Here is a 72,089-nt window from a genome sequence, read left to right as displayed (position 1 = left end):
CAAACTTGAAAACTTCCAAAACTTTAGTGTTTTCTTCAGGTTGTGTCTAACTATTCAATGGTGATTACTATCAAAAGATAGCCTTCACCAAGGTTTTCCAAAATCATTTTGAAAACTTTTTCAAAACAAATATCCCACCATGTTCCTTGGGCATAATGCACATGACTTGTACATTAGCTTTCCCAATGATGGGAAAACACATATCTATGTGTTTTGATGAAACTAAAACTCAAAAGAATGCACTAAATCAACATCTTGAGTTTTGTTCATCATCCTAACATCTCACTTGTATCTAATGTGCACTAAAACACATACAAGTCATCTTATAGGTCTTTGTGAGATGTAGATTTTGGTTTTGCCCTAATCTAGGGATCATGCATATCTATCTAGGCATTTTGGAGATATTAGACACCCACCTGGGATGTCACTTGTTAATAAGTGTTGTTGAATGGCTTTTGTCCTTAATTACAAGGAATTAAACTTAATGCATGATAATGTTATGACATACATCAAAAAGAAATAATTTTCAAAAGGAAATATCCTATAATTACATGATGTATGAATGTCATGACATGGTATTTTTGTATTTTTCATAATAAGTCATGAATGCAAAAGTAGACATGATGTCATGGCATATGATGAGCAAACAATCATGGCAAGATTTAGCATAAATAAAATATACCTAGATTAACTATCTAAGTATCCTTAAAACCTTAGCTAAACTTACAACTTAATCCTAGATTGCCCTTAAGTGCGTCACGAAAACGCCAAAACCTAAATTGGCATTTCTAATTCCCTTGATTAATTTATGCCAATTGAAATTAAGCATATTCCTCAAATGTTGGCACATTTAATTTTTTTCCACAAGAGTAGCACTTTAAAGTTAAGGCCCGGATTGCCTTAAATTTCCTAAGAACATACCAAAATCCCAACTTGGTAGCTCTTATGAATTTCCCAATATGTGCCTTTTAAGATTAAAATCAAATTTTCACCACTAGGCACATTTTACTCTTTCAAGGAGTAAATAATAGTTCCATTTCATTTTCAAAGGTTAACAAAAACCTTGAAAATGCTCCTTGAGTGTCAATTTCCTCAAAGTTGGGTTAACTACCCTTCTAATCGGAGTTGACACTCTCTAACCCATTTATGGGGTAGAGAAAATGCTCCTAGGAACCCAACACCTATTGGTGCTCCTTGGGTGCTCTAGGTACTCACTAGGGATAACTTCCCTAGATACCTTCCTAGTGACCTTGTTGGGCTTCTTAGAAGCCTTGGTCACATTTTCTAGGTCAACCCTAGGGATAGCCTCCCTTGTGACCTTGTTAGTGACTTTCTTAGACTTCTTAGAAGTCTTAGTCACTTTGGTTGCAAAAATACTCTTAGGGATGACTTCCCTAGTATTTTTGACTTGCCCACTAGACCTAGGGTTTGTTCCATAACTATATGGAACCCTATGATAACTAAGCACATCCTTCTTAGCCTTTGGTTTGTATCCCAAACCTCTATGGCTATTGGATGGCTTTGATTTTCCTAACCCTAAGTTATGCTCATTTTGCCTTAATAGGATATTTTCCATCCTTTTTAGGGTCTTTTCCATTTTATCAAGTCTTGACCTCAAGACTTGATTTTCTATCATTAAATCCTTAGATTTTGGGTTTTCATTAAGTTCATGAGCATTTTGGTTTCTAGGCTTGTATCTAAAATCCTTAGAATTATTGCCTAGATTTTTACCTACATTTCTAACCCTAAGAGTGGTAGTTTTAGCATGAAGAGCTACATGTTTTTCCTTAATGCTATCATGCTTCCTATGTTTATGGTAAATAGCATTGAAATGATATAAATTTGACCTAGCATGCTTTTTACCATAATGTAAAGGAGTAGGCTCAATAAAAGATACCTTCTTCTTTACCTTGGAGGCTCCCCCTTGACTGGTGCCTCCTTGAGCCTTGACCATCTTCTTCCCCTTGGGACATTGACTACGGTAATGTCCCTTTTGTTGGCACAAAAAGCACACAATGTGCTCCTTGCTCTTCTTTGTTCCGGGGATGGTCTCCTTGGGCTTCACCTTGCCCTTTTGTGCCACTTGGCCCTTCTTCTTGGCCAATTTAGGACACTTGCTCTTGTAGTGCCCACTTTCCCTACACTCAAAACATATTATATGATTTTTATTATTAATTGAAATATTTATACCTTTGCTTGTAGGGGTGGCACTTGTTTTGGATGTAGAAGCTTCTCCATTTGATTTTTCTTGACTTGTGGAGGTTGAAGCTTCTTCCTCCTCTTCTTCTCTTGACCCGGATGTAGAAGCTTCTCCTTCTTCTTGATCCGGTGTCACCAAGGATTGCTCCCCCTCAATCCTAGAGGTGGAGGCTTCATCATCTTGAATATGAAACAAGGAGTATGCTCCCTCCTTGTTCCCTTCGTTGCATTCCCTTGAGGATGAAGCTTCTTGGATTTCCTCTTCTTCGGAGGTTGAGCATCTCTCAACCTCGGAGTCCTCCTCTTGGTCTTGCTCCAAAGAGTCACCCTCTTTAGATACTTCTTGATTTGTGCAGTGAGGAGCTCTTTTCCAATTTGCTCCATAAATCCTTTGCATCTTCAAATTCTCCAATTTTGCAAAGGATGGTGCTTGGCAATAGATTGACCAAAAGCTTGGTCACTTTGTTATTGGCCTCGCACCTTTGGACTAGCTCCGGGCTCCATTTGCTTTTCTTTAGAACTTTGCCCTTGGAATTTGTTGGAGCTTCGAAGCCTTCCGTAAGAGCAAACCATTGCTCTATCTCCATCATAAGAAAGTTTTCGATTCTTGATTTCCAAGAATCGAAGCTCGTGGAGGTGTATGGTGGAGCCACCCTTGTGTCAAATCCAAGTCCATCTTGGAATTGCATCTTGAAGTTGAGCTTGATAAAATCTTGAACTTGAAGAATTTGCTCCAACTTCTTCACCCTCTAGCTTTTCTTGATATGCTTGACCCTTCCGGCGATGATTCCGGTGAAGAGCAACCTTGCTCTGATACCACTTGTTAGGACCAAAAGTAGCTAGAGGGGGGGGGGGGTGAATAGCTCGTCGCGTTCGCTCGATGCGCTTCGTTGCTTGGCGTTGCTTGTTGCTTCTTGGATGTGCAGCGGAAAATACAGAAACAAACACAAGCACGCTAACACTAGGATTTTACTTGGTATCCACCTCACAAGAGGTGACTAATCCAAGGATCCACACCAACGCACACACCCTCCACTATGAATAACACTCCTTTATGGTAACTACCAAAGGCGGAGAAGCCCTACAACACTCTCAATACAAGAAGAAGAAAGGGAAATACAAGTTAAGCAAAAGCTTACAAGATGTGCAGTAAAAACCCTAACCCTAACTTCTTCCTCTTGCAATAGATCCGCCTCTTGACTTGGAAAGCCTCCAAGAACCTTCAAGAACTGGCGATCACGTGCTTGTAGAGAGCTGTGGAGGAGCTGGAATGAATCTGAGAAGAGCTCGTAAAGGAATGCCGAAGACCACGCTGCGGCTTTAAACCCGACGCAACGGTCGGATCCCGATCGATTCGAATCGATCGAGAGGCTGGATCGATCCACGGATCGATCCGAGCCATTCCAGGAAGCGCTGATCGATCCACGGATCGATCCGGCGCTTATCGCGCGAAGCAGCCGATCGATCCGATCCAGTCGGGACCTGAATCGATCCACGGATCGATCCGAGCTTCAGTAAGCTCGGGATCGATCCACCGATCGATCCGGATCGATCCACGGATCGATCCAAAGACTGATTTTGCCCAAAACCAAGTCCCAATCCTCCCTAACCAACATCCGGCCAACCTCGACTGTTGGTACATCACGCCGCATCCGTCACTCCTCGACTGCTAGGACTCCCCACAGTGTCCGGTCAATCCTGACCCACTGGACTTTTACTCGTCGTGCAAGTATCCGGCCACCCATCGACCTACTTGGACTTCCACCGATGTCCGGTCAACCTTGACCCATCCGGACTTCCTTCCTTGCCAAGTATCCATTCGATCCTACTTGGACTTCCCAACACCGGATGTCCGATCATCCTCGACCCATCTGGACTTCCTTCCTTGCCAAGTATCCAGTCAATCCTTTGACCTACTGGACTTCCCAACACCAGATGTCCGATCATCCTTGATCCATCTGGATTTCCTTCCTTGCCTGGCTTCACTCACCAGGACTTTCACCTAGCTTCACTCACTAGGGTTTTCCATCTGCCTAGCTTCACTCACTAGGACTTTCACCTGGCTTCACTCACCAGGACTTTCACCTAGCTTCACTCACTAGGATTTCCTTCTGCCTAGCTTCACTCACTAGGACTTTCCAGTCAAGTATCCGGTCAACCTTGACCTACTTGACTCTTCTTCGATCAATATCTTATTGTCAAACATCTAAACCCAAACCAAGACTCAGCTTGGTTAACCAGGTCAACCTTGACCTGAGGGATTTTGCACCAACATTTTTTAGTTGAAGGGAGGGTAATTTTAAGAAACTCATTGTTTGAGAAATTATTGTCTTTTTCTCACTCCACAAGAATATATCTTAATCCGCAATAAACTCACTCGATAAATAGTGAGTCACAAAAAGTTGGGAGAGGCATCAAATCTAAAGAGTGATAACGTAAGTGATCCTTGAATTTGTGGTGAATCTTGAACTGTGACAAGGTTAAGCAATATAAGAATCAAGCTGGGTTAAAGAAAAGGATGGACCAGTCATTTTCTCAAAGTTATGAAAATTTGACTAAATTTTAACACAAATTTATCTGTTTTCTTTCTCATTTTGATTAAATGTAATGGATTCTATCAATTTTTTTATAATAATATAACCAACTTATAGCAAATTCTTTTACATCTCTAGTTGTTTTCAAATATTTTCTTCAACCTTTGAGAGATGCCAATTTCTCAGAAAAAATAAGATACATAATTGCTAAAACCGATCCAACTCGAGCAATTGGTATTGTTATCAGCCAATTTTGCCAACTATGACAAAAGTTCAACATGTTACACTACAGAAAAATGATTGCCATCAAGAAACCAAACTTGGGGAAGACAGAGAACCAGTCTGATTGGTTGAGCTATTTGATGGTCCATTGCTAAAGTATAAATTTGATATGCTTCAACAAGAATGTTACCTTGCACACCTTTAGCTGAGCAACCGTGGACGACATTCGACATAGGCAATTTGACGAGGCCAAAATCTAATTTTTTTTAATCCCTCTCTCATCTGCATGCAACAATTTTTCTCTCTTTCCTCTTAAATTAAATTAAAATTCTCTCTTCTCTCTCCTTTGATTGCATGCAACAATCACTCTGATGCTGATTTTTAAAAATCAGCACCAAGGTGGTGCAAGTTTATAGGTGTTGGCACCACCAAATCTGGTTTGGTGGTGCTACAAAATCAGCAACAAGGTGGTGCTACAAAACCAGCACCAAGGTGGTGCAAGTTTGTAGTTGCTGGCACCATCAAACCAGCACCATCCACCTTGATTTTTGCTTGGTGCTGGTTTGAAGTGCTGGTTTGATGGTGCAAGCACCACATTAGTGTTGGTTTGTAACCTTTGTGCCACCTTGGTTTTTGCTTGGTGTTGATTTGATGGTGTCAACACCACATTGGTGTTGGTTTGTAACCTTGGTGCTGGTTTTCCAACACCAAATGCTGGTCTTTAAATACCAGCAATACCTTGGTGTTGAATTTTAAAAACCAGCACCAGTGATGTTTTTTAAAAACCAATACCACAGTGACTGCATGCAATCATAGAAGAGAGAACAGAGTTGTTGCGTGAAGATGAGTGAGGGATTATAAAAATTGAGTTTTGGCCGCGTCAAGTGTCCATAACAGATGTCGCCCATGCTCGCTCACATAAGGGTGTGCAAGCTATCATCTCTCTCTCTCTCTCACATGAACTTGAGTTTTGGCCGGTCACCCCAGGCTCGATGTTACCCAGTCTGATTAATTATTTTTTTGAGTAAAGAAAAATAAGCTCTAGGATATACTAAAGAGAAAAGGAAATTGCTACTAAAATAGAATAATATGTACCTTTTAAAGTTGCAAAAAATGGAAACAAAAAAAAAATTGACACAAATTATGGGCAAAAAAAATGAGGTTATGATTACAATACTCTCTTGGAGGAGAAATTTTGATAGAAAGATCAAATTTTTAATTATTTTACTTTGACAGAGGAAGAGAGATAGAAGTCTTTCTTTGACTCAGAGAAGCAAGTGATGTTAAAAGAGAACAAAGTTAACTAATATCTATGAAGTTTTGCAACGAATTGATAAAAAAAGGCTACAAAAGGAGAATGTGTGATAATATTAGAGATCTAGTGGCACTTCAATTTGATAGAGACGGAGAAGAGTGGAAGAATTTTAGTTTGAAGATTTATATTGCAGATAATGATGAAATTTATTGTCTACAGGAAGATGATATCCACATTAGAAATTGTCAGTAACATAATTCATTCAAATTTGCAGCAAGAATGTCTCTGCCATTTTCTTTTTAGATGTTAATTTTTTCTTTGTAAAATTTATTTTCTCCAATGCCACTTTTTATGTTTTTTAAGGATTTGCCCTGCCCCTGCTTTGGCTAGCATGGGCCTTTGAATTAAATGGGATACCTACTGTTGTTTGGTACCGATTTGCTACTACCTGATGTGGTTGTCTAACTAAAGAGTGTTGAAAGAGATCATGTGTACAAGATAGAAAGACATTGAATCATAGCAGCAGGCAAGGGGCTCATAGGACAAGTCGTGGAGCATGGAGACACTTGCTATAGCTGTTCCCGGATGGCTCAATCTACTAAGAATAGAAAAGGAGACAGATTTTGGAGGCATGCACAATTTCTGCTGGAGCTCAATTTGTTACAGGCAAGTGCATATGCAAAGGTGTTGAATCAAAAAGGTGGTATGACATCAAATACAGGCACAGGCCCATTGCGATTTTCTATTAGTGACTAAGATGTGAAATGTGGCATAATAGTTAATATTTTGAACCATAAGATCTAAAGGGTTCTAGTGCTAATGGAAGATGATGCGGTGACTTGTGAAAAGGCCATCAATTCTTATAGAGTTCACTTGTCAAAGAAGGCTGCACAAAGAGAGAATCACAAGATGCATTGAGGACATCATTTTAAAATCAAGCCTAGCCAGCATGGGACCACCGCTTATAGCATGAAGTGGTTGCCAATATGCAGTGAATTGGTATGGATCAAAGTGTGACTAATAACTTTTTATAACATGATCAATAGGGTCCACTCCAACTATTGGTAGCAAAGTGGAAGTACTTGACATGAAAATGGAGGGAAATGAAGAGCCAAAGTACCATAAATATGCACTTGACTTCAACATGCATGACCAAACGACCTATGCGGCTACATATGCAGTTAGTGCATCCATATATGAATAAAGAAAAACTCTCTTGTAACTGACATAATAGTTGTGTAGTTGTGACATTGTTCATATAATTGATAAATGACAATGACAGCTTGTAAGGCTATCCATATTCTTATGCACACAAACAAAATCTCTCCCTGTATTCATTTCCAGACACCATTCTAGATATTAAATGGAATTTTTAACACATTTTTGCAAATGTATGTGAAAACTAATAATTTTCAACATCAGATTCCAATACATGTTGAACCAATACACATTCAAGATCAAGCAGTTAGGAGGCTTTAACAAAACCATAAATAATCAAAACTATCTTTACAGTAACAATATCAATTTGCATAGTCAGGACATATGGCTTCTCGTTGTAACTCTATAATGGAAAACACATGCATATTAGAGGTCAATAAATTGGATAATAAAGGTGAATAGTTATTCTAACAGTCACTCAGAACCTGTGTTGTTGTTAGTAGCTGATGCAACAAGCAGAAAGAGAGATTTACTGGATTCTTTGAATAGAGAGAGAAATTATAGTTAATTATGATTGTGAATATAGAAATTGAGCCATAACAAAGTACCTAATGAAGGCATAATTAGTCTATAGGTAGTACTGCAAAACTACACCATTTTCTACTCTTTTTCTTTAAAAAAATCAAAAAAGGTACATAGGTTCCAAAACACGTCAATTTATCTTATTATCCAGACGCAGCTTTTCACCTAGTATTCTGATATGAATTGAATTGATACTGAACAGAAATCTTCTATTAGCCTAGTTTCTACTGAACATTATAAATTGGAGTTCAAAAGATAATCCTTGCAGAACAAAAATAATAACACTAATAAGTAATGCCACGATTTATCCAATCCATTACATTAATAAGAATCGAAAATATCTGAGTAATAGCAGAGAAGGCAATGACCTTTATGCTCATTGGAGGCGTCATGGTACTCGTCGTCTTCTGGAACTGGATGCAACTCGGTGTCTTTATCTGCAGATCTCCTAGCTTTTATAGGACTGCCACCCTCCGCAACGCCACCTGCAGTCGCACCCCCCTCATCGGGATACCGAACCACCACCACAGGGCACACACAATGGTGAACACAGTAGTCGCTGACGCTGCCAAGCCTTCCTTTGCTGGATCTCCTTGAAGCTCCGAAGCCCCTGCTGCCCATGATCACCGCGCTGAGTCCAAGCCTCTCCACCTCGAGGCAAAGCCGCTCCTTCATGTCGTGGTCCTTCACGATGTGAATCTTGAAGGGGATATGAGCATCAACAAGAGGCTGGGCGAGATCTTCCGCCTTGGTGGTCGCGAAGGCATCGAAGTCACTCTCCAGCTTCTGCTGTGACTCCTCGGAGCCAGCATCCTCCGCGTCCGCAGCAGTGGAGACGGAGAGGTCGATAGCACCCCAGTCGGCGCCGTACAGGACCGAAGTGGGGCGGACGTGGAGGAGAATGACTGCATCGCCCGGGCGGAGGTAGTTCTGCACGGCCCACTTAACGGCGTAGGCGCTCTCGTCGCTGAGATCGACAGCTATGGCAATCCTACGGTGAGATCCGGCGGAGGGGTTGGCGGCAGCAGCGGCGGAGAAGAAAAAGCTTGGGGATGAAGGCTGGATAGCGGCGTGTGAGGCCGCCGCGACAGCCCTCACCCTCACCGGAGGTGGAGCAGCCTGCAAGTCGGATTCCGTCGGAGCCTTGTTTGGGATCATCGCGGCTAACGCTAGGGTTTCTTGTCGACTCCTGGAGCTTCAGAAGCAGGACTGGGGATGGTAAAGGCATCAAGCGAAGACCACCAACATGTAATGACTAAAATAACCATGTAATTTTTCAATTTAACAGAAAAAAAAAACCTCCACTTCCTTTTACCCTCTTATTTTAAGCATTTAAAATAAGATTATTTGGGCAAAAATGAAAAGGCTCCACCTCGTCGCCAGCCAATGCTCCTCCTCCTCCTCCTCCTCCTCCTCCTTATTCTGTGCCGGATGTTTCGCTGCCGTAGAGCAAGCACACCACGACGAAAAGCGTCAACGAGGCCCACGCGATCGCACAAACCAGACCGAGGAACACCACAGCTGACAGGTCCACCACGAGCAGAGAAACATCCCCAGTTACTCACTGAATCCGGAGGAGTCATCCTCGATTTTAACCGCCTGAGCCTGCTTCGGCCGGGGACGAGCCACCATGGACACAGAAGAAATGAGCGAGGACGAGGAGACTGAGGAAGAAAAAGAGGCGGATGTAGAAATGATGGAGGCCCGATTTCTGGTCTTCTCCTTTTCGCCCAAATTCAGTTTCTACGGCGGCGACACATATCGCTGGAATCGAGATATATAAGAAAATCAGTATATATACCGCAGCCAGGCAATGGAAGTTCACCGGAGACACAGAGATGTTCGCGAGAAGCGACGCTACGAGAGGGGATCTTGCTAAGAAGATGATTGTCGGAATTGCTTATACTAAACTTGAAATTACAGAATCGAAATTGAGTGCTTCCGAATGGTCGGGAGCTGAATCTAGGTGGTCAGGAGGAGAAGCTAAGGCTGATCGGATGTGAATCGAGGACGAGTTCTCGGAGTGAGTGAGTGATTGAGTGTCGAGTCTCAATCCGTCTGATGCCTAGTCGCCTAAGAGCTCCAAAGCTCGAGTTGTCGAGTGGTGTGAGTTCTGGTTGGCAAAAGGTTACTGTGTCCTCGCCAGCGCCTCAGTTAATATACGATTTTGATATACCGTGCGATGCCTATGTACAATGCATGACTGTGCGCATCGTACAATATATGATTGATTCTTTTTTATTTTGATTAAAAAAATAAATAAAATATATTAATTTTGATTTTAAAATAAATAAAATATATTTTTTACTATTTTATTAATAGAGTTCAGGCATCTTAATTGGGATATAATTTTTCAATTATTTTTTTTTTAAGATTTTACCTGGATTTAGATTTTCCAATTGGATTATAATATTTAGTTAAAAAAATTAAAAATGAAATAAATTTAAGTATTTACGGAGTATTGTAATATGTTAAGGGGATATCGTAACGTATTAGCTACTTATATAAAGAAAATTTTTTTTTAATTCAAAATGTCTTTGTTTTGTTTTTTTTTATTTTGAATTAAAAAAATAATTAATTTTTTTAAGATTTTATTTCTTGGGTTCAGATTTTCGAATTGGGTTATAATTTTTAAGTTAATTTTTTTTTAAAGATTTTATCTTTAGGGTTCAGACTTCCCAATTGGATTATAGTGTTTAGTTAAAAGAAAAATTAAAAATGAAATAAATTTAAATATTTACTGAGTATTGTATAAATTCAAAATATTAAAAAAATAATAATTAAAACAAATTGATATTGTGTGTGTCGCGCACAGTGCGCGTCGCGCATAATATCAAAACTATATATATATATATATATATATATATATATATATATATATATATATATATATATATATATATATATATATATATATATATATATATATATATATATATATATATATATGTTGTATATCAGAATTGTTAGGCTGCGGTGCATCTCCTACGGTTTCGTGCGGTGGCTTGTCCATGTCATACGCGGACAATAATATTTTCCCACTAACAATATGAGGGAAACGCCATGTCAAAACAAGTTGAGCCAAGACAAGCATGGTTGTATTCAAAAGCAATCTAACTTTAACCAAGGATTCCCCTGTGTAAGAGATCAGAATGTTGAATTGGCAAATTCAATATACCTGCTCATAAACGAGACTAGAGAAGAACAATAAAACAACTTATGACAAACTTTTATATCAACAAAAACCAGAGAAAACGATCACAGTTCGAACGGAGTTATAATTAGAAAAATGATACGAAGCGCACCGCAGCAAATACTTGCTCATTTATGACATTCATATGTCGACTCCTGGAGCTTCAAAATATATTTATCTTTTACCATCATTTCTATGATAGTTACCAATTATCTATTAACATCCATCTATTTTAAATCTGTCACATGTTTTTAAACCTGGCACATTAATGCATCATTTAGGTTTATGGGTTAATCCACTGGACAAATTTTGATATGACATTCATATGTGAAAATCATGCTCACACATGAATCATCTAGTTGAGACAATCTAAGCCTTAGAATTTGTACCCTACCAGACCATGCACGAATAAGAGTTTCTCTCTATGATGTTCTTGAACTATGTAAACATTTCATTTCAGTACTTTTCTTTATAGAGCTCAATTCTATGCCCGCGTATTTAATCATGAATCCATCTAATTTTGTAAGAAGTTCTACAAATTGTGCTAAAGAAAAACACTCCGAATGTTAGGGAAGTTATTTATCTCCATAGAGGAGATAAAGTTATTCAAACTCACTAATATTAAATGATGCGGCAATAAGGGAAAGTCCATTTGTCATAGGTCAATTGATACGATATCGGTCAAAGTTAAAACAGTCAATGTCGGGGCTTACGGAAAGAGCCTTGACTAAAGGTGATTGTCTGGTTATCTCGGTCGGTAAAGGAGTGGCCGAGCGGATCACCCAGCCGGTCAAACTAATAGACATCATGGGCCGGTCAGACGAATGGACAAATCCGTAGTCGGTTATTTTGGTCGGTAGGTCGGTAGGAAAACAAGCCGCTCGGACCACCCGTCTGGCGCAAGGAATGACATTACACAAGAGGGTAAGAGAAAACAAAAGAGAACACTTTGTCTAACATTAAATATGAAGAAGCCAAGACAAAGAATAACACTCCATCTTTCATTAATGCATGGAAGTCAAGATAAAGAAGTCTTCCTCTGGCAATTAATATCATTAAATAAGGACAGATGAACGATCACAAAGAAAAGTATAAAAGGGTATGCCAGGTATGAGGAAAGGCAAGATTTATCAATTTTCTGGATTAAACATTCTCTCCTCTTGATTCTAACTTTAGCGTCGGAGGACCAACGTCAGGGGCCCCTTCCCTAGTTTGGTTTTATTTTTCATGGTTGAGGTCTTCATCCCGTCGATAGTCATCTCATCCCCAGCTTTCCAGCTTCCATCATTCGGACAGGATCATTTTGGCGCCGTCTGTGGGAACATAGCCTGCATCCGAATAAGAAGATGGAAGACGTTGGATGACTAACAAACCTTAGTTATTATGGAAGTTCTTTTTATACTGACTTTATAAAAGAACTAGACCTTAGTTATTATGGAAGTGTGTGCTCTTAATCCTAATATAATAACAAACACATATATTTAGTATTTATTTCTTTGACTTATCAATGGGTGAGATTTAACTCGATAAGTCAATAAGCCCGATAAGTTGGGAAATGATATTACTTATAGTGTGTGTTGTTGATTATAGAAGGAATCTGTGTCCTAGTTATCTAGGTTGAGAATGCCCCCAAGAGGAGCTCATAAGGATTGTCATGTTAAACCCTGCAGGTAGACTTAGTCCGACATGACAATGAAGTTGAGTGGTACTACTCTTGGAGCTAGATATTAATTAAATGAGTTGTCAGTAACTTACTTAATTAGTGGGCATTCATTATCTTAAACACAGGGAGACTAACACACTCATGATAAGAAGGAGCTCATAATGTAATTTGGGATTGGTGCGGTAGTGCGATAATAACTCTCTAGTGGAATGAGTTATTATCGATGAACTTAAGTTGTGTGTTCAGGGCAAACATGGGATACTCAAGCTCATCGGAAAGCCAAAATTAATTTCTCCTCTAGGTCCCTGTCGTAGCCTCATTAAAGCCTCAAGTCCATCTAAATATAAGCTCATCTTGGTGTCCAAGAAGGGGGTTGGCTCAATGCTTGGTGACAAAGCAAGGGCCGGCCACATTGTCCTCTTAAGGGTCGGCCCCTTGCTTGGTGCCCAAGCAAGAGGGGGTCGGCCATATTAATTCAAACAAGGAGGGGTGTTTTGAATTTTTAAAATCTTCTCTTTGTAGAAAACTACAAGTTTTAAAAGAGAGATTTAAAATTTAAAAACTTTTCTTATTTGAATTAGGCCACATGTTTTAAAAGAAATTTTAAAAGTTTTAAAACTTTCCTTTTTTAACCATCCTTATGGTTTTAGAAAAAGGAAGAGAAGTTTTAAAATTTAAATTGTTGTAAACATGTTAAAAAAAAGAAATTTTTAGAAGAGAAGTTTTAAATTTTAAAACATGATTTTAATTTTTAAAACTTTCCTTTTTAACATCCACTTTAGGAAATTAAAAGAGAGCTTGTAAAATTTTATAAGAGTTTATAAAATTTTTACAAAAGATATCTTTTCCTGCCTTATAGGGGCCGACCACCCTTACTTGGTGCCCAAGCAAGGGGCTAGCCAATAGGATTAAATCATCGTCCAATCAAATTAAAACTAATCTATGATTGGTGATTGATTCAATCAAGAGGAAAGAAAAGGAAAAATAAAAAGGGAAAAGGAAAACATGATGAAGATTTTAATTTTTGTAAAAAAAATTTCCTTATTTGTCTTGGGCAAGTATTATAAAAGAAGGGGAGGAGAGACTTCATGGGTTAATGAATTCTTTTTCTCTCTTCTCTCTAGTCTCCTCCTTAGGGCCGACCCCTAGCTCTTTATCATGCTAGGGCCGCCCACATATTGCTTGTGGTTCCTTTAAGTGGCCGGATACAAGAAGGAGGAGAAGGAGAAGAAGAAGAAGAAGAAGGCATCTAATTCTAGTCTCTTGCTTGTGCTCTCTCATGATGGTCGGATCTCTCCCCTTCCTTTTCCCTTGCTCTCTTTGGTTCCTAAATTGGTGGTGGTGGCCGGATTTTAGAGGAGGAAGAAGAAAGCTCTTTGGGTGGTGTATGTCTTGGAGGATCGTCGCTCACACGACGTCCAAGGCGAGGCGAGGAATACGGTAGAAATTCTCGAGGTCATTAACATACAAATAGAAGGTATAATTAGCAATTGTTTTCCGCATCATGCTAGTTATTTCTTTTTGTAAAAATTCCAACCACAAGAGGCATTAGATCTAGTTTTTCGAATTTATTTTTCGAGTTTGTGTTTTCTTTGTTTTTCGAATTTGTGATTCGATTGTTCTTTTTGGTTAACCTAGAGTTATTTAAGGAAATTAAATATTAGCTTTCCTTAAAAGGCTTTGTCTAGGCGGTGGTGGTTGCTCCCATATCCAAGAAGGTCATGTGCCTCGCCATGCAATCCTGAAAGCCAATTTTGGAAATTAATATTTAATGGAATTAATAACATAGGTGGATTTAAATCAATAGTGTTAAGTTCCGCTTGCGATTCAAATCTAAACCATTAAGAACAGATAAGTTAAATTTGGAATCAATGATGTTAAGTTTCGTCTGCGATTCCTAATTTAACTTCTAAAGAACACAATAAGTTATTTAAGGAAATGTTCGACACTTGTAGAAAATTTTTGTACAGTGGAACCGGTATGATTTTCTTAGGACTAATCAACAAGTTTTACTTGAATTAAACAACTTTTTAAAGGATCTTACCATCATTACCATTTCCTCGTCGTCGAGAGAAGATTCTGACTCATTTTCGTCTCTCGTTACCTTGAGGACGATGTTGTACTTCGGCTCCTTCGTACCTGCACATCTCAATTCATGCACTTCAAACGTAGAAAATGATTCTTCTAAGGTAATAGTTTCTAAGTCCTTAGAGATATAAAAAACATTTACTAGTAAAGCCCATTTCATATTCCTAGGGAATGTATTTAACGCGTACCTTAGCGAATCTCTGTTACTTACCTTTTCTCCGAGATTCGATAGTCCGGTGATGAGCTCCTTAATTCTCGAGTGAAGATGTGCAATAGTCTCGTCTTCTTCAAGCCGTAGGTTGGTCGGCTGGTTGCGAAGTAAGTCCCGTCTCGCGAGCTTGGCTTCGGACGTCCTTTCGTGTAGCTTAAGAAACTTCTCCCAAAGCTCTTTTGCTGAATCGTAGTTGCCGATTCGGTTGACTTCTTGTGGTGGAAGGACGCTCAGCAGATGAAACTCTGCTTTGTCGTCTGCCATGTAGTCGGCTTGCTCCTTTTTCGTCCACTGGTATTTTTCCTTACCTTCCGGTGCTATAAAATCGAATTCCATGATTAGAAGTAAATTGAAATTAGTTTTAAAAAATATCTGCATTCATTTTTTCCATCTAGTGAACTCCCCCTCGAACTTTGGCGGGTATATACTTGGTCCGGCCATCGTCTTTGCTTCGATCGACGGTTAGTCCTCCTGAAGCGTCCTAACTCTGATATCACTTGTTGGGACCGTTGGTGGCCGGCTGTTGGAGGGGTTGAATAGCCCTACACAAATAAAAACAATACCCTTCTCGGACTTTTAAAATAACACTTGCATAAATAATTAAAGACTAAACTTAAAAGAAAAGAGACACCAGAGTTTACTTGGTTACAACTGAGGAGGTTGTTAATCCAAGAAAGATGATCACACTAAATTCTCCTTTAGGCGGAGAAGCCTCTTTTACAGCAGTGTAAGCATAGAAAGAAGGAAGCTAAACAAAACAGGAAAGCGCACAAGTGTTGTTACAATTGCTTGTTGAATTGAAAAGCTTTTGGACCAAAACTGTATTTATAGCCTTGGTCGGGGCGCCTGGAGGGTTTCAGGCGCCTGGATGGGGATAAAACTTTATCCCCTTCGTAACGGATAACGGTCAAACGTGATCTGGTCAAAAGTCGGGTTCCGAGCACCCAGACCACTAAAGTCAACATAGTTGACTTTTTCCGGTCCGGGCCCTCTGCCCCAGTGCTGCTCGCCTCGGTCCGGGTCTTCCGCTCCGGCTCCGCTCGCTTGGGTGATTTCGCCCAACCGAAATAAGGCTCACTCGAATCCAATTTTGGCCTTCTCAAGTAACCTTCCGTTCCGGCTTCTCGTCCCTCGGAAACGCCACGCGCTTCCTTCTCGTCCGCCCACATACTCTTCCACATCACCTCGTCCCTCGGACACACCGAGCCTGTCGGTTCTCTCCCATGTCGTCCTTCTTGCTAGTTGCGTCTTTTGTTTGACTTCTTGTGTTCCTAAGCTCATGCACACTTAGACACAAGATTAAAATGCCACAGGACCTAACCTAACTTGGTTGATCACATCAAAATAACCTTGGGGTTCCAACATAAAGTGGGCATTCTGCTAATGGCTTATCGACAACGGATGAGGCAAAACTACAACAGGAGAGTGATCACGAGGTCCTTCCAGGACGATGATCTGGTGGGGAAGAAAATCAAGCCGGTCGATGACGTCACCAAACTTGAGGCACCATGGGTGGAACCTTACAAGGTCGTACAGAAACTCTGCTTGAGGGCCTATTACTTGGAAGATGAAAATGGGAGACGACTTGAGCGGTTGTGGAGCGCAAATCATCTCCAATCCTACAGGCTCGGGTGAGAGGTGTGTGAGCAAATATAAATGTACTTGTGTATATGCCTTCTGGATGCAGGGCCTACATGAATAAAAACCAAAGCTTTCCAGACTCTTGGGCCGACCAGGCCAAGTTAAAAGTCCAACAGCGACTATAAACCCCTGTCTTTGTCAGCGATCGAGCAGCGACCTTAAACCCTTGTCTCCATCAACGGTCTGTTGTGTCCAAAGGATGTCCGCATATCTCCACAATGACATGATATTGTCCAATTTGGGCCTAGGCCCTCATGGCTTTGCTCTTGGGGATATCATGCATCCTTTTAACTCCATGATTTTTACCAAATCTTTTCAATATGGGACTTTGATTGAACCCCAATAATACCCCCCTAAAAAAAAAGACCACAGACATCCCACGTCCGATTCTCGACCCACCAGGTCTTCTTGCCCCTCGGTCCATCCGACCTACTAAGACTTCCTTGCCTAGCCGCAACTAGGACTTCCTATCTAGTGTCTGGTCCTCTTGATCCAAACATAGGAACCCCCACTTTCTTTGTTCGAGATCAATATTGTACCCACATGGCTCAATCAGACTATAGCTCTTGTGCACAGTCGACGGTTAAATCTTTTGGTAGTCTGAGCTCTGATACCAGTTGTAGTGCCCAAAGGATGTCCACATATCTTCACAATGGCATGATATTATCCACTTTGGGCCTAGGCCCTCATGGCTTAGCTCTTGGGCTCTCCCCAAAAGGCTTCATACTAATAGAGATATCCTACATCGTTTTAACCCCCATGATCTTTACCAAATCTTTCCAATTTGGGAATTTGATTGAATTCCAATGGTCGAGCGGCGACCTTAAATCCTTGTCTCCATCAACGGTCGATCGGTGACCTTAAACCCATGTCTCCATTAAAGGTCGAGTTGCGACCTTAAACCCTTGTCTCCATCAGTGATCAAGCGGTAACCTTAAACCTTTGTCTCCATCAATAGTCGAGCGGCGATCTTAAACCCTTGTCTCCATCAGCAGTCGAGCAGCGACCTTAAACCCTTGTCTCCATCAGCGGTCGAGCGATGACCTTAAACTCTTGTCCCCTTCAGCGGTTGATCGATGACCTTAAACCCTTGTCTCCATCAATAGTCGAGCGGCGACCTTAAACCCTTATCTCCATTAGCGGTCGAGCGGCTACCTTAAACCCTTGTCTCCATCAGCGATCGAGCGGTGACCTTAAACCCTTATCTCTATCAACGGTTGAGCAACGACCTTAAAACCCTATCGTCGTCAACAGTCGAGCGGTGACCTTAAAACCTGTCATCATCAACGGTCGAGCGACGACCTTAAATCCTTATCTCGATAAGCGGTCGAGCGTCGATCTTAAACTCAGGCCCGATGAAGAACAATATCAACTAAAAATAACCGACCGGGAACTCACGCTACTTAAAAGCTCCTAGTTTTCAAAATACAATAACCGTTTAATAATCAGGAGTGGATAAATCTACGATGATGCTTGTCACCGATTGGAGGGTCATAAAGCCACACTTGAAAGTATAAACAACTTGCAGTTTCACTCGGGTTTGTGCGACAAAACGTGAACAACTAAAATGCAAGACAAACCGAAAGATGCCGAATGGCATTGAGGGGGCGAACGAACAAGAAAAGATCGTCGGACGAGCGGTTATTCATTAACACATGCATGAGGATTACAAACATGCATAAAGGGCAATACAAAATCATTCGCTTCCTTGAGTTGGCTGAGCTCCCATCAATCGCAAGGTTGAATAGACGAAGTGCCCGATCGGTTACCTTGTCATTAAAAGCATTCGAGCAGATGTAGGATCACTTCATGAGCTCGAACCTACTTGACTCGGCCTCCTGATAAGTCTCTAACGTCATTTGGGAGGCTTCCAACTCTACCTTCAGTGCTGCTAGCTCCTCATCTTTTGCAGCGAGCTGGGTTTTTGTGACAGTCTGCTCGGCTGACCGTCCGTCCCGCTTCATATTCAGGGTAGCCTCAGCTTCCTTCAAGTTTTGGGCCAACAGCCGAAACTCTTTATTTTTTATCTCCAGATCTTCAATAACCCGGAGCTTTCTAGTGTTGGCCGAATGGATTTTGGATTCAAAGTTGCTGGCCTATTTATTAAGCTGAGCTAATTAGGACGTTTTTTCCTTCTCCGCCTCCAGTTGCTCGGCGCTTTTAGCTAGATCGGCACTTAGCTGAGCCATATCAGCATTCATCTACTCTAGTTGTGCTTGAGAAGCAAATGATTGGCCACTTGACACACTCAGTTGTTTAACTTCCTGCTCCAAAAAAGCAAGCCTTTGATACATGGTCAGACTTTCTGCCCAATACTACGAAGAACCAGGAAATTTTAAGAGTCGATCGGAGATAAATTAAGAACATAAAAAAGTATAAACAACTTACACCAGTGGACATCTAGGTATGGTTGTCCGCGAGCACCCCCGGAGGCATGACCACTGCGCGGGCTTGAGCGTCAGCCCATATCTGTGCGAGTGGCCCCTGAATGATTAATGATTATTTGGTGCTCGGGGGCTCGGGATTCAGCACCGTCCGACTCATGCCATTCCTCAGTCGAAAGATGGATAACTGTCATTGATCCGGTGATAGGGGGGGAGCCCGCCCGGCAGGAGGTCAAAGTGGTCAACACCCGGCAGATGTCCGACCGGGCGAGCAACATTCCCGAGCGGTGGGAAGAATAGTCGACCTGGCATATCGACAACTCGGCCTAAGGCCGAGTTTCCGACGCTCGTAAGGCAAAAACAGGAAGAGATGAAGGTTGAGTGGACATGCCGCTCGGCTAACCAAGAACACAGCATCGACCCGGCAGTTAAGTCTCCCTCGCTCGATAAGGCGAAGTCGGGCATCGAATCATCGGACGAGCAGACATCTGAGTTGGTTTGACCCTGGTAGCGCCGGGAGGGCGTTAGCCGAGTGGTCCCTTCGCTCGGCCAAGGAAAGGTGCTAGCCGAGCGGTTCCTCCGCTCGACCCGATAAAGGACAGAGAGCGGGTGGCGATATCTTCCTAGGAACTAGTGTCGCCGACAAGAGGTATGGCTGACGGCATGGTCAGATAGAGAATCGTACGGTGGAAACTTCCACTGTCATATCAGAGATATGCTCGTGCTATTAAGGTAGGTTATCAGACATGCTTTCCTGACACGTCCATTCCAGGTATGCTTTGAGGAGCGTGCATGCCTCGGGAAGCATGCACGCGCCCTTGAGGAGCCCTATATAAGGACCCCTAAACTTCGGCGTAGGTATGCTCACTTCATTACTATAGCTGCAGTTCTTGCTTCTTCATTGCTCTACTTCTTTCTGCCAGAGATTTGACTTGAGCATCGGAGGGTCATCGCCGAGGAACCCCTCCCCTGCTCGACACTGTGTTTGCAGGTTCACAGCAGCAAAAGATCTACATCTTCGAAGTCTTCGACCAGTCAACAGGAGCGCCGCATCTCCAGCGTCCATCGACTAAGCTCTTGAACAGGATCAAATTGGCGTCGTCTGTGGGAACGTACCTGAATCCGAGTCAAGGAGATGGAAGAAGTTGGATGCCAACACACTATGACACTCTCCCAAGAGGAGTTTGACGTGCTCGTATAGGCGCGAGCAACCAAGATAATAGAGCAGCAACAGAAGGCGTTAGCCGAGCGGCTGGCGCAACAAGCAACTTCAGTATATGGAGGTCGAGCGATGCACGAAGACTAACCGGAACAGCTCTCCATATGGGGTCAAAATAAGGGTTCGACCGATACACAAGCAAAGGCACCGCCTGCCCCGATCTCATTCTATCGGGCCTTGTTCTAGACGCCCTCCGAGATCGCGCAAGCGAATCGAGACCGGTCTTTATTGGACGAAGCTCCCACTTGGGACACGAGAAAGGGTAAAGCACCCCAAGCTGACTCATCCCCCGAGTGGATCAATCACCAATTCTCCGAGGCAATTCTGCAAGATCCTCTGCCAAGGCACTATGCGCCCTTGGCGATTGGCGAATACAATGGATCGACTGACCCAGACGACACCTTGGCAAGTTTGACAATGCTGCAACCCTTCATCAGTACACGGATGGAGTTAAGTGTCGAGTCTTCCTCACTACGTTGTCCGGCTCAGCACAATGTTGGTTTTGAAGGTTGTCGGACGGATCGATTCAGAGCTTTAAGGACTTCAGGACGACCTTCCTCCACCACTTCGCAAGCAACAAGCGCTATCAGAAGACCAGCGTTAGTCTGTTCTCTATGAAGCAAGGGCCAAGAGAGACTCTTCGGACCTACACTCAATGTTTTAACCAGGTGGCCATGGACATCCCCACGGTCTCATCCGAAACTATGATGCATGCCTTTACCCAAGGGCTCGTCGATGGGGATTTCTTCTGCTCGCTCATCAGGAAGCCACCGCACGATTATGACCATATACTAAAGAAGGCCAGCGAATATATCAACGTGGAGGAAGCTCAGGCGGCCCGAAGGAAAGAAGCACCATCAGAACCGGCTGTACAAGCCGACCGAAGGCCGCCAACCAGCCATCAGCCTCCAAGAGGGCCCCGAGCCGATGTGGCACGACCACACCAGGAAGCAAGGCCACACGTCGTCCAGCATGTGGCGGCCGAATGGCCAAGGCTAAAGCGAAAGGAATGGACTTCTATGTTCTGCGCCTTCCAACAATCCGCCACCTATAACACCCGAGACTGCCGCAGAGTCCCTACAGTCGCCCAGCCGACTCCCAGGAGTTATCGCTGTCGATAGCCTTCCCTTGAACTACGATATAGGCGACCGAGTACCAAACGGTGAGAGGAGACCAGAAGGACACCCGAGCGGCAACACCATCATCAAGCAAGGAGTGACGATTGTGCCCCAGCCTCACGCGAGCGAGTCGGGCACTCCACTCGGGAGGAGGAAAACCAAAGCAACGTCAGTCCGGGTGAAATCAACATCATAGCAGGCGGACTGACCAGCGGAGACTCCAACCGAGCCCGGAAGTCGTATGCTAGACGACTGGAGATCCATGCTATAGGATGCAGCCAAGGGAGGGCGAACGGGCCCGAAATCATCTTTGGTCCCAAGGATCTCGATGGGATCGAAGTACCGCACGACGACACCCTCATCATCCGTGCGGTAATTGTCAACTATACTATTCATCGCATATTTCTTGACACAGGAAGCTCGGTCAACATCATCTTCAAGAAGGCCTTTGACCAACTCCAAATCGATCGGGCTGAGTTGCTACCGATGACAACCCATTTGTACGGGTTCACCGGCAATGAGTTCCAGCCGATCGGTCAAACAAGGTTGGCCATATCACTCGGAGAAGAGCCGCTCCGAAGGACTAGGACCACCACCTTCATCGTTGTAGACACCCCATCAGCGTATAACGTCATCCTGGGTCGGTCGACCCTCAACGAATTCCGGGCGGTAGTCTTGACCTATTGCTAGAAGATCAAGTTCCCCGTAGAGGACCGGGTCGGGGAAGTCAAAGGAGACCAACTGGCTACTCGGTGCTGCTACGTCGAGATGGTAAAGGAGGAGGCTAAGTTCATGCGGAAAGCTCCCCGACACGAGGTAAATGCCATAACCGAATGTTGGGGCTATTGCTACAATGTGATGCCGTCCAGACTAAAGAATGTTGGGGCTACCTACCAAAGACTCATGAATAATGTGTTCCGGTAGCAGATCAGATGAAACATGGAGGTGTATGTCGACGATATACTCATTAAGTCTCTTTGAGCTGTCGACCTCTGCGCCGATATAGAAGAAACTTGCCAGACGCTCCACGTATATGGAATTAAGCTGAACCCGAGCAAATGCCTGTTCAGCGCAAAGGGTGGAAAATTCCTCGGCTATATCATCACCGAGCGGGGCATTGAGGTGAACCCTAGTAAGGTAAAGGCGCTGCAAGATATGTCGCCGCCAAGGAATTTGAAGGAAACTCAGTGCCTCACAGGCTAGATAACTTCCTTATCTCGATTCATCTCCAAGTCCACCGACCGGAGCCTCCCTTTTTTCAAGATACTGAGCCGAGCTACCAAATTCCAATGGGACGAAGAGTGCGACAAGACATTTGAAGAATTAAAAGCATATCTGAATTCTCTGCCTGTATTGGCTAAGCCAGCTGCCAACGAGCCGCTTCGCATTTATTTGTCCTCGACCGAGTACGCTGTCGGCTCAGCGTTGATGCGGCCGAACTGCGAGGAACAACCAGTGTACTTCCTGAGTCATATCTTAAAAGATGCTGAATCTCGCTACACTAGTCTCGAGAAACTTGCATTTGCGTTGGTGCTCGCCGCTCGGAGGCTTCAACCATACTTCCTCGCGCATACAATCATAGTAATGACAAACAACCATCTGGGTCGAGTCCTCCTCAATCTAGAAGCATCCGAGCGGCTGATCAAATGGACAACGGAACTTAGTGAGTTTAACATACAGTATTAGCCCCGAATGACCATCAAGACACAGTCCTTGGCAGACTTTGTCACTGAGGTATAGAATCTCGAGCTAGAAGCCACTTGGAGGATATATGTGGACGGATCGTCCACTCGGCAAGGGAGCAGAGTCGGCATACTACTAATCTCCCCTTAGGAAGAATGGATGCATCTGTCTGTTTGGCTAGAATATCGTGCAACTAATAACGAGGCTGAATACGAGGCGCTCATAGCAGGCCTGCAAGCTGCTCGGCATGTCGGAGCGATCAGGGTTCTGATTCACTCGGATTCCCAGTTAGCCGCTCAGCAACTCACTGGAACATTTGAGATAAGCAACACTCGACTTAAGCTCTACGTCGAAGCCTTTGAAAGGTTAAAAGCCAACTTTCGGGAGGTGGTTATTCAGAAGATACCCCGAGCAAAAAATCAAGTGGCAGACGAGCTGGCTAAGCTAGCCAGCTCCATATCGCCAGTTGTTATATCACAGCCGATCGAGCAGGTAACTCTGGTGGCACACGTTGATCGGATGGAAGGACTCACCTTCCCAAACGATTGGAGGACCGCACTGATAGAGTTCCTGCGATCGAGAATTACGTCATCCGATCGGGAGGAAGCCCACCTGTTGAGAAGGAGAGCAGGAAGATTCACGCTGATTGGGGATCAACTGTACAAGAAAGCTTTCTCCCGACCCCTACTCAAGTGCGTTAGACCCGAACATATTGAGTATATTCTACAAGAGGTGCATCAAGGAACTTGCGAAGGACACCCGGGCGGTCGGTCGTTGGCCAGAAAGATACTGCTGGCCGGATATTTTTTGCCAACCCTCTAGGCGGATGCCGCTCGAATAGTGTCCACCTGCCTGTCCTGCTAGAGGTATCACAACCTCTCACACCGACCCACAGAAGAGATGACGACGTCCACAATATCTTGCCCGTTCGATCAGTGGGGCATGGATATAGTGGGGACCTTCCCCATGACGACATGCCAACGAAAGTTCTTGCTCGTCGTGATAGACTACTTCTCCAAATGGGTCGAGGCCGAGCCGCTCGCAAGAATAACTGAGCAGATGGTTCAGAAATTCATCTGGCATCACATCATATACTAGTTCGGAATTCCGCATCGGCTCATCTTCAACAATGGGAGACAGTTCATCAGGCAACGCCTCAGAGAATGGTGTGAAGGCTACGGGATTCAGCAGACCTTCACTTCTATAGCATATCCCCAAAGCAACGGACAAGCTGAAGTCACCAATCGGGAGATTCTGCGAATTCTTCGAGTTCGGCTTGACCATGTCGGAGGCAGCTGGGCAGACGAGCTCCCGGGTGTGCTATGGGCAATCCGCACGACCCCAAAGGAGGGGACGGGAGTGACACCGTTCCACTTGGTTTATGAAGGCGAAGCAATCATCCCTGTTGAAGTTGGAATTGAGTCCGATCGTCTGCAGTAGTATAGCGAGGAGAACGCCGAGCAGAGACTCTTGGAGCTGGACTTGGTGGATGAAGCACGTGCCAAAGCAGCCATCCGACTGACGACCTACCGATAGAGGATGCGCCAGAACTATAACAGACGGGTAATACCTAGATCTTTTCAGGTCGGGACTTCGTATGGAAGAAGATGAAGCAGTCGGGATGCCACCAAGCTGGAGGCTCCTTGGGTCAGACCCTTCAAGGTCGTGGGAAAGCTCCAGTCGGGTGCTTATTACCTAGAAGACAAGGACAGGCGGAGGCTAGAGCGCCCATGGAGTGCAAACCACCTCCAACCGTACAAAGTTGGGTGAAATGTGCGTTGATGTAACTAATACCATGTACCATTCGTTCTCTGCGTCCTTCGACTGTAGGATTAAAAGCTAAAGCAAAAGTTTACAAAGTTATCGCCGAGCGGCCAACCCGTTATGAAGACCGTCGAGTGGCGACGTAAACCCTAGAGTCGGAGCGGTGACTATAAAAATCCCACCTTGAAGATCGTCGAGTGGCAACGTTAAACCCTAGAGTCGGAGTGGCGACTATAAAATCCCCGCCCTGAAGACCGTCAAGTGGCGATGTTAAACCCTAGAGTCAAATGACGACTATAAATATCCGTCATGAAGACCGTCGAGCGGCGACGTTAAACCCTAGAGTCAGAGCGGTGACTATAAAAACCCCGTCTTGAAGACCGTCGAGCGGCAACGTTAAACCCTAGAGTCGGAGTAGCGACTATAAAAACCCCGCCCTGAAAATCGTCGAGCGGCGACGTTAAACCCTAGAGTCAGAGCGACGACTATAAAAACCCCGCTCCGAAGACCGTCAAGCGGTGACGTCAAACCCTAGAGTCGGAGCGGCGACTATAAAATCCTCGCCCTGAAGATCGTCGAGTGGCGACGTTAAACCTAGAGTCGGAGCGGCGACTATAAAAACCTCACCCTGAAGACCATCGAGCGACGACGTTAAACTCTAGAGTCGAACGACGACTATAAATATCCGTCCTGAAGATCATCGAGCGGCGACGTTAAACCCTAGAGTCGGAGCGGCGACTATAAAAACCCCACCCTAAAGATCGTCGAGCGGCGACGTTAAACCCTAGAGTCGGAGCAGCGACTATAAAAATCCCATCCTAAAGACCGTCGAGCGGCGACGTTAAGCACTAGAGTCGGAGCAGCGACTATAAAATCCCCGCCTTGAAGACCGTCGAGTGGCGACGTTAAACCCTAGAGTCAAACAACGACTATAAATATCCGTCCTGAAGACCGTCGAGCGACGACGTTAAATCCTAGAGTCGAAGCGACGACTATAAAAACCCCGCCCTGAAGACAGTCGAGCGACGACGTTAAACCCTAGAGTTGAACGACAACTATAAAAACCCCGCCCTGAAGACCGTTGAGCGGCGATGTTAAACCCCGACCTTAGAAAATCGATCAGCGGAGACGTTAAAACTGAAGTCGAGCGGCGACTATGAAGCCTAGAGGTATGATCCTATGCGAATATTTCAGTAATAGCAAGGGCGCGACAGGCGATCGGAACTGCACATCCGATTTCTTAGCAAACAAACGACGTATGGAAAAGATGCAAAAAGACGTAAAAATATTTCATTGATAGGCACTGCCGAATGGCAGGAACACAGTTATGGCTTACAAAAAACACTCTGTCGACCCCTCGCTCACTCAATACAGTCAAAGGCCTCATCGGGAATAGCCTCGAGAAGCTGGACTAGATTGACGTCCCTGTCGGAGAAAGCTTCAGGGAGGTGGTTGTTCGCCTTCAGCTGGACGAGCGTGGCGTCGATCGCCAGATCGGACGAGTGGACGATCCGGTTAGTGACCTTCTCCAAAAATGGCTCCGAGTGGAGGTATTGATGTTTCATGGCCGCTCGCACTCTCGCCTCTTCCCAAATACGGGCGAGCCGACCTCTGATGTAGACGTGGTGCTGAGGAGAGCTGGGTTGGTCGCCCACCACCAAAAGATCCTTCGTTGGGAGGCGAAGCGTGGCAGTAATGGATCATCGTCCGACCGGCGCTGACTGAGCGGAAGCAGATGGGCCGAAAGTTTGAGCGGAAGGTACATGTAGAATGGCGGACCACGTCACCTTTCGCGTCGTCGGCAGTAAGGAGGTAATCGGATGAACGGGGAGTGGCTCCTGCAACTCAGCCATAGATGGGGTCCGATCAGAAGAAGTAGCCTCCACTGTTGTCGGAGTTGTAGTTGGGACGCTTCCCCCCGCAGCGGTTTGCACAGTCGAAGTGGCGGACGGGAAAGGCGCGTCTGTTTGGCGCCTATTGCAGGTGAGCGACACATCATCGCCCGAGGACCCCGAACCCTAAGCGGGGATGACGGGGGGCACCTCTTGGATCACTCCTGGGTCAGTGACCCCTCCCGCGCAGGGCGTCTGTTCGGCGGTCCCATCACCCACAGTTGTATTTTCTCCAACTGTTGTGTTTTCCCTAGTCTTGCTCTCTTGCGAGCCGATCGGGGTCAAGCCGAGCCGCTCCATCTCCTTGGCGGCAACTGCTTCAATCTCGGCATGTTTGGCCTTCATTATACCGGCTGCTCGGGCACACATCATGATGTCAGCTGCAAAAGAAGAACAGAATCAGTTAGACTCAAAGGAAGAAGGCTGAGAAATTTCATACCTAGGCTGCTCGGGAGCTTCGTACGGATCGGACTTAGCCCGAACGCGTACATCACACCCTCTGGTAGCAACTTGTGAATGTTGAACTCCAGCCCAGCCAACATGTTAGCAGAGTGGAGGTAATCTGGTTGAGTCTTATACCTCTTCAGCTTGGGCGGAGGTGGCAGGGCGGTCTACCATTGAGTTCGGAAGTGGGGTCATTCGGGGAGTCTTAAATAAAAAAAGTACTCCTTCTAGTGTTTTGGTTGGAGGAGGGCATCTTGTTGAAGAAAACCAGGCCAATACGGGACTGAAACAGATAGGTACCCAACTCGGATTGTTTAGGGTAGTAGAAGTAGTGGAAGACCTGAGCGGTCAGTGGGATGCTGTGCACGCGGAACAACACCACCACGCCGCACAGCAGGCGGAAGGAGTTGGGGACAAGCTGGGTGAGCAGGATTCGAAAAAATTTACAAACTTTGGTTATGAATGGATGAATAGGAAATCAGAGGCCGGCCATGAACTGGTCTCGGAAGAAACAAATAGTGCCGATTGGCGGGTTGTGTGGCCGATCGGACAGATTGGCCAGGACGATCACGTGGTCGAGCGGGAGGTCAAAGGCGTTAATGAGGTGTGCCACGTCGCCCGCATCAAACCTGGTCTCCATGGTAGTATACCAGAGACCAGGGGTCGGGTCGTCTGGCTGGGAGGAACTGGCCATAGTCAAAAAACAAAGCAGAAGGATTTACTAAGGGTGTCGACGGAAAGATGAAGCAGGAATCGACAAGAGGTTCACTAAACGGTACGACGGAACACCAGAAAACGGTAAAGGCTAGATGAGAAGACGAAGGAACAGAGGTCAAAGCTTACAGGAAAATGGAGCGCCAAGGGAGAAAACTGGGAGTCACCAGAGCGCTGGGAGCAAGCAACATCGCCAGAGCAAACGGTCGGAGAGCAGAAGGAGAACACGGAGGAAGACGCAGCGACGCTGAGGTTTTATAAAGATGGGCGCGACCGATTGGGGTCATCTGATCTAGGGCACAGGAATCAGAGCGCACATCCGATCGTTGAATTCGAATCGCCAAACGTCACATCAACAGCTGTCACCTCGGACGTGCGACGACTGCGCCAACGACACGTGGCGTCATCCCACAGGACAACATTTAATGGGCGCGTGCACGACCTTAATGGAAGGGATTTACACACATCACGAGGAGATTCGGACGACATCAGTGAAGAAAAGTATCCAAAATAGCCAAGTACAACGACACGAAGCGGCGACCGGGGGAGAAAGATCAGTCCTAAGGAGACTGATCAGGATCCAACTCATCTATCAGCCAACCGGTAAACCACTCACCAGGCTATTTGTCTAGTCACTCGGACTTTCAGCCTCCTTCGGCTAGACTTGAAGGGAAGACATGTGATCCGGTGATAAGGGGGGAGCCCGCTCGGCAGGAGGTCAAAGTGGTCAACACCCGGCAGACGTTCGATCGAGCGAGCTACCTTCCCAAGCGGCGGGGAGAATAGCCGACCTGGCATATCGACAGCTCGACCTAACACCGAGTTTTCGACGCTCATAAGGCAAAAACAGGAAGAGATGAAGGCCGAGTGGACATGCCGCTCGGCCAACCAGGAACACAGCATCGACCCGACAGTTAAGGCTCCCTCGCTCGATAAGGTGAAGTCGGGCATCGAATCATCGGACGAGCGGACATCCGAGTTGGTCCGACCCTGGTAGCACCGAGAGGGCATTAGCTGAGTAGTCCCTTTGATCGGCTAGGGAAAGGTGCTAGCCGAGCGGTTCCTCCGCTCGACCCGATAAAGGATAGAGAGCGAGTGGCGATATCTTCCTAGGAACTAGTGTCACCGACAAGAGGTATGGCTGACTGCACGGTCAGATAGAGAATCGTACGGTGGAAACTTCCACTGTCATATCAGAAATATGCTCGTGCTATTAAGGTAGGGTGTCAGACATGATTTTCTGACACTTCCATTCCAGGTATGCTTTGAGGAGCGTGCACGCCTCTGGAAGCATGCATGCGCCCCTGAGGAGCCCTATATAAGGACCCCAAACTTCGACGGAGGTATGCTCACTTCATTACTGTAGCTACAGTTCTCGCTTCTTCTTTACTTTAACTCTTTCTGCCAGAGATTTGACTTGAGCGTCGGAGGGCCATCGTCGGGGAACCCCTCCCTGGCTCGACACTGTGTTTGCAAGTTCACAACGGTAAAGGATCTACGTCTTTGAAGTCTTCGACTAGTCAACAGGAGCGCCACATCCCCAGCGTCCATCAACTCAGCTCTCGGACAGGATCAACCGTTATGTGGCGCCGGCCGCTCAGGGTTGATTGGGCCGAGGTTGCTCTACCGGTTGGCTGAGACATTGATTCCGGCCGGATGCTAGACTTTTGAATCTTTGGTGGCGGCGACATGAAAACAACTGGCGGCATGCAAATAGTTCCCTGTGGCAGACCGGATAAGGATGACGTCTGATCAGATGATGTAGGGGGAACGATCGTCGTGGCGGGAGCTGGTGTTGAGGTTTCAACCCGCTCAGCAAATGGAAGGTGCGGACTAGTTCTGGTGGGAGTCCACACCACGAAGGAAGTAGATCGCGATGTAGTCTCCACCCGACGCCTCTTGAGGCTTATCAGTGGTTCCCCAAAAGAGGCCGAGTCTGACACCCCCTCAACCAGAATCACCGCCAGCCGTGCAAAGGGAGGATTCGATGCACCAACCGCTCCACCGCTGGGCATCCGGCTGGCTATCCCATCGCTCACTAGGGCTGGCGCTCCCTCACTCTCTCTAAGCGGGTCTTCTTGTGAGTCGATCGGCTGCAAACCGCGGCTCTCTAACTCAGCCACGGGCGCAACATGTTGGTGCAACCTTAGGTCAAGGTTGACCTGGTTGACCCGACTCGAGGTGACTTGACTCGAGTTGTATTTTGATGTTTGACTTGGGAAGATTGTCGGTGCAACCTTAGGTCAAGGTTGACCTAGCTGAGTTGCATGTTGATGTTTGACACTCGTGAGAGAGTTCTATTCTTGATGTGAGACAAGAATAGATGGTTGGGAGATTATTGGTGCAACCCTAGGTCAAGGTTGACCTGGTTGACCTAAAAAGTCCAAGTATGGAGACTTGGCACTGGAAAAGTCCAAGCAGGGAGCTTGGCACGCGAAAAGTCCAAGTATGGAGACTTGGCCGGAGAAGTCCAAGCGGGGAGCTTGACACAAAGTCCAAGCGGGGAGCTTGGCACGAGGGAAAGTCCTAACTGGGATGTTAGGCGGTTGGAAAGTCCCGTGAGTGAAGCCGGGGAAACTGGGATGTTAGGCGGTTGGAAAGTCCTGGTGAGTGAAGCTGGGAAGTCCAACTGGGATGTTAGGCGGTTGGAAAGTCCCGTAAGTGAAGCGCAGGCGGAGAAAGTCCTAAGCGGGATGTTAGGCGGTGTAAATCTGGTGAGTGAAGCCGGTGGAAAGTCCGTGAGTGAAGCGGGCAGGAAAATTCAGATAGATCAAGGGTGATCGGACATCCGGTGTTGAGAAGTCCAAGTGAGTGAAGCTTGGCATATGGAGTCGGAGAGGGCTCGGTAGCTCGTTCTCCAAACTAGGTTAGAGGGCACTCTAAACCTAGGAGTTGGATCGTCTGCAGCGATCCGGATGTCTCGATGTTCCCGATCGGTCGGTGACCGATCAGATTCCACCGAGCATCTTGTGGAGTTCTGATCATCCCACGGCACCGTCAGCGACAATCAAGTGAAGAAGAGCTCTGATCGGTCCAGGACCGATCGGTGTATCTGATCGGTCCTCCACAACCGATCGAGGCGAAAAGCGATTCTCCGTGAGAGAGGGAGGCTGGGATCGTGTCGGGACCGATCAGATGAGCTCGATCGGTCCACGCCCGATCGATGACGATCCATCTCTTCCCGATCGGTCCCAGACCGATCAGGGTTCGCAACCGACGCGCTAGTTTCTTCTTCTTCGCAGGTATAAAGGGGTCGAGGGCTGCTGCTGCACTAGAACTTCTTCTTTTCTTCTAGAACTTCTGTTCTTCTGCTGCTGAAGCTTCTGCTTCAACTGAGCTTTGATTGAGCTCGCCTCCGAAGCTTCACGTGAGCTTCCAGTCGTCGACCAGCTGCTACGTTTGGGTTGTGAAGTTGCTGCTTCACCTCCAGTCGACAAGAAAGCAAGCAATTGGTAGAGTGCTATTGTATTCATATTGTATTGCTTTTCTTATTGTTCTTGTACTCTTTGTTTGCTGTTGCAAACGTTTGTGGCGAGGTTTCTTCACCCACAAGGAGTATATTGTATTAGCCGGTTCTCCGGGGACTCATCCACCGACGGATTGACTGGACTCGTCCACCTTACGGACACGCCGAGGAGTAGGAGCCCTAATCTCCGAACCTCGTTACATCCTTGTGTTAAGGTTTGATTTTCTTCTCTTTCGTTTCTTTGTATTTTCCGCTGCGCTAACACGTTTTGTAGAAAGAAACGACGATTTGGGGTCGGCTATTCACACCCCCCCTCTCTAGCCGAGTACGAACGATCCTAACACAACATTGATCTCTGCATCTACAAGTTTGGCCTTGCCGGCCAGACGTGCCCTTAGCATTATGTGAGCTGCAAAAATGGAGAAACAATCAGTTAGATTCAATGAGAAGGATGACAAAGAGCATACCTAAGCTGGCCAGGAGATTCATACGGATCGGGCTCAAGCCGAACACGTAGAGAACTCCCTCATGCAGTAATTTGTGGATATGGTATTTTTTCCTGACCAATTGTGAAGCTACGTGGAGGTAGTCTGGTCGACTCTTGTATATCTTGAGCTCTGGAGGGTTCAGCGCCTCTAATTGCCATCTGGTCGGGAAATCCGACCGCTCGGGAAAGCGAACGAAAAAGTAGTAGTCCTTCCAATGCTTGTTGGAGGATAACATCTTGTCAAAGAAGACTAGGCCCATTCGGGCTAGGAAGAGAAAAGTCTCTGACTCGAATAGTTTGGGGTAATAGAAATAGTGAAAGAGTTGAGGAGTGAGGGGAATGTCATGCAGGCGGAATAGAACGATGACCCTACACAACAACCGAAAGGAGTTTGACACTAGTCGGTGGAGAGAAATACGAAAATATTTACAAACAGCAGAAAAGAAAGGGTGGATCAAAAATCGCAGACCGATAGTAAATTGGTCCCTGAAAAATGTTACGAAACCAGGTGGCAGTTCGTTTGGACGGTCAAAGGTAGAGGGAAGACCAATTTGATAGTTAGGATGAATTTCATATGTAGCCCTTAAACTCTCCGCATCGCCTGTGTCGAACCTACACTCAATAGAGGTGTACCAGAGTCCAGGGTCGACGATGGGAGGTTGAAATTAGCTTGCCATCGTTAGAACGAAAGAACAAGATTGAAGATGAACGATAAACGAACACTAAACTGAATCCATCAAAGAACCTTACAAGGAAGATCACATAGAATCGATCAAAGAAACTTACAGGGAGACCACCGGAGTACAAGGAGACCACAGACGAAGAAGCAGAATGCTACAGCAACGAAGCTCGAAGACGAAGGCACGAAGTGGAGAAGATGATGGCACACGTGAGGATTATAAACCTCACGGTCGGTCGCTCTCAACCGTCCGATCCAAGGTTTCAAAAACCTAGAAGAAGATCTAACCGTAGAATTCGAAAAGGCGCTAGTCACGTCAGCAGATGATATCCACCTGTCTTGTCAAGCGTGCGACGGCAGAAAGAGGGACATGTGACATGCGATTTGTAAAATATCTAAAAAATGACGAATAATGATAAGAGAATTTTTCGAAATTTTTAAAAAAATTTCTGGAATTTTTCAGAGAGCGTATGGACGAGTTTATGGGGATAAAATTGGGCCCGGGAAAGCCTGTTTAGGTTACCACATTTAAGCGAGGAAAAGTTATTTTTCTTTTCCTTTCTTATTCTCTTTTTCTTTTATTTTTCTTTTCCTTTTTCCTCAGCTGAACGCCATTTTTGCCTGAGTCTTCTTCCCCGCGCCTTCTCCCCCTCGCGGCCGATCTGCCCTAACCGCAAGTGTAACACCCACGAAATAATAAGCTATACCTATGAGTATTTTTCTTTTAGAATAAAAAGGAAATGGAAATAGAACTAAAAAGAAATAAAAAGAAAGAGAGGTTAAGGTTTGAACCTTGAACCTCCCACAAATGATAAAGTTAAATTAGTATATAATAACCACTAGAATCATGAATGACACATGAATAGCAAGGAATAGAAATTATAGATAAAGATAAAGAGTATGATTAAATATGGAAACAAGAGAAAGACAAGTGACTTTCCTCCTCTTTCTCTTGGTTAAGAAAAGAAGCAAGCAAAAGACAAGTTGCCTTTCTTCCTTCTTTTTCTCTATTTTCATGGGAATTAAGAGGGTGAGAGAGTAGAGGAGTGAAGGGATGAATTGGGACATGTTTCATCTTCATTAAGAATAAATAAGAATGAGAAGAGAAAGGAGAGAATGTTTGGCTACTTCTTCCTCCTTCTTCTTTTTCTTTCTTCCTCCTCCACCGAGACCTAAACCTCTCCCTCTCTCATTTCCGAAAATCCAAGCTAAGGTTTTTCTTGCTAAGAAAACTAATTCACAAGAAGGAGTCCTCAAGATCTAGTCCTTACAAGCAAGAGAAGAAAAGAGAGAACTAGGAGGAGAAGTTTCTTCTTCCTCTTCACAAGGGTACCATCTTCCTTAGGAAAAACAAGCAAGAGGAAGTAAGTATCCCCTCACCTGTGGTACAAGTTGTTTATGTGTTTTCCATGAGGTTAGAATGCTTAAAAACTTAAGGTCACTTCTTGAAACTTTTGGCCAAGACTTGAATAAAAGATTTAGAGAAGTTTGAGACCTAACTAAGCATGCTCACTATGTTCTTATGATATGTACCCTAGTATAGGAGTTAGTTAATGTTTTTTTTATGCTTGTATGCTTACCTAAAACTTAGATCCATGCTCTTGAACTTTCGACCAAAGTATGAATAAAAGATTAGGAAGGCTTAAGACCTAAACTCAACATGTTTACTAAGTCCTTATGATATGTACCCTATGATAAGAGATTTGTTTGGTGTTCTTATGCTTGTATGTAGCTTAAAACCTAAATTCATGCTCATGAAGTGTTCGGCCATGATAGAAGTAATTGACTAGGAGAGGTTAAAAATTTACTTTACCATGATCATGACTTGCTTATTAATATGTTATGAAGAGTACTGTTGGGATCTTAGATGGCTAGAGGGGGGTGAATAGCCTCTTTGAAAAATACTAAACACAAATTTCTTCAAGAACTTTGTTAGCACAACGGAATTAGAAAACTAAAACAAAGAGAGAACACAGCACACTAACTCAGAGATTTACGAGGTTCGGAGATAACTTGCCCCTACTCCTCGGCATGTCCGTAAGGTGGACGATCCCTTGATCTTCCGGTAGATCACACCCCGGAAGCTATCCGGCTAAAGGATTCTCCTTCTCGGTGGAGTAACCTCTCCACAAAGTTTTTAACAGCAGTAAGAAATTAAGCACAAGACTTACAGTAGTGGCTCAAGTGAAATGATCAAAGGAAGCTCACAGCCACAATCAGCGAAGAATAAGCACACGCAGGAACACAAGAATACAGCCTCTCTTCAAGCACAAAGCACAGCACAGCTTGTTTCACACAATCAACCGAGAGCTCTATTCCTTGCTTCCTCGTCTCTCTTCTTATGCCTCTGCTCTTTCGCTGCAGAAACTCTGCGTCGAATCTCTGCTGTAAACACAAGCATCGCCAATCACTCTTCCTCCTCAGCTAGTTCTCTGAACTCACACCAATACCATCCTTGGTCTTGCTGGTGTCTTCTGAGCTCCAACCAACCCACAGGAGTCAAGCTGATCGTGAACAGAGATTGCAGTCTGTTAGCATCAGTATCCGTTGATGCTCAATCTTCCCTCATCGCAGTGATACACAGAAGAAAGTAAGCTCTGTCTTATTCCTTTGATGAGGCTTAATTTGAAATTAAGCACTGGAATGGAACCTGCAACCTAAAGTTGATTAATTCAAACGAATCAGAAACCAGCAGAACCTGACAGTGTGTGCAGACATTGTGGTGGATCGGTCAGCAGACCGATCCACACCTTTGAATTGATGTCTGATCGGTCGCACAGACCGATCAGGGTATGGCCTGATCGGTCGCACCTAAGATCGCCACCGATCGGTCCCAAGACCGATCAGATATCTTTGATCGGTCCTGCCGATCGAGTGCATATGGATCGGTCCGCACCGATCCCCGCCTTTCCTTCTCGCGACATCATCTCACGATCGGTCTACGATCAGATTACACTCGATGAGGCTATCGATCTCGTGTTTCGATCGGTCACCGCACCGATCAAGAAACCTAGTTTCATCAGATCGGTCTGTGCACCGATCAGGCAATCAAAATCTCACTGGATCGGTCTGTTGACCGATCCAACGCCTATGTGATACTAGGATTGGTCCTGAGAATGAGCTACCGAGCTCTCTCTGACTTCGTCCGGTCCAGAGAACGAGCTACCGAGCTCTCTTTGACCTAGTCCGGAGAACGAGCTACCGAGCCCTCTCCGACTTCGTCCGGTCCAGAGAACGAGCTACCGAGCCCTCTCTGACCTAATCCGGAGAACGAGCTACCGAGCCCTCTCCGTCTTCGTCCGGTCCAGAGAACGAGCTACCGAGCCCTCTCTGACCATTTCGTGCCAAGTCACCATACTTGAACTTTTCCCGTGCCAAGCTCCCTGCTTGGACTTTTCACCAGATCTCTGGTCAACCTTGACCCATCTGGATTTCCCTTGCCTGGCTTCACTCACCAGGACTTTCCCTCCCAACTGATCAACCTCGATCAGTAGTCATTCTGAGTTTAATTAATATCTGATACAAACTTAAATTAGTGTCAACATCAAAACAACAGCCAGGTCAGACTGTATCAACAAGTACTTAGTGTTTTCACACTTGTATGTTGATTGAAACCTAAATGCATGTCACCTTAGGGAATCAGGGTTTCGACCATGATAGAAATGAAGACCTAGGAGTGTTTAAAAATTTAAGCTATCATGCTCATGACTTTCCTTATGAAAAGGTAGGAAGATTTCTTAGGGTTTCATGCTTGTATGTTGTTTGACACCTTGATGTATTACACCTTAGGGCTTCGGCCATGATGAGAATTAAGACCTAGGGGAGCTTAAAATTTACTCTAACATGCTCATGACTCTTCTTATGATATGATATAAAGCTAACCTAGGGTTATCATGTTTGAATGTTGCTTGAAATCTAGATACATGTCTCCTTATGTTTCGGCCATGATGAAGTTTAGGGTCCAAAGAAGCTCAAAATTTAATCTAGCATGCTCATGAATTCCCTTATGATATGATATGAAGTTAGTTTGATATTCTTATGCTGGTATATTGTTTAGAATTTAGTTTTCATGCCCCTAAGTTTCGGCCATAACCAAGTTAAAAGACCTAGGGAGCTTAGAACATAAACCAAACATGCTTATTATGTTCTTAATGATTTATGATGTGAAATTGGTTTAGGGTTCACATGCTTTTATGTTGTGTATAACCTAGAACTAGGCATGGTAACTTTCGGCCATAACAAGACCAAGGACATAGGAAGCTTAGAACCTAAACCAAATATGCTCATTATGTTCTTAATGATTTATGATATGGAATTGGTTTAGGGTTCACATGATTTTATGTTGTTTAAAACCTAGGGCTAGGCTTGGAACTTTCGGCCACTACATGGAATTAGGGTTAGAGACCCAATTATGATTTTACTATGTGTTTCACATGCTACGATATGAATGAAGAAATGCTAGTTAAGGTTTTCCATGCATGATTATATTTCCTATGATGCACTATATGCTCACTTATGTATGCTTATGATCCATGCATGATAATGTCTCTTATGATGTGCTATATGCTCAAGTGTACATGCTTTATAATATGACAAGTAATATGCTCATTTATGTATGCTTATGATCCATGCATGATAATGTCTCTTATGATGTGCTATGTGCTCAAGTATGCATGCTTTATGATATGACAAGCAAAGGCCTAAGAGTTGCTTCTCTTTTTGTTGGGATTAAGAGCACTCTTTATGATATGACAAGTGAAGGCCTAAGAGTTGCTTCCCCTTTGGGGACTAAGAGCACTCTTCATGATATGACAAGATATGATATGCTATGTTATGACATGAACCATGTTATGCTATTTTACTTTGTATGACTTGTACCAAGGGTGGGCTCCATAAGCGCCCCTAGGCCGACGAACTATGAACGGGTCTAGTAAAAATGGATGAGCTCCTTAGTACGCCCCTAGGTCGACGGTCGTAGTACGGACCTAGTTCCCTAGTAGGTTCGGGGCTAGCTACCCTGTCATAGGGATTGCGCGCATTTATGTATGTATGTGGTACAAGCCGGGCCCTCATGATGATATTATGTTCAAGTACTATATGATATGTTTTAAGACATCTTGCACATGACATGACACATGTTTTAAAAGACATCTTGCACGATATTTCTTTATGATATGATATGCTCTTATGATTTATATGACATGATGCTCTTTTATTCATGATATGATACCTCATGATATTTCTTTATGATATGATATGCTCTTATGATTTATATGACATGATGCTCTTTTATTCATGATATGATACCTCATGATATTTCTTTATGATATGATATGCTCCCATGATTGATATGACATGATGCTCTTATGATTTATGATATGATATAACATGATGTTTTTTATGAGATGATAGGTTATGATGCTATGTTTACATGATATGATGTTCTTTATGAGATGATATGTTATGATGCTATGTTTACATGATATGAAGTTAGATGTTTATGTCTCCATTGTTATATGCTTATGTGATTATGATATGAAATACATTTTTGTGAGTAGGAAAGGATCTTACTAAACCTGTGTGCTTATAGCTTACTTTCCTTGTACCGCAGATAAAGACAAAGAATGGATGGACTAGGGGAGCCGCAGGAGAGGCAAGAGATGTGTGTGGTGGTGGCTCGGCTAAGACAAATAAAAGACCTGCTTATGTTTATTTATGTTAATGTTCGCATGATTTTGTGATACTTATTCATGTTTATGATAGAATATGACATCGTGACCTCGTTCATTAAAAAGAATATATAAAATAAATAAATAAATAAGTTCTTCCGCTGTGTTACTTTAGAAAATGAAATATTAATATGCATGTATGTTCCCCTTGTAAGTAAGTAACCCAGCCCTACTAGTAGGAGGGGTGGGCGTTACAGCAAGTAGGCGGTTTCCTTCTCCCTCGCCTACAAAGTCGTGGCCAAGGGAAGTCACCCCTCCTCACCGATTCTGCCCTAGGTGCTGGCGCCGAGCCAATCCTGTTCCCCTGCTTCCGTGCTCTAGCCTCTCTACTCGACCCCGTCTCCTTCTCTGAGCCGCTAGCACAGTCGACGCCACACAGAGTAGTGCCAACCTAGCGACGCCGTCCCTATTCCCTAGCCGTCGTTGCTAGGACGAAGCCGACACAACTCCCAGCTGCATCCGAGCACCGACCACTAGGTTCGAACTAGCGCTACTATCGCCTGTGCCCTAGCGTCGGCGACCGATTTCACCTGTGCCTTAGCCTCCAGCCGTGTGCCCTAGGTTTCTCTCCTCTGTTTCAGCTAGAATCCCCTCTGTCCTAGTTCCTTACTGCCGAGCCAACAAGGTGAGTTGGTTGTAACACTTGGTTGCACTCTTGATTTCCCTTCTGACCTGGTCCGTAGGTGTAGGGTTTAGTGGATCACTGATTGCATGCGAGGGTAACCTTGTGTTGTTGTTTGTTCTTGGGCCCGGCAGCCACTTTCCAGCAGCTACTTCTTCCGGCAGAAATACCATCCAGTAGCTAATCTTGGTCCAGCAGCAGTAAGGTAAGGGTTTTGGTGTATGGATTGAGTTGGCACACTCTTGATACATGTTGTTTTAGGTATGAATTGTTACATACATCATTGGTTATGGAGTGATTTAGGTACGTTTTGATACATGGTAAATTATAGTTATGTTTCAAATTTGATATTAGTTAGGTATGATCATTTTTGTTGTAGATGAATTATACTCGATGGTTAGGTTGATTAGGGTTTTACCCTAATTTAGCCTTAAGGATTTTATTTAGCCATTCCTATGAATGTTAACTAAATAAAAGTATATATATTGATGACACGGGACTTTGACGCGAGACGAGCCTCTCGACGTCGAGTTTGGACCGGATACGATCCTTTCTATTGGAGGCGGGTACTTTTGACTTTATGTCATTTGATATGCATAGTAATGTTTTTAACAAATAGCAATGATTGTGTTTCTCATTTGCTTCGGTTGATCACTTCCCGATCTATTACATGCTTGTTTGTTTATTTGTTATGCACATCATGTTAGTTCTTATCTGATTATACATGTTTATAGGGGTAGTGACACAACTATGTTATATATTATGTTCAGGACCTAGGATTTTTGATACCTTATCTGATCTGTGTACCTTTAATTTGGTTCATTTTCCTATGGTACACATTTTATATATGTATGGATATTGCTATGCTGTTCAGGATTTTTGCCATGCTTAGTGTCATGCATCATTCGCATGATTGCATGCTGTGCGATAGTCTGCTCCATTATTGTTGAGCACATCGTCAGTTTCATCTCTGTCGGTGCTCCATTGGTCCGCTCATGGGTAGTGTGACGCAGCGTGGTAGCACGTCAGTTTGGCTATGTCTATGCTCCGTTGGTCCGCTCATGGGTAGTGTGACGCAGCGTGGTAGCATGTCAGGGATCCCTCCTTGTCATGGTGTACCAGGAGATGAAAGCATTGCGCTCCCCCATTTATGATTTGCGGTAGGAGGATAGGTGTACTCCGACAGCATCCCGTCCACTCGGTCACTCATCAGGAGCCGTGATGACAGAGTGCACGGTTGTCACAACCCTACCCACTCGGTCTCACCATTGTGTGTGAGATGACTGACTGGCGTCAGGGGTGACCATGACATTTGCATCATATGCATGATACATTTATTGCTTGTGTATGCTGCATTTACTTGCTGCATTTATATGGATGCATATGATTGACATGCATACAGGATTTATGACACTCTCGGTCTGACGACCCTGTTGTACTTATACCTTGGTCCTGGTTAGTACAGTTTTCTCTTGCTTTATTCAGTTGCATTTATCCTTCTTGTATCAGGAGACTGTACGCATGATTAGTGCTGGTTGTTATTTTCTTTTTTATGCATATCAGTTGATACCCGCTGAGTGTTGGACTCATACCCTCCTCCGTTGCTATTTTCAGGTTGATGCTATCTGGAGAGTTCCAGTCGCTAGTCCCCTGAAGACTCAGAGTTATTTGATCTTTTTGTTATGTCTCTTATTGCACTATCTGGACTTGTATTAGTTTACCTTATGGATACTGTCGATAAGCTTATTTGGATTTGTTTTACTACACGCCTGCCTAGACGGCAGAAGAGGTAAGTTGATTTTATTGTCGGATTTGAGCTTTATGAGTGTAGTGGAGTAAGACATCAGTTTTGTGCTTTATGAGTGTAGTTGAGTAGGGTTGTTTTTGAGTCTTCTTATCATTGCTTCTTAGTTGTTCACTATTAAACTGCGTGGATGTTGGATGTGTGATTGTTGCTTAGTTATTGTTTCGACCGTGTTGGCTGATGTATGTGTGGCCCTGGGGGTGATGTAGAAAGTTTCAGATTGTCCGCTGTACAGAGGAGATGCTGCCGAAATTTCGGACAAGGACTCCTCCGGGGCGTGACACGATTGCCGGACAATATTGAATGAACTTAATTAAAAGGGATGCCCGTGTGCTTAGACATAATTGTCAAAGATTTGCACGAGCTTAGAGAACTATGGATGACGTCGACGACGGCGGCGCTCGCTCGAAGAAGCGCATTTGGAGAATTCTCAAAGTATGACCACTCGTCGCCCCGCTCTACATAGAGAATGGGTTACCGAACTGATTGTCCGTTTGATATGGTTAGACAACGACCGAATAGTGTTGGTTGATGCACCGATCAGATACTAGGGACCGAACACTCTGATTGGATGTAAAAATCACCAAGGAAACCAGTTGTCCAGTCAGTCGGACCTGTAGCCTCTTTCGACTATACTTGAGGGGGAAACTTGTGATGCGATGATAAGGGAGATCCCATTTGTCACGGGTTAGTTGACATGGTGTCGGTCAAAGTCAAGGCGGTTAACGCCGGGGCTTATGGAAAGAGCCTCGGCCAAAGATCATCCGGCCAGTCAGACGAATAGACATCATGGGTCGGTCAGACGAATGAACAAACCCGTAATCGGTTGTTTTAGTCGGCAGATTGGCAGGAAAACGAGCCGCTCGGATTGCCCATCCGACGCAAGGAATGATATTACACAGGAGGGGACGAGAAAACAAGAGAGAATACTCTGTCTATCATTAAATATGAAGAAGCCAAGACAAAGAAGAACACTCCATCTATCATTAATGCACGAAAGGCAAGACAAAGAAGCCTTCTTCTGACAATTAATATCATTATATAAGGACATATGAACGATCAGAAAGAAAGATATAAAAGGATACGCTAGGTATAAGGAAAGACAAAATTTATCTATTTTCTGGATTAAACATTCTTTCTTCCTGATTCTAACTTGAACGTTGGAGGACCAATGCCAAGGACCTTTTCTTAGCTTGATTTTGTTTTATAAAATTGAGATCTTCATCCTGTCGATAATCACTTCATCCCTAACTTTCTAACTTCCCTCATTCGGATAAGGTCATTAAAATTGAACGATATTTATACAGATTGAGAATTTTTTTTGTACCAGAAAGTATTTCATACTGAATCATCAATTTGAATTGAATTTATTGAATACGTGCCCGCTAGAAAATTTAAATGGGATGGATTAAAATTTTATCAATTTATTTAAAAATAAATTCAACTGAACCGATTTTTATGAGCTCGTGACCCACACTGATCGGGCCACATTAGACTTGGATGGACTTGTGAGTTGAAAAAAATATTTCTTTAAAACTTAATTCAAATAAAAATTTAACGGACTGGTAAATTTGCCGTAACTCAAACTTAACCATTTTATTTTTTTTAACATACTGTTTGAATGGCTATAAGTTGCATTTTATCCGATAGAATACCTAATTAAAAATTAAAAATCATCTTTTAATTTCACCTTAAAAATAAAAAGCAACTGACAGTCAAACTCCAGTGTACTCGCTTACACCTACGTCGCCACGTCGACTCTCATTCAGCCACTCTTATTCATCGACAGGTTCACTCCGTTATCCATGAAAATACACACACATCACGCGTCCACCAACGGACCGGTCTGTCCGGACGGAAAGCCGGTCCGCCACGTCTCGTAACTTCCCAACTGCTCCGCTCTGCCTCTCTCCCCCCCTCGTTGACCCAGCACTTTACCAGCCCTTGTAAATATTTAATGAAAGGCATTTATTGTTTGTCTGCTATTTTTCTAATAATATATTTTAATTTAGATTTTAGATAAACCACATTAAGTTAACCACCATTTCTTCTTCACAAAAGAGGGGTCCTCAAAATATCGAATCTTTGTCGTTGTTTGTTGCCGGGGTCGCAGGCGGAGCGTGGCCGGAGGAGACCCGACGCTTTTTCACCTCACGGTCGATGGCAGAGGAGGAGGATCCGACGACGGGCTCGCTTTCGGTGCTGGAGCAGTGCCGGGCGAGGACGGTCACCGGGGTGTTCGAGGTCGGGGAGTCGCAAACGTCCGCCGCGAGGTTGCCCATTGTATTGCTGCATTCCCACAGCTTCTCCTATTTTGTATCAGAAGAGGGAAAACAATTTGAAGCTTTTAAGAAGAAATTGATGCCGAAAAGAGTGGATCGGTGGAATGGGGAAAGGATCTAGCAGCCGGCTATTACTTTATTTACAAATTCGCAGGAGAAGATGGCGGCGCGGAAAGCGGGGAACTGGACGGGGAAGATCTCGTAGGCCGCGGAGAGGAGGGCGGCGGCCGCCACCACCGAAGGTTTGAACGTTAGCATCTTCATCTCTGTTGCATTATTTTTATTTTTATTTTTTTGCATTTAATTCGGTAAATGAAATATCGCTAAAGTCGCCATTTGGGCGTTTAGGGTTGGATAAATTCATTACCGCTTTGGGTTTTGAGGATGATCTGCGTCGCGTGGGATTTGAGGGCTCGAATCAAAGGTTCTTGAGTAGGCGTGAAGAAGGAAACAAAGAATCGAAAGAAGGAGAACGGAGTGATCGGTCGCATTCTCCAATCCAAGGTCCCGAGTACTAGCAGCTCCATACGCCGAACTGTTTGGCCATCGAAGATGATTCCTTTCGCCCCCTGTGATATCGAACTGTGAGATGGATTGATTCAACAACGAAATCTTGTCAGGGGAAAAGAGACGGATTTACAGTACTTGGATATCTGCGAGCATCAATCTGCTCTTCTTCATCTTCGAGGCGAGGGAGAGACACGAGATGGAGAATAGACGGACGATCCATGGCTTCTCCTGCTGCAACCGAAGTGATTAACAACCTACATTGTGATCAAACCCCCCACATTGCAACTCATTCCTACCGAGATTTCGCGCTTGCAAAGGAATCGATCGATGTAGTTGATCGCAAGGTAAGCGACAGAAGGGTCGAGATTGCAGTCGAACTGTGCCTGCCCACCGAAACACACATCGCCCAAATGAAAAACCAAACGAACCCAACAAAAAAAATATCATCTTTTTCTTCACTTTACCTGCAGGACCAGAGCGACGGCATCCCTCCGGGCGGCAATGTCGATAGTGCCGACGGAGGTGATCATGTGGTCGGATTCCGCGGCGAAGAGCTCGGCAAAGGAGCCGGAGTGCTGCTGCTCGTCATTGCAGCCGGTGAGTGTGTTCTCCAGATCGTACTCCATTCTCTTCCCCAGCAACAGATTGGTAAAGGTGTGGTTTTTAGGAGTAGAAGCATCCATACGGAGACCGGTAAAGGACAATGAAGAAGAAAGGAGTGGAATGGGGGTGGTTTATAGCTAGGCGAACAGACTGTAAAGAGAGGGATGCCAATTAAACAGGGGAGGAGGAGAGAGACGATCGATCCTACGTCGCTCTCCTCCCGCTACATCTTTCTTTAGCAGATAGATGACTGCTTCCTTCCTTCCTTTTGCTTGTTAACAGTGCCATCTAATGGTTAATATAATGGTGGTTAAATCGAGGAAGTGAAGTGATGTGAGGAGGAAGGAAACTTGAAAGGGAAGGGAGGAGGCAATGAGAGGTGTCGGGAAAAGTGAGCAGGTGTCGCTGTAGTATGGGCCGGGACGGGGACGGGGACGGGGACGGGGACGGGGACGGATAGCAGCGGCGGCAGCAGCAGCGGATACTCTGGTAAAAATAGCAGTCACAGTTAAGCAAACACTGGAACACAACCCAAGTCCAATAAGGAGCAGCACCACTGTTTGCATCAATTGCATCGACTGAATGATGATGCCTGGCCTGGCCTGGCCTGCTGCCGCTTCTTCCATTGTCAAATGTCATGCACATCATCGTCTCTCACGAGGATTTTGTGTGACTAAGCTTCCTTTCTTCTTTCAAGTAATCTCCCCAGTCAAATCTTATACTTCTCACTGGATGATTTCGATTTGGCGTTTCTGTAAATTTTAGCTGTTTTTTTTTCTAATTTATTCTTGGTCAAATGACTAGGATTGCATTAATCTAGGATTTGGCGTTATCTCAATAAATGATGGCAAAAAGTGAGTGCTCGCATCCTTCGTCAATTTGTCTCTAGATGAACACGAAGATATTATCTCAATAAATGATCATGAATAAAAGAGACAATGATATTTGTAATTGACTCTCTCTGTATGTCACCTGGATAATGAAATTGGTTGACATAGTTATTATTTGCATAAGTAGTTGTTCTAATATCCCATCATCCATGAAGGTCATATATATATATATATATATATATATATATATATATATATATATATATATATATCACATAAATTATTCTTTCTTGCAACTAGAGCTCCTAATCATAGGTTAGATGAATGAATATGTAGTTTAGTAGATAGATAAGAGAACTTTACTTCAAGAACAGATTTGGATTTCACTCTAAATCAACACCTAAAATGCTTGTGGAGTTGGTCAGCCTCAACCTTGCAATTTTGCCAATCAAAGTTGGGTCCATGCCAAATCAGGGGATTGTGGCTCGAATTAGGTCAAGTCAGATACGGTTTGCCGAGTCTAGCTTGACAATTTTGCTATAAAATATCACATATTAAATATTAAGAAAAGTTTAATAGTATTTAATAACAAATATAATTTTGATAATATTCATTCTATTCTTGTAGACTTTTCAACATAACTGATTTGAATCAGGCAGGACTCCTCCATCGACACCTCTAATGAAAGTGGAATAGCAATTATGGTACCGACAAAAAGAAGAAGAAGTTTGAGAGGGCTCATACCATAGGTCTGTCTTCTTTCATCTTTTAAGTTATATAACTTATTCTCATTGGCACATGTTTTGCCAGAATACCCTAATGTTGTGCCCATGCATTCCTCGTTTCATCTCTGGGCCTGTACTGCCACATCCGGCAATGGTCAGCTCTCCTTGCCATACCCTTTATTCCATTACGACAGTTGATTTGGCCAGGTAGGCATGCATTCTGTTTTTATTCTGATGTAGTAACTCAGACCTTGTAGCTTAATCTATAAGGTTGTTTTTCCAATAATTTATAGTACGCAAATTATGTTGACTTGCCATTTAAAAAGGTATCGAATCCGGTCAAGATCGTCTTACGGCTTACTAAGTTCTTTGAGTCTAATACAGTTTAGCCGAAAAGCAATTCAGAATCCAATTTACTTGGGTGAAGATGGTTCTAATTCAGCCTGAGGTGGTTTAGGTGATCTCGAGATGAACTCGTACTTAATGGAGATGGATTGAGGTAGATTTATACATGGTCATGATGTGAAAGTGGAGGGAACGTGCATGAATGAATGGCGTTTGTCTTTTTCTTTTTGGTTTTCTAATGATTTGAGGGAGCCAGTAACTTGACGTTCAAGGTCTGATCAAGCGTGTGAATTGGAGATGAACAATAGCATAGTTGTTAGGAAATCTATCCTCATCCCTTGGAAGGCTCAACTTTGTTTGAGATAATTAGGTGGAGGGCTTATCAAAGAATGGCATGACATGATTAGTGTTTTGAGGAAGGGGAAACATTAAGACCCCAGTGAAGCTTCGGAGCAACATGATTTCTGTTCCTGTCTTCTTTTGTACGCGGTCCCTTACCTTCCTTAAGCTTTGATGATCGATCCCATTTCTTTCCTTTTTCTTTCCGCGATACGCCCAGCGAATCCCAAGGCAAACATAAAGATCAAATGAATTATACTAAACTATGGGAAAGAGGCAAAATGAGATGGTTTCAACAGGTTAATTCACGAGGGGTGGTGGTGTATGCATTGAAGGAAGAGAAAGACAAAAGTAGGGATTCGGTTGGTCAAGCATAAAAGAAAAGGCCCAAGGTTCCATTCCATCTCCACTGGCTCAGTCATCACATCAGTGGACCAGGCAGCAATAATCTGAACTTTACGTTTTGCCTCTCTCTGTCTGTTGCTCTGAGCTCCCTTCTACTCTAACTTGTACTGTGCTCAATACGTGCTGTGTTTAGTTGGCTGCAGACAGAAAAGAGAGGAAGAGGTCTGGATCATTTGACTTATCGCTTGGACTGGTCAAACTCGGGTGAGATCTGGTGGACAACTTGGTGTGGTCAAACTTTCAAAGAGAGACTGGTTTGATCGCTCATGCATTTACGGTAGGCACAAAAGCCATCCAGATGGAGCCATGCAAATGTGGTAGAGTTTGCATGAGTGCAATCTCCCACGCGTTCCCCCCCTGCAGATGACAGAATTATTAGACTACGAGCTGCTTGGCCGGTCTATCTGTCAATATCATCTATGCATGGCATGGCCTGTTTACCTGGTTCATGATGTCGAAACAAACCCGGTTGGTCCCACGTACAAGTGGAACTCTCAATCAGTAATTCTCGGGCTAACTCTCCAACGGTTGTTGGGCCAAAGCCCATTAACTGTGGGCACAGGCTTAGTGACGACTCTTTTGTCATTATTTTTTTTATTATTTTGTAATTGACCCCGTTTATTTAATTTACATTGACTAATTCTAAGATGATTAATCTGATCTTATAAAAATTTTTTAATAGCCATCAGAGTAAATTGGAAAGCGCTTCTGAGGTACAGTCACCATCTGAGGAATCTTCTATTACCCATATGTGCACTTCTTTTGTAACTTACACCATTAATGAGACGGTTAAAGGAATATACTGTCATAATATGTTAACTGATGGAAGGTGTAAAGTCACCTTTGAAGAAGGTTCCATTGAATGCTCATATTACAATAGAGGAATATTCTCTGACAGATGATTATTACTCTAACGGGTTATTGTGATTTTCTGACCATGTTGTCTGTTGAGTGTATCTCAACTGAATCTTTAAACCGGCTGACTGTATAACCATCCTTCTCTTAAGCTGCTCGATTATGCACTAGGTGATGCTGAAGATCTGCTCTTGAAGTAATATGAAGCAAAGTCCCCTAGGTCCGGTCGGTTCTATGATCGACCAACCATATACCGGGATATTTGTCTCTAAGAAATGGGGAGTTGAGTCCTAAGAGATTTGATCGGTACTTTAAGTTGATTGTCCACATGATCAAAGACTTGCCTTTGAAGTGAGAACCTGAGATTTGGAAGTCCGACCGAGTTTATAAGGAAAATTACTTTACACTTTTATCTTCTGTACGTATAAGCGACGGACATGTTAAGCTGTATAAATCTAACTAGAGTTATTACCGATTGACTATATGAGGGAGGACTGACATGTGAGAAACCCCATAGGGTCGACCGACAGTTGGGTCGATCGATCATATGCTGAAAAATTTATACTGAGAGTGGGAAGCTGGATCCCCTTACTCCAGACGAACGTATGACCGACAAACTTTGTGGTAGGTTAGACATCTCTTAAAATCAGTCGGCTATCGAATGATCGGAAATATAATAGATGTCTTAATACAGGAATGGAGCACTAAGTTCCTTAGGTCCAATTGGCTCCTAGGTCGATCGTCCTCATACTGAAGGCCTAAATCCTTTAGGTCTGACCGACTACTAGGCCGGTTGTCGTCGTACCGAAGGCCTAGGTCCCCCAGGTCCGATCAGCTATTGGCCGGTCGTCTATGTAGTGAAGGTCTTAGCACTTGGCAAAGAACAAAATCCTCTTGTGAGTGACACACTAGCTACGCCCCCCTTGACTTTGACTACCACGTCACCTTGACTTTGATTATCACATAACCTTGACTTTGACTGCTACATCATATCTGAGTCTACCCGTAATATCCCGTATCATTATTGAACCAAAATTTATTACTAAAATCAAATAAATTGAACCAACTAATTGATTTTTAATATACAGTTGTGATGATGCAATATCAATTGATTGTTATGTGGATGGTTGATTTTTAAATTTATAGTAGCGATCGTGCATATGCGTTGCATGAGCTAGGTCTCTTATACTAGGTGGGGCAATGTAGGGAAAAGATATGAGGGAAGAAGAATTGACATATAGAAAATAATTTTAATTTTTGAGTATTGCCCCTACTTTTTTTTTTAGTGGAGGCAAGATTCTAATATTTTTATAATTTTATATACCTCTAGGGGTACTTATAAAAAATTGAGGTGGGATAACATCCCACCAAAACTATACGTGGCTCCGCTCCTAGTTGCGTGTGTAATATAATACATGAACATGTGCGGTTAACAGACTCTCCTTCATAAAAAAATTAATTTAATTCTTTATATCAGATATTAAACTGATAAGAACAAATATTACACTTAATATTAGCCAAAAGACTGCCTATAAATTAGGTAAGGGTGCGCCAAATCCATGCAATAGTGGCGCAGTAGGAAATAAAATAATAATAATTTCTAATAATTATACCACACATACCATACACATACAAGGATACAACATGTCAAATATGATCGCATAATTAAAATTTTACGGGAAGTAAATTTACGCTAGGTATACCTTATAGATGACCTGTAATGAGAAGAGTATCAACCATAGCGACATTGTCAAATTTTGCCTTTATTCGTATCCACACCAAGTTCCTCAAGACAACTCCTTAAGTACAAGCCTTTTCTTTGGAAGTTACTAGCCACAAGCGAAGAAGAGGGATTAAGAGGAAGAAGAAGAGAAGCATACAAGGGAGAATTTTTCTCCCTTTTGGTGGTCACGACAACAAGAGGGAGAGCCCTCTTGTTGGCAGCGAGAGAGAGAGGAGAAGGAGAGGAGGATTGAGTTTCCAAAAGTCAATCAATCAAATAATGAAACTTCTATCTAATTCTCTCTCAATTACATTTATATATAATTCTCTTTAATAAGTTGTATTAGAAAACCCAAATTCAACTCATTATCTCTTAACCAAAAATTAACTCATTAACCCTTTGGTTTGGTTCACAACTAAACTAAGTTGGTTCATGACTAATTCATGATTAAACTAAATATGGTTCAACTCTAACATAAGAGGTGTAGTCCATCCGTGCTTTCATTATGACAAATATTTTCATATTTGTCTTATGTATGATACAACCAAACATTTATCTTTTAATCTAAGAATATTTATTCTTTAACTTGTTTTACATCTTTAAAGATTCATTAGTGTGTGTGGCTTAATATATTCCCGGTTTATCTTGGTCGTCCATAATTAACTACTTAATTATAGAATGATCATGAGTGACACCTAATAGTACATCATGATCCCCAATTAGCCGAAAAATTATAGTTGATCTTAGAACTAATTCTAAACCCTACAACAACTATAGTGAGTCGTACCTTGTTCCTTTTACTCGTCTTATATCCACTTAGTTTAGGATATGGTTTATGTGTCTGCCCCACTAGACTGACTATGTCACACCTAGTTCAAGTAATACTTCCTCATTTTACGGATTCAAATTACTTGTACATGTGTCTAAGAGTCTCACACTCTTAACATGTGATGCTTTGGCCAAAGACTTTGAGTAATAATCCTAACGAGTGGGCATAGGGTATACGTCCCCTCACAAGGAGTGGTGAATCCTCTATGGTCTATCTAAACATCTTCGGGTATTTTAACTTATACCCAATCTTCCCGGGTCCCTAACTTAATGAGGTGCTTGCTTAAGATGTCAAAGTATAAGTCTCCATGACCAAAATGACTTGTATAGCTCAGGTCAAAGGAAACTTACACTCGAGCTACAATAAGAGCTTCATAGATATATCTCTCTCTATATATAGATAATCATATGATGTCTTACAGCGAGTCACTCTAATGAACTAGTTACCATAATTAGTATCCACGTTTAACTCTCGACATCCCAATGTCTCTAGCCAGTGAGAAAACAACTGCTTGGCAAAATAAGGATTATAACCCATGCTAATCTTACAGAATTAATGATGTTCGAATGCATCAATTCGACGTCTAGGGAAATTTCAATACGTTCATAATTACACATATAAAGATAATCACTAGTTGTGATCCAATTACAATTTCTCTCATGCTATGAATTGTATTGTGGATATTCAGTAAATGAGTTTAAGATAATCAAATATATAATATGTACTCAAATAGTGAATCTATATTTAGTAAAAATCGTAAGGCGATTACCTTAGGACATCCCTTAAAATCTAACACGTCCACTTAACCTAATGCCAATCGTTACAGTGTCCTAAACCATAATCATGGACATGACTCTTAAACTTGCTTTGTGGTAGATTCTTTGTCAAAGGATTCACTAGGTTTCTTTTAGTGGAAATTTTCTTGAGCTGTATTTCTTTCATACTAATGATCTACCTGATCAGATGATAGCGGTGAAGAACATGTTTTGATCGCTGATAAGACTTAGATTCCTTTTCTTGTGCAATGGCTCCAGTGTTGTTACAGTAAACAGGTAATGCTTCAACAATGGATGGAACCACTCCGAGTTCAGTAACGAACTTCTTGATCAAAACTACTTTTTTTGTTGCTTCTGAAGCTGCAATGTATTCCACCTCACAGGTAGAATTTGCAATAGTATCTTGCTTGGAACTTTTCCAACTAATTGTGCCTCCATTTAATATGAATATGAATCCAGATTGGGACTTAGAGTCATCCTTGTCCATTTGAAAACTTGCATCTGTATATCCTCATATGATCATATCACCATCTACATATACCAAGAACATATCCTTAGTTCTTCTCAAATACTTAAGGATCATCTTGATAGTCATTCAATGATCCATTCCTAGATCAGATTGGTATATACTCGTAACAGTCAGAGCATACGAGACATCAGACCTTGTGCACAATATAGCATACATGATAGATCTTATTACGGACGTATAAGATATCTTATTTGTGCAAATCCTCTCGTCTTTTGTGCGTGGGCACATAGACTTCGAAAGGTGAATTCCATGCCTCATAGGTATGAAACCTTTTTTAGATTTAGACATGCTAAACCGTTTTAACACTTTGTCTATATATGTCGATTGTGAAAGACCAAGCAACCTTTTCGATCTATCTCTATAGATTTTCATCTCGAGGATGTAAGTTGCTTCTCTCATGTCTTTCATGGAGAATGTTTTGGACAACCAAACTTTAACTAACTGTAAAATTGACACATCATTTCCTATAAGCAATATGTTATCAACATATAATATTAGGAATACGACTACACTCCCACTAACTTTTTGATACACACAAGATTCATCTGGATTTTGTGAGAAATCAAATTCTTTGATCACCTCATCAAAACGGATATTCCAACTCCTGGATGGGTTCTTTAGTCCATAAATGGACCGTTGAAACTTGCATACTTTATTCTTGTTAACAGATGTGAAACCTTCAGATTGTGTCATATACATGTCCTCGAGCAGATTTTCGCTAAGGAAAATTGTTTTCACATCCATTTGCTATATCTCTTAATCATGATGAGCTAATATGATCAGGAGTATCCGAATGGATTTAAGCATGACTATAGGTGAGAAAGTTTTGTCATAGTCAATGTCTTACCTTTGACGATAAGCCTTTCTCTATCAACCTTGCCTTGTAGGCAATTACATTATCATCCATGTCGGTTTTCTTCTTGAAAATCCACTTGCATCCTAGAGGCATAATGCCTTCAGGTGGGTCCACCAAATTTCAAACTTGGTTTTCATACATGGAATCCATTTTCGACTTCATGGCTGTAAGCCACTTGTCCTTTTCTGAATTATTCAAAGTCTCTTTATAATTAGAAGGTTCCTCATCCTCAATGAATAACACGCCATTCGATTCTCTTACAAAAGCTCCATATCCTTCAGGAATATTGCATGTCCTACCTGATCTACGAGGAGATTATGTCATAATTGGTTGTGGTTCTTGACTAGGCATCTCGTTAGTGTTTATTGGAGTCTCTTGAACTTTATCAAGTTCAACCATACTCTCACTTGCTTCTTGTAAGATAAATTCTTTCTCTAGGAAGGTAGCATGCTTTAAAACAAACACCTTTTGTTCTAAGGGGTGATAGAATTGGTAACCCTTAGTTTCCTTAGGGTATCCAATAAATAAACACTTATAAGACTTAGTGTCCAACTTGTCTGATATAGTCCTCTTCACATAAGCAGGACATCCTCATATCTTCAAATAAGATATGAGGGTTTTCTTACTAGTTCATACCTCATATAGAGTAGTTGAGATTGCCTTCGTCGGGACTCTGTCTAGTAAGTAAACAACTGTCATAAGTGCATAACCCCAAAAGGTTTTGGAAAGATTTGCACGATCCATCATTGACCTAACCATATCCAACAAGGTTCGATTACGCCTTTCCAATATACCATTATGTTGTGGTGTATATTACGGAGTCCATTAAGATAATACACCATTGTCCCTTAGATAATCTTGAAACTCTTGACTTAAATATTCACCACCTTGATCGGATCGAAGTATCCTGATATTTTACCAAGTTGTTTCTCTACTTCATTTCTGAATTCTCTAAACTTTTCAAAGACTTTAGACTTGTGTTTAATTAAATACACATACCCATAACGAGAGTGATCATCAATGAAAGTAATGAAGTACCTATAATTTCCTAGTACATGAGTTGACATTCGTCCACATACATTGGTTTGTACGAGCCCAAATAGCTCATCAACTTGTTTATCTTTTCCAAAAAAGGTATCTTTGTCATCTTACCTTTTAAATATGAATCACATGTATCAAATGTATCTAATTCAAATGATTCGAGCACTGCAATCATTTGTAATTTGGACATGCATTTCTTGCTTATATGGCCAAGGTGACAATGCCACGAATAAGATGTTAATTGATTATCGAATTGGCCACATTTATTGCTCGTATCGATATTGAATGCGTCACTAGATGTATCTAACGCGTAGATATCATTGCATAAAGTTTCAGTGCCATAAAAAACAACATTCAATGTTATATAACAATAATTGTTACTAAAAGTCAAATGGAAACCTTTTCTATTTAAGCAAGAAATAGAAATACTGTTCTTTATTAATGCGGGAATAAAATAACAATTATCTAGTTCTAAGACAAGTCCAGTAAGAAGCTATAACAAGTATGTTCCGATGGTGACTGTAGCAACCTTTGCTCCATTCCCAACTCACAGACTTGTTTCTCCCTTGACGAGTCTTCTGCTATTCCTTAGCCCCTCTATGTCATTACATATATGTGAGTCACACCCAGTATCTAATATCTAAGTGTTTGAAGAAATAACATGACAATCAATAATGAAAATACCTAAAGAGGATGGGGCATCGGATGCCTTATTCTTCTTCACAGACTCAAGATAGATCTTACAGTTTCTTCACTAGTGTCCCATCTTGCCACAATGATGGCATGTGCCTTTTTGTGCCAGTTCTACTGTCTTGACCTTTTTGCTCTTCCCCTTAGCCTGATGTTTTGGGTTCCTTTTAGAATCTTTCTTGGAGAAGTCTACTAATATCATAATTTTCTGTTTACCTTTAATAGAAAGCTCTACAGTCTCGAGCATATTAATCATTTAGGGAATGATCGATTCCAAATTGTTCATCCGATAGTTCATCATAAATTATGATGACTTTTATGTAAACTATGTAGAATTAAGTCAATACTTAACTTATGATCCATTGTAAAATTGAGTGATGCTAAACGCTCTATGTAGTCGTTCATCTTTAGTACATATTATACTGTGGATAAACCCTCCTACATCTTTGAGCAAAAGAGAAGCTTAGAGGCCTTGAACCTTTTGGATCTAACTTGCTCATCAAATAGTTCATGAAGATGATAGACAATATCATAAGCATCTAAATACTCATGTTGTTTCTGTAGTTTAGGAGTCATAGAAGCTAACATGATACAACTTGCAAGTATAGAATCATCCTTATGTTTCTGAAGAGCCAATAATTGGTCCGCAGTTGCATTGGCATCAAGACTTGATAAGAGGCTGATCAAGGACATAAGCTAGTTTCTCAGCTTTGAGAACAATTCTCAAATTTCAAAATCAGTCCAAGAAATTCGGCATAGTTAGTTTATTTGAGTCCAAAATCTAACACAGATTAACAGAAGCCATAATTAAATGATTAACCTAGAAATAGAAAAACGAGAATGTATGAGAGACATGATATTATTTATATAAACAATTTATATAAAAGCTCGCTTATTTATCAAATTCAAATACCCTTATTTTTGAATTCAGAAGATGGTAGGTTTTCTTCAAGTGGGTTAATATCCACTACAGATAAGAATAATCTTGACTTTGGTCAACAAGTCATTCTTAGCTATAGCGGTAGGTAACAAGTTTACCGATTGCATATCACTTATATGCAACTATCACATTATACTAGTAACTAATTGATCTTCGCACAAACATCGGGTTGTTAACACATTAACAAGTATACATCAAATGCATATCACCTAACTTCACCTCTATCCACATTGATCATGACTTTGGCACAACAAATCAGCGCTTCAAGTTTAAAATCGACCCGTTAATCATGAGATTGTATCTCTATAGTTTGAACATATTTAATTTCAAATTTGAGATTGACTTTGGCTAACAACTCAAACAAGAACTTAAACTCTGGTTCTTACCATATTAACAGAAGATGTAGGTTTTAATATTGAATAAGGGATTTGGTCTCATCTACATTATGTAAATATTCTATCTACATGACACTACATACATGACATAAATGATGACATTGCATGTCACACGTATGACAGACATGACACATCGCATGCATAACATAACATGACACATCACACATATGGTAAGATCTAATCACATCACACGCATGACAAAATCTAATTATGTCATAATTAATACATCTACATGACATACAATATGGTATGAACATGTCATAAATTTATATATGTTATAATTCTATTTTAAAAATTAAAATATATTATAAATCTGATTTAAATAAATCAAGATTTATCTAATCAAATTAGAAAACTAATTTCTAAATTTAATTAACATATTTCATCTAGAATCTTTTTATCAATCAAGAATCTTTAATTATTTTGAAAAATAAATTTTAAAATTACTTTTCTAACAATTTAGAAAATAAGTAATTAAAATTTCTTAATTTATTACAGAATAATTCAAATCTGTATTTTTTTTATGAGTTTTTAAATTTGGTATTTCCTAAAAATTTAGGAAATTTTCTAAACATAGAATATTTTAATAAATTTGAAAATTCCAGAAAAGATTAATTTTATAATTTAATTTTGAATATCTCAAATCTGGATTTTAATGATTTTTCAAATCTTTCCAATTTTAGTATTTTCTAACAATTTAGAAAACTTTCTAAAAATGAAATATTTTAATAAATCTAAAAATTCAAGAAAAAATAATTCTATAATTTAATTTAGAATATTTCAGATCTGATTTTTTTTTTAATTTTAGAATATTTTCATATTTGGTATTACCTAACAAATTAGGAAAATTTCAATTTCTAAATTAACAGAATATTTCTAAATTTATTTTTCTAAAATTATATCAGAAATTTTTTAAAAATAGAATTTTCTAACAATTTAGGAAACTTCAAAAAATAGAAAAAGTCTTAATAATTCTAAAAAATTTTAAAATTAATTACAACACTAATTGTGAATAGTAAAATAATTTTATGATCATGCTGAAGCACGATCATGCTCTAATACCATTGTTGGAATATACCCAATGCGGGTGCGTGCTAGAACACATTTCTTAACATGCATAACAGAAAATAAAATAATAATAATTCCTAATTATTAAATCACATACATCACACGCATACAAAGATACAACATGCTAAACATGATCACATAATTAAAATTTTACGAGAAGTAAATTTACGCTATATATACCTTACAGATGATCTGCAACGAGAAGGGCATCAATTGTAGCGACATTGTTGAACCTCACCTCTATTCGTATCCACACCAAGTTCCTTAAGGCAACTCCTTCAGTACAAGTCTCTCCTTCGGAAGTTACTAGTCAAGAGAGAAGAAGAGGGATCAAGAGGAAGAAGAAGAGAAACACACAAGGGAGAGTTTTTCTCCCTTGTGGTGGTTATGGCAACAAGAGGGAGAGCCCTCTTGTTGGCGGTGGGAGAGAGAGGAGAAGGAGAGGAGGATTGAGTTTCCAAAAGTCAATCAACCAAATGATGAAACTTCTATCTAATTCTCTCTCACTTATATCAATATATTATCCTCTTTAATGAATTGGATTAGAAAGTCCAAATCCAACCCATTATCCCTTAACCAAAAATTAGCTATTAACCCTTGGTTTGGTTCACAACTAAACTAAGTTGGTTGATGACTAATTCATGATTAAACCAAATATAGTTCAACCATAAGAGATGTAGCCAATCCGTGCTTCCATTATGATAAATGTTTCCATATTTATTTTATGTATAGTTCAATCAAATATTTATCTCTTGATCTAAGAATCCTATTCTTTAACTTATTTTACATCTTTTAGAGACTCGTTAGTACGTGTGACCCAATAGGTTCCTGGTTTATCTTGGCCATCCATAATTAACAACTTAATTATAGAACGATCATGAGTGACACCTAGTAGTATATCTGTAAGATCCGGAAATTAAATAATAAGTGTTATCGGATAAATAATCTTATTAGCTTTATTAGAAATTTTTCAAGATTTAAACGGAATCCGTATGAATCGTTTAAGAGGATAAAGCTATTCGGCTTAGAGAAAATCTGTTTAGAATACTCATTAAGTTGAGAGTTGATTGAGGAACAAAGGGTTTAATTAACTTAGACCTAAGTATAAAATGCCGCTAAACGTCCTTTCCTACTCTTCACCGAAACCCCCTTCCCCCTCTTATGATTCTCTATCCCAGACACATTGCTGTCACTCCCTTTGCCGTCTCTGCCCACCGCCAATCGTCGATCACCGGCATCACTGTCTGTGCTGGCCATCATCAATGCAGCCGTCCGCAGCCACCATCATCATCTTCTCTCCACGCGTTGCCACTGTACCAGCTGCTTGTCTCGCAACTGCCAACCCTATTTCTGTAACACCCACGAAATTATACGATAAGTATATGAATATTATTTTCCTTAGAGTATAAAGAAATGAGAAGAATAAGAGAAAAAGGAAAATAAAAACAAAAGAAAATATAGAATAAGAAGAGGTGAGGTCAAGGATTGAACCTTGAACCTCCCACAATTGATGGAGATAAATTGATGAATGATAACCATTAGGATAAGGAGAAATAATTGGATAGAAAGGAATGAAAAATTTAGTTAAGGGAGAAAAGAAAACTAAGCAAAAAGAGCAAGAGAAAACCAAGTTGCTTACCTTCTTTTCCCTCTTGGTTAAGAAAAGGAGTAAGCAAAAGAGGGATTGTCTACTTCCCTCCCTCTCTCTATTTTCATGGGAATTAAAGGAGTGGGGGAAAAGAGGAGTTGAGGGAATGAATGAGGACATATTTCATTTGGCAAAGGGATAAATAGGTTTAGAGAAGAAAAACAAGGGATTAAATTCATTTTCTTCTTCCTCCTTCTCCCTTCTTCATTCTTCACCGAACCAAGAAAACTTCCCTCGCCTCATTCCAATAGCTAAGTTAAGTTCTTCTCCAAGAAAGCTAATTTCCGAGAAGAAACTTTCAAGTTCTAGCCCTTACAAGCAAAGGAAACAAAAGGAGGTACAAGAAGAAGAAGCTTCATCCTTCCTTGACACCTAGAACACTTTCTCTCTAAGGAAAACCACAAGCGAAAGGATGTAAGTTTCCCTCACCTGTGGTACAATAGCTCTTGTTGTTCTATGAAGATTCGGTTACATAAAAATCTAAGAAAACATCATGAAGAATTCCAACCAAGATAAAACCAAAGGAAGGACCTAGGGAATAGGGCAAAGAATGGATGTATTAAGGGAGCAGCAGGAGGGGGCAAGAAGGACGTGTGTAGTAGTGACTTGGCTAAAGAAGAAAACCTGCTTCTAGTTAATAAGAATTATGTTCATGTTATTTTCTTTATAACTCTATGGCACTTCATCATGCTCTTTAGTATTATGGTTTAAATTTTATGTTAAGCATGTTATGTGACTCTTATGATAGGTAGTTGATGATGATGTGATAAAAAGATAAAAGAAAGGTTAGGAAAAAAAAAGTAAATAATATATATATATATATATATATATTATAGATAAGACTTCCGCTGTTTTTAAGAAGAAAGGATAAGTAACCCCCGTCATCTAGAGCAGGAAGGGGCGGGGCGTTACAGTTTGGTATTAGAGCCAAGTTTAGCCATTTCACTACACACATGTCAAGCCTCCATCCTGCCGCTCCAAGTAAGAATCTATATGCTTAATTTAATTTTTTTTGTTGTTTGATGTATGATGCTTTAATATTATGCATGTTTATTTATTCTTTTTTATTTAGTTTAGGTATGCATGATGGTAGGATAGGAATAGTACTAACCTTATGGCAACCGAATAGGAATAACGATAATTTGCTATTATTTAATGAAGATAAGCATGGCTAGGAGACGTACTACCTGGGCAGACGAGACACCGACTCCACCAGATTTGAACCAGGTAGTCACCGATCTCCAGCGTCAGATCACGGAGCAACAACAACTGATCACTACGTTAATGGGCCAACAAGGAACTCCTGCCACCCCGCCAGCAAATCAGAATGCAGTGCCCGTCATGCCAATAGTTGCACCAGTACCACCGGTAGCCCCCGCCCCAGTGGTTCGACAGGAGACCTACTTAATACAGTGGCTGAGGCTAAAGCAGGAGAACTTCTCGGGTACTTGCGAGCCATGGGATGCCCAGGGTTGGTTCAAGACAGTAGAAAGCATAGTGGAACTACTGGACTGGCCCGAATCGGAGAAGATCAAGTGCGTATCTTTCTGTTTTTCCGGAGATGCGAGAATGTGGTGGGAAAGAGTGAAAGCAAAGAGATAGATTAATCTGATGAACTGGACGGACTTCGAGACAGAGTTCTTCGAGGAGTTCTTCCATATGCAAGTGACGAACCGACACTATGACGAGTTCACCGAGTTTCGGCAAGGTGACCTATCAGTAAACGAAGCAGTAAAACGCTTCAACCGTTTGGCATGCCTATGTCCAGAATTGGTTCGCACAGAAAGAGAAAGGGTCAGACTGATGTTGAAGATGCTTCGACCCGAAATAGCACTAAACGTGGCCGGCGGAGTTAATCGACCTCAGACTACAGAGGAATTGGTCAGTAGTGCCCTCATCACAAAACATTATTAGAATATAATGAACAGGAATAAGAGTCAGGTCCGAACAGAAGGACAGAGATCCTCAAGTAATAAAACAAGCTGGAAAGGGACCTCCACTGGTAAAAGGAAACAATGGGACAATGCAAAAGGTGACTCAGTGAATAAGCAACCGAAGTACCCCCAGTGCACTATTTGCGGAAAGCTGCATTCCGGAGTATGTCATAAGGGTACCAGAAGGTGCTATAATTGCGGAGGAGAAGGACATCTGGCCAGAGACTGCACCAACCGGTTCCAGGCACCACCCCAGCAGAACAACCAAAACAAGAATACCCCCTCACAACTACATCAGATGCAAACCACTATTGAGGGAACACCGATTAGCCAAGGGAGATTGGAAGCTCCACCAACTACGACGAACGCCAGGGTTTTCTCGCTTACTAAAGAAGATGGGGCGAACGCCACTACTGTCGTCACAGGTCAGTTACCTACTTTTAGTCAATATACCAAAGCTATATCTGATGCTAAAGGCGAATCAATGTTCGAAATTATTGGGAGACCGAGAGATATTACTAGTCAATGGATCGAAAATATGTCTGGGCAGCTCTCTACCATGACCATAGCACCCACATTATTCGATAATCTATTAGAGAAACAAACCAGTGACCAAAGTCTCCAAAGGATTAAACAAGAAACCCTAGAAGGAAAGAATGACGGATTCCGGATCGCGGACAATGGAATATTATACCTCAGGGACCGATTATGTATTCCCGAGGATCCAGAGTTCCGAAGAAGGATACTAGAGGAAGCTCATTCAACACCCTATCCAATGCACCCATGATCCACTAAAATGTACCAAGATTTGAAAAAGAAATTTTGGTGGTCCGGTATGAAAAGAGATGTGGCTCAGTATGTCGGTACTTGCCTGACCTGTCAGAGGGTTAAAGCAGAACATCAGAGACCGGGAGGATTACTGCAGCCTGTCCAAATTTCAGAATGGAAATGGGAAGATATCTCTATGGACTTTGTAGCAGGATTACCCAAGACAACAAACGGCTATGACACCATATGGGTAATTGTGGATAGATTAACTAAATCCGCCCATTTTCTAGCAATCAAAATGACTTATTCGATTGAGCAACTGGCTCAATTATATGTCAAGGAAATTGTTAGACTACATGGGATCCCAAAGACCATCCTTTCAGACAGAGATGGTCGTTTCGTTTCACATTTCTGGGAATGCATTCAGAAGACTCTTGGTACGAAGCTATTGTTCAGTACTGCCTTTCACCCTCAGACCGACGGACAAACAGAAAGGGTTAATCAAGTGCTAGAAGATATGTTACGGGCATGTGCATTAGACTTCAAGGGAAGCTGGAGCCGATATTTATGCCTGGCGGAATTTGCCTACAACAATAGTTACCAGGCTACTATTGGGATGACACCTTACGAGTCTCTGTACGGGAGGAAATGCAGATCCCCTATATGTTGGTACGAAGGCGGTGAAAAGAAGGAGATGGGATTCCAGACCGAGTTCATCGATAACACCACTCAGGCTATACAGAACATCCACCAACGAATAGAAACTGCTCAGAGTCGACAAAAGAATTATGCAGATAAGCGACGAAGGCCATTGGAATTCAGTGTCGGAGACTCGGTATTTCTCAAAGTAGCTCCTATGAAAGGGGTAATGAGGTTTGGTAAGAAGAGAAAGCTAAGCCCACGTTATGTGGGACCATACCGAGTTCTGAAAAGAATCGACAAAGTAGCTTATGAAATAGAGCTGCCTCAAGAGATGTCAGCCATCCACAACGTGTTCCACGTTTCGATGTTAAAGAAATGCATTCCGAGCACGGATCAAGTAATCGAACCCCAGGCAGTACAAGTGCAAGAGGACCTAACTTACGAGAGCCGACCAATTCAGATATTGGATCGAGATGTCAAAAGACTAAGGAACAAGGAAGTACCCTTAGTAAAGGTTCTATGGCAAAACCAACGATACGAAGAAGCCACGTGGGAACGAGAAGATGATATGAGACAGAAGTATCCATCACTATTCTAAGTTCGAGGACGAACTTTTTATGAGGTATGAGGTACTGTAACACCCACGAAATTATACGATAAGTATATGAATATTATTTTCCTTAGAGCATAAAGAAATGAGAAGAATAAGAGAAAAAGGAAAATAAAAACAAAAGAAAATATAGAATAAGAAGAGGTGAGGTCAAGGATTGAACCTTGAACCTCCCACAATTGATGGAGATAAATTGATGAATGATAACCATTAGGATAAGGAGAAATAATTGGATAGAAAGGAATGAAAAATTTAGTTAAGGGAGAAAATAAAACTAAGCAAAAAGAGCAAGAGAAAACCAAGTTGCTTACCTTCTTTTCCCTCTTGGTTAAGAAAAGGAGCAAGCAAAAGAGGGATTGTCTACTTCCCTCCCTCTCTCTATTTTCGTGGGAATTAAATGAGTGGGGGAAAAGAGGAGTTGAGGGAATGAATGAGGACATGTTTCATTTGGCAAAGGGATAAATAGGTTTAGAGAAGAAAAACAAGGGATTAAATTCATTTTCTTCTTCCTCCTTCTCCCTTCTTCATTCTTCACCGAACCAAGAAAACTTCCCTCTCCTCATTCCAATAGCTAAGTTAAGTTCTTCTCCAAGAAAGCTAATTTCCGAGAAGAAACCTTCAAGTTCTAGCCCTTACAAGAAAAGGAAACAAAAGGAGGTACAAGAAGAAGAAGCTTCCTCCTTCCTTGACACCTAGAACACTTTTCTCTCTAAGGAAAACCACAAGCGAAAGGATGTAAGTTTCCCTCACCTGTGGTACAATAGCTCTTGTTGTTCTATGAAGATTCGGTTACATAAAAATCTAAGAAAACATCATGAAGAATTCCAACCAAGATAAAACCAAAGGAAGGACCTAGGGAATGAAAAGATCTAAATTTGATATGCTCGATATTTTTCTTGTAACATGTATTTTATGATAAGGATTTATCTCATGTCTCTATGTTAAAATGTTTGGTAGAACTTAGATTCATGAGTATTCGGCCATGGTAGAACTAAGGGCCTAGGAGAGCTTTAATTTAAAACTAAGCATGCCATGATCTCCCTAAGATAAGATATGAAACTATTATGATATGCCCATGATTGTATGTTAAGTTGAATTCTATTTCATGTCCATGAAGGTTCGGCCATGTTTAGTTTTTGAAGCCTAGGAGAATTTAAAACAAGTCTAAGATGCTCATGACCTCCTTGATGAAATGTTATGAAACTAACTTAATGTTCTTATGTTTATTATTGCATGGAAATTAAATTACATGCTCTATAACATTCGGCCACATCATGTTCAAGGGCTTAGGAAATTTAGAACCTAACCCAACTATGCTCATGTTATTCCTTAAAATATTTGCTATGAAAGTTGTTTAAGGTTCTCATGCTTTTAGGACACTTGAACCCTAGTTTTAAGCCCTACAAGTTTCGGCCACTTCATGATTAAGGGCTTAGGAAACTTAGAACCTAACTCAACTATGCTCATGTTATTCCTTGAAATATTTGCTATGAAAGTTGTTTAAGGTTCTCATGCTTTTAGGACACTTGAACCTTAGTTTTAAGTCCTATAACATTCGGCCACATCATGTTCAAGGGCTTAGGAAACTTAGAACCTAACTCAACTATGCTCATGTTATTCCTTGTAATATTTGCTATGGAAGTTGTTTAAGGTTCTCATGCTTTTAGGACACTTGAACCTTAGTTTTAAGTCCTATAACATTCGGCCACATCATGTTCAAGGGCTTAGGAAATTTAGAACCTAACTCAACCATGCTCATGTTATTCCTTGAAATATTTGCTATGAAAGTTGTTTAAGGTTCTCATGCTTTTAGGACACTTGAACCCTAGTTTTAAGCCCTACAAGTTTCGGCCACTTTATGATTAAGGGCTTAGGAAACTTGGAACCTAACTCAACTATGCTCATGTTATTCCTTGAAATATTTGCTATGAAAATTGTTTAAGGTTCTCATGCTTTTAGGACACTTGAACTTTAGTTTTAAGTCCTATAACTCTCGGCCACTTCATGTTTAAGGGCCTAGGAAACTTAGAACCTAACTCAACTATGCTCATGTTATTCCTTGATATGTTTGCTATGGAAGTTGTTTAGGGTTCACAAGCTTGAATGATAGTTTTTAACCCAATGTATGTTTGACAAGTTTCGGCCATGATAAGTTGTAAGCTTAAGAATCCTAGAACTCTACCTAAACTTGCTCATGGTGTTTCTTATGGTATAAGAAATGATGCTTACTTAGGGTTCACATGTTAGTATGAAGTTTTTACCAAAAACCCAATCTATATGGTTCGGCCACTATAAGACATTAGGGTTAGAAACCTAATTATGTTTTCCATGTATATTATATGCCATGATTATGAGATTTCTATGTTTCTATGTTTAATTATGCACACTTATGATCTATATATGATGGAAACCCTTATGCTATGGTGTGTATTATTTATGATGAGTTATATGCCAAATTATGCACGATATATGTGATGAGTTGTGTGCCCAATTTATGCATAAAATATATGATGTGCTGTGTGCCCAAATTTTTACATACCATTATGATGAGCTGTGTGCCCAAAATTCTATATGGTATGATATGATAAGAGATACGATGTGCAAGAAATGATAAGAACCATGATATGTAAGACATGCTATTTTACTTTATGTATGGCTTGCACCAAGGGTGGGCTCCAAAAGCGCCCCGGGGTCAATGGACTAAGAAATGGGCCTCGTTAGGGATGAGCTCCTAAGTGCCCCTAGGTCGATGGACTAAGAAACGGGCCTAGTATGTATGCCTTGTAGGGTTCAAGACTTGCTACCTTGGACCTACATAGGATGCGCGCATTATGTATGTGGTACAAGTCGGGGCCCTAACCATGTTATGATTATGTTTAAGTATGTATGAAATAAGTTTTCAAAGGACATGTTGCATATATTATTGCATGAATCATGTTTTTAAAAGTCATCTTGCATAACACATTATGATTATGTTACGATATACCATGATTCCTATGATTATGTTATGTTATGTTAGGATGAACCTTATGATTATGTTTGATATGTTATGATCATGATCATGTTATGCTAGAATGCACTTTATGACTTTATAAGGATATGGGCCATGATACCATATGATTTTGTTATGATATGATGTTTCTATACATGATATGATGAGTTGTCTTTATGCTTTATGCATTGAAGCTTTATTTATGCTATACGGTTTTTGTGAGTAGGAAAGGATCTTACTGAGCTTTGAGTGCTCACAGCTTACTTTCCTTGTACCACAGATAAGGGCAAAGAATGGATGTACTAAGGGAGCAGCAAGAGGGGGCAAGAAGGACGTGTGTAGTAGTGACTTGGCTAAAGAAGAAAACCTGCTTCTAGTTAATAAGAATTATGTTCATGTTGTTTCCTTTATAACTCTATGGCACTTCATCATGCTCTTTAGTATTATGGTTTAAATTTTATGTTAAGCATGTTATGTGACTCATATGATAGGTAGTTGATGATGATGTGATAAAAAGATAAAAGAAAGGTTAGGAAAAAAAATAAGTAAATAATATATATATATATATATTATAGATAAGACTTCCGCTGTTTTTAAGAAAAAAGGATAAGTAACCACCCCCGTCAGCTAGAGCAGGAAGGGGCGGGGTGTTACAATTTCCCCTCCTCTTCGTCATCGACACAGTTACATAGCTTCCCTTCGCCGATGTAGCCCCTAGCCGGTATCGCCAGCCGCAACAAAGGTCAACATCGTGACTAACCAAAGTTGGCCAACCCTCCCTTCATCCCTGATCCGTGCCCTAGTTTTTTATTCATTGTCGCCGCACTTGCGTGCCACATCTCCGATCATCAGACTTACCTTTTCTAGTTGACCATTGTCTATGACCCGCACTCTCTCTCTCGATTCTCTCCTTGCTGAGAAGCTTGACACCGACTGTGATTTGGCAGCAGGTAGCTAATTGGCTCCACCTAGTTCACTCTTTCGGGTACTCTTTGTTGGTTAGTCCTAGGAAAAACGTACCGGTTCCACTGTACAAAATTTTTTTGAACAAGTGTCAAACCTTTCCTTAAATAACCTATTGTGTTCTTTAGAAGTTAAATTAGGAATCGCAGACGGAACTTAACATCATTGATTCCAAATTTAACTTATCTGTTCTTAATGGTTTAGATTTGAATCGCAAGCGGAACTTAACACTATTGATTCAAATCCATCTATGTTATTAATTCCATTAAATATTAATTTCCAAAATTGGCTTCCAGGACTGCATGACGAGGCACATGACCTTCTTGGATATGGGAGCAACCACCACTGCGTAGACAAAGCCTTTTTAGGAAAGCTAATATTTAATTTCCTTAAATAACTCTAGGTTAACCAAAAAGAACAATCGAATCACAAATTCAAAAAATAAAACAAAAGAAACACAAATTTGAAGCAAATCCGAAAACTCTAAAATCATATGCCTATTGTGTTTGGTATTTCCAAAAATAACTATACAAAGAAAAACTAGTATAATGCGGAAAAACAAGTATTAGTTATATCTTTCTTTGTAAACAAAAATAACCTCTTGATCTTCTACCGTATTCCTCTTCTTATCCCGGACGTTGTGTGGGCAACAATCTTCCGAGATGAGAATCCACCTAAGCCACCTTCTTCTCCAAGCAAGATTCGGCCACCATAATTCTCCAAGAGAAGTAGAGGTCCGGCCACCACCACCAAGCTCCAAGGGATGCAAGAAACAAAACCTCCTTTCTCTCCTTCTTTTCCTAGCTAGAACCGGCCACCATCAAGAGCTCCAAGAGGGGATAAAACCGGCCACTAAAGAAGAAGAGAAAAGGAGAGGGAGAACCTCTAAGGGCCGCCCACACCAAGGAGAAAAAGAAAGGAAGAAAATAATAGAGTTGTACACCATGAAGGCACCTCTACCCCCTCTTTTATATTCCTTAGTCTTGGCAAATAAGGAAATTTTAATAAAAACTTCCTTAATTCCTTTGCCATGAAAAAAAAAATTATTTAATTAAAAATAATTTTCTTTTCTTAATATCAATGGTCGGCCACCTACAATCCCCAAATCAAGGAAATTTTAATTCATACAAGAATTAAAACTTCCTAATTTGTTTCCAGAAATTTTATAAAAAATTTCTCCAATAATTTTTCCCTTCATGGTGGATTATAAAAATGAAATTTTATAAATTAAAACTTTCTTTTAAACATGTGGATAAAAAAAAAGTTATCTCTAAAAATTAAAATCTCTTTCAATCTACAAATAATGAAAGATATCAAATATTTTCTTAATCTTTTGTAGAAACTTATAAAAGAGAATATTTAATTTTTAAACTCTCTTTTAAATCATGAACATGGTTAAAAAGGAAAGTTTTCTTAAAATTTAAAATCTACCTTTTAATCTACAAATAAGGAAAGATTTTAAATCTTTTCTTAAACTTTTGCAGAAAGCTATAAAAGGAAATATTTAAATTTTAAACTCTCTTTTAAAACTATGGAATCCACACATAAGAAAAAAATTTATAAATAAAATCTTTTTTAATATGATGTGGCCGGCCACATCATGCTTGGACTCCAAGCATTGGCCGGCCACCAACTTGGCTCAACCTTTGGGTCTTGGCCGGCCCTAGCTTGGGTTCCAAGCTAGCTTGGCCGACCCCTATAGGTTGGGTAAGAAGGTGGATATGTGGTGGGTATAAATCTCTATATACAAGAGGCTACAATAGGGACCGAGAGGAGGAATTGGTTTTGATCTCCCGATGAAATTAAGCTTCCCGTGTTCGCCTCGAACACACAACTTAATTCCATCAATAATAATTCATTCCACTAAAGAACTATTATTGAACTACCGCACCAATCCCAAATTACATTTTGGGCTCCTTCTTATTATGAGTGTGTTAGTCTCCCTATGTTTAAGATGTCGAATGTCCACTAATTAAATGAGTTACTGACAACTCACTTAATTAATATCTTAGTCCAAGAGTAGTACCACTCAACCTTATCGTCATGTCGGACTAAGTCCACCTGCAGGGTTTAACATGACAATCCTTATGAGCTCCTCTTGGGGGCATTCTCAACCTAGATTACTAGGACACAGTTTCCTTCTATAATCAACAACACACACTATAAGTAATATCATTTCCCAACTTATCGGGCTTATTGATTTATCGAGCTAAATCTCACCCATTGATAAGTCAAAGAAATAAATACTAAATATATGTGTTTATTATTATATTAGGATTAAGAGCAAACACTTCCATAATAATTAAGGTCTAGTTCTTTTATTAAGTCAGTATAAAAAGAACTTACCTAAAATGGTCATACTCAATACACTTGGAGTGTATCAGTGTAATTTATTAGTTAAGAAAAACTAATACTTAATTACACTACGACTACTTCAACGGTTTGTTCCTTTCCATTTTAGTCGCAAGCAACTGTTTATAATTTATAAAGAACCGACAACATGATCTTCTGTGTGTGACACCACATACCATGTTGTCTACTATATAAATTAATTGAACAAATTACATTTAACAAATAAATGTAGATATTTGATCATTGTGATTCTTTATTTCTAAAAATGTTTATACAAAAGCTAGGCTTTTAGTATACACTCTAACAATCTCCCACTTATACTAAAAGACTATGCTGCCATAAATGCTGCCATACATCTGATTTCCAACCCTTCAACATGTCCATCAAAAGCTCTTGCCTTAAGGACCTTAGTGAAAGGATCTATAGGTTATTACTTGATGCAATCTAGGCGGCAACAACTTCTCCTCGTTTATACGATTTCTCGTATTGGGTGGTACTTGCGCTCTATTATGTTTACTTACCTTATAGACTTATGGTTTCTTCGAGTTTCCTACTGCACCACTATTATTACAATAAATTGTAATAATTTTTTGGGCAAACCAGAAAACATGTCTAAGTCCATCATAAAGTATCTGAGCCATACAACTTCTATGACTGCCTCAGAGGCTGCCACTTACTCAGCTTCCATAGTGGAGTCTGAAAAGCACCTATGCTTAACACTCCTCCATAGTTATGGCTTTACCTCCTAAAGTAAACACAAAACCCCGAGGTCGACTTACTATTATCCCTATTTGATTGGAAGTCATAATCCGTGCAACCCACAGGGACCAAATTATCTTCTTAGTAATCTAGCATATAATCCCTAGTCCTTCTCAGATACTTCAATATATGCTTTATGGCAGTCTAGTGTCCCGGTCCTGAGTTACTTCGATATATGCTAACTATGCACTGGGAAAAACAGATATCCAATCTCGTGCATAGTATACATTAGGCTTTCCAACAGCCGAAGCATAAGGAACTTGCTTTCATTTCCTTTATCTGCTTTGATGTCTTTGGAGACATCTCTTTTAGATAAAGTTACTCCATGCCTGAAAAGGTAAGAAACTATTCTTGGAGTTTTGTATGCTTAAAACGAGCAAGGATTGTTTCGATATATGAATTTTGAGATAAGTAAAATATATTCTTTTCTTACGATCCCTTTGATCCCAAGAATATATGCATTCTCCCAAGTCCTTCATATCGAATTGTTTGGATAACCATACCCTTACTTCTGACAACACTTGATATTGTTTCCAACTACCAAAAATGTTATCTACGTATATTACAAGAAATACCACCACGTTTTCATCACACTTCTTGTATACACAAAACTCATTCGGTTATAAAATAAATCCATAGGTCTGGATTACTTTATTAAACCGGATGTACCAAAACCTTGAAGCTTTACTTCAGTCCATATACTGATTGATCTTACATACAAGATGCTCTTTGCAATGAACCCTTCTGGTTGCTTTATATGGATGTTTTCTTCAAGACTTCCATTTAGGAAAGCTGTCTTGACATCCACTTGCTAAATCTCATAGATAAAAGAATCCGGGTAGACTTAAGCATGGCTACCGGTAAAAAAAGTTTCCTTTTCAACAAGCCTTGCTTTGAAAGTTTCTACCTTCCTGTCTATCCCTCTTTTCCTATTGTAGACTTATTTTTACCCAATGACTTTTACACCGTTTGGTGATTTTATAAGCTTCCAGACTCTATTAGAATACATATATTCTAATTCTGTATTCTTTGCAAAGATGCTGCATCTTTATCTTGGAGTGCTTCGTCATATGTCCGGAGATCAAGTTCATGTCCTCCAGGGATCGAGTCCAAAGACTCTCCCAAAACATGAATCTTTTTAGGTTGCCTAACAACTCTTCCACTAAAACGAGGTACTTTCTGCAATTGTGTATCATTTGTGATACGTGTTGCAGTTTCTTGTGATATTTCATTTTGTACAGTTGGTACTAGGTTAGACGTGTCCTTTAATTTCCTTAAGAACAATTTTTACTCATGGGTTTGTGGTTTATAGTATAGTCCTTTTCTCAAATCGAGCATTGGTGCCAACAATGACCTTCCGATTTTAAGGGCTACAAACCTCTTTTCGTTTTTCTAGGATAACTCACAAACAAGTGAACTCATGTCTAATTTTTCAGTGTCTCTCACGTGCTAGACCACCTAAATTCGAATATGCTTCAGACTAGGCTTACGCCCATTCTGCAATTCTGTGGGAGTAGAGAGTTCTGACTTAGAAGGTACTATGTTCACTTCCGTTTCTAGTGTATATCCTTAAAACGAATTTGGTAATTTTCTAAATAACTCATCATCGATTTAATTATTCCATAAGAGCCTTATACCTTCTTTCTACTACACCATTCTGTTGGGATGTACCAAGTGCAGTTAGTTGGGATTGAATTCCTACTTCTGATAAGTGACTCCTAAATTCTCCCAAGAGGTATTTGCTATTACAATCTTACTGTAGTGTCTTGATATTTTTACTTTGACATTTCTCCGCATCAGTCTCGTACTCTTTGAACTAATCAAAGCACTTAGACTTGCGGTGTATCAAGTAAATTTATCTGTGTCTCGAATAGTTGTCTATAAAATAGATGAAATATTCGAAACTACCTCTTGTCTGGATAGTCATAGGACCACACAAATCAGAATGAACCAATTCCATTATATCTTTGGCTCCATATCCCTTAGACTTAAAAGCTTCTCGGTTATTTTTCCTTCCAAGTAAGACTCTCAGGTTGGAATGATTTCCACTACCAATAAACCCAAGAGTTCATTGATTATTATCCTTTGAATCCTACTCAAGTTAATACAACCTAGCCTTAGACTTCCAAGGATGTGATTGGTTTATTTTCGAAAGTTGCTTTCTCTTGTTAAAGTTTAGAAGATGTGTTACTAATTTTCATTTATTGCATTGTAGGAGTTATTGGATTTATAAATTATCAACCAACGTACAAGAACAGATATCTTTCCTATTTTCTTGATAACAACTTTGTTATCAAAATAGACACAATATCTATTCTTTAATAGTTTAGAAACTGCAATCCCCATGAATTTTGTATGCCACGATAGTGTGGACGTATACAAAATTAAAAAGGAGATTTTATCCATTAATTTTATTATCTCGTCAACTTTACTTTATGACGAATAAAATTAATAGTTAATCTATCTTTGATCAAATATTTGGTCAAAACTTTTGAATTTAAAATAACATTGATTCCTCAAACAATATTATTTAAATTCACCAACGCCTCAAACACCGTGAATTTTGCATGCCACGATAGTGTGGACGTATACAAAATTGAACATTTGTAAGAGGAGGGTTTTACCCATTAATTATCTTGTCAATAAGTCTTTATGACAAATAAAATTTCCTCAAACATCGTGAATTTTGTATGCCACGATAGTGTGGACGTATACAAAACTAAACATTTGTTAGAGGGGTTTTTCCCATTAATTTTATTTCCTTGTCAAACTGACAAATAAAATTACCTCATACATCATGAATTTTTGTATGCCACGATAGTGTGGACGTATACAAAATCTCAACATTTGTAAGAGGGAGTTTTAATTTTATTATCTTGTCAACCTATCTTTATGACAAATTAATAGTTGGTTTTCTTTGGGCACACAA

General features: G+C 41.4%; 2 protein-coding genes, 1 long non-coding RNA gene and 1 pseudogene across 5 annotated transcripts in view; 1 reads left to right on the top strand and 3 right to left on the bottom strand.

Moving 5' to 3' along the window:
- Positions 1-9,188, bottom strand: part of LOC121968798 (universal stress protein PHOS32-like) — a 13,922-nt gene extending 4,734 nt beyond the window's left edge. The window contains exon 1 of one of the 2 annotated variants that reach the window (XM_042518978.1): positions 8,319-9,188. In XM_042518978.1, coding sequence (XP_042374912.1) covers positions 8,319-9,108 — 790 coding nt within the window. In that variant the 5' untranslated portion in view covers positions 9,109-9,188. The remainder of the gene's footprint in view (positions 1-8,318) is intronic. The other variant, XM_042518979.1, reaches the window with a different exon arrangement.
- Positions 9,189-42,427: 33,239 nt separating this feature from the next.
- On the bottom strand, positions 42,428-44,226 carry LOC121968761 (cyclin-D6-1-like). 2 transcript variants are annotated; one of them, XM_042518976.1, is made up of 6 exons: positions 44,008-44,226; positions 43,840-43,926; positions 43,679-43,774; positions 43,401-43,602; positions 43,169-43,299; positions 42,428-43,060 (listed from the first exon to the last, which is right to left on the bottom strand). In XM_042518976.1, exons 1-6 carry the CDS (start codon positions 44,224-44,226, stop codon positions 42,821-42,823), a joined length of 975 nt encoding a protein of 324 aa, XP_042374910.1. In that variant the 3' UTR covers positions 42,428-42,820. The 2 variants fall into 2 exon arrangements, with proteins under 2 accessions (XP_042374910.1, XP_042374911.1); XM_042518977.1 differs by having other exon boundaries at positions 43,679-43,771.
- On the top strand, positions 43,154-44,332 carry LOC121968787. The gene is made up of 3 exons (XR_006108329.1): positions 43,154-43,275; positions 43,382-44,140; positions 44,211-44,332. It is a non-coding gene; the product is annotated as an uncharacterized LOC121968787 (long non-coding RNA).
- A 4,691-nt stretch (positions 44,333-49,023) lies between these two features.
- LOC121994810 lies at positions 49,024-49,185 on the bottom strand (annotated as a pseudogene).
- Positions 49,186-72,089: the final 22,904 nt, after the last annotated feature.

This window comes from Zingiber officinale, chromosome 1B (genome assembly GCF_018446385.1).
Source record: "Zingiber officinale cultivar Zhangliang chromosome 1B, Zo_v1.1, whole genome shotgun sequence".
In the NCBI taxonomy this organism is placed as follows: domain Eukaryota; kingdom Viridiplantae; phylum Streptophyta; class Magnoliopsida; order Zingiberales; family Zingiberaceae; genus Zingiber; species Zingiber officinale.
This window is presented reverse-complemented; position numbering and strand designations above follow the sequence as displayed.

Coding starts and splice junctions, on each gene's coding strand:
- LOC121968761 (XM_042518976.1), bottom strand. CDS start 44,226: ATGGATGCTTCTACTCCTAAAAACCACACCTTTACCAATCTGTTGCTG. Junction 43,927..44,007: donor CCGTCGCTCTGGTCCTGCAG/GTAAAGTGAAGA, acceptor TTCGGTGGGCAG/GCACAGTTCGACTGCAATCT. Junction 43,603..43,678: donor TGATGCTCGCAGATATCCAA/GTACTGTAAATC, acceptor TCGATATCACAG/GGGGCGAAAGGAATCATCTT.